The 72,089-nt window shown below is 37.0% G+C and overlaps 1 pseudogene; it reads left to right on the top strand.

Annotated features, from left to right (window-relative positions):
* The first annotated feature begins 45,452 nt into the window (after window positions 1-45,452).
* LOC132655332 (large ribosomal subunit protein eL8-like) lies at window positions 45,453-46,236 on the top strand (annotated as a pseudogene).
* The last annotated feature ends 25,853 nt before the right edge of the window (window positions 46,237-72,089 follow it).

Raw genomic sequence — 72,089 nt, 5'->3', positions numbered from 1 at the left:
GTGCCACGTGGGCAATGCAGATAGGTCCACATACATGGAAGCAAGCCAGATCTTTGGCCTTAGCCAAATGTGGAATTGTTCGTGACAGAGAGCACTCACCATCGGGAAGGTGGAAGGCGGAAACCAGCTCCATCTTTAAGGCGCAGCATTACGCAGCTCTCTACAGTTCCCCCTTTTTGTTTTAGATGCATCAGGCAAGAGTAGAGGTCTGATCTCTCATATTAGAAATAAATTGGGACTTTGTACCGATGTTCATTTAGGTGTCATCCACCCAAAGAGCATCAGACCCGACCAATACCTTTTTCTCAGAGGCGGGACCTGGGGCATCAACCCGCATGCAATCAGACATGCTCTTCTCTGGGTCGAAAGCTGCTGACCCTGAGTGCAGTGCTTAGCCTCGCATCCTGAGTGTAACATTTTAGCTTTTTATGGTAGCCAACCATGCTTGGGGAGACTGTCCTGCTTCAATGGCTGTAAAGGCCTGAATGGTCATGGCTGCATTACTCTGTTGTGAGACTCTAATCTTGCATATATACCACAGGCAAACCAAGGAGACCAACACCAGAAGGCCTGCTAACGCTCCCATGCCCACCCATTCCTTCAGATGATTCATGGCTGCAGCAATTCATGATGATAATCCTGTGGCTAGTCCTGCGTCCACTCTGGTAGAATTTACTGTGACAATGGCCACTCTCAGCTGCTCCATCATAGTATCGAATTCTCCAGTCCAATTACCTAAAATATAGCTCAACAATTGTTTAGACAGATTTGCAGCACAGGAAAAATTCTCATGTTATATGCTAGTGACTTAAAGTCCAGCATATTTTCATTGACAGCCAAGTTGAGCGATTTGCCATAGGGTATCAATTTGCTCCTGCACGAGGTCAATCCTCTGATTGAACACCATCAAGCTTCCTTTTACTTGAGCATTAATTCCTTTTTGTACAACTAAGGCATGAGCTACATTGGCTAAATGATTATTCAGGGTCTGAGCAGTCTGCCCAGTATGACTCATGGCTAATGCCACGGTGGTAGCTCCAACAGCTGCCAATGAGATGGCAGTAACAATGGTGGCTGTAGTTCCAAGATCCCTTTTCTGTCTGAAGAGAGTCATAGCGTGAGGGGCATCAACGGGCACAGGCACCCAGCCAGGCATGCGAGTAACCAGGACATACCTAAATTTACTAGCATTCCAGCATTGGGCAAAAAAGCAAGTATCATTACCACAATTACTTGGCTCTATTTGGCTAATAATGAATAAAAATGGGGGATATAAACAAACAGGTGTGGGCTTATAGGAAATATTATGAGAAGCCTTAACCCCCTCGTTGGAACATCCTGCATCAGTTCTAGAACTAGCAGTGGTCGTGTCCGATGTCTGAGTAGGTTCAGGAGACCATTGCCCCCAGGGGCAAGACGTGCTCCATGCCAATTGACTAACTCCATGGGAAAACAAATATTATACTTTAATAGGTTGATAGGATCTCTTCACCAAACTGATGTTGGGTGCACACTGGGAAACCTATGACAAGCTGAAGCTATGGAGAGTGTTTGTTTGTAAATGTCTTTGTAACTCACAGACGACTTTATATAAAACAGACAAGATAAAATGAATTGAAATTGAATTTTATTTCTCAGTGGATAATATTGCATTATAAAATAGCATTCTTATCTCATGTAGCTATTCATCCTACTAAATACATATTTATAAGAGAAGTAATTGATTAGATGTAGTCATTATGTCACATATATTCAGTAAGTAAGTTTATATTTGTTTTAAACTACTAATTAAAGTTATTAACATTGGTTAAGATGAACTATGATATCTTGCTATAATTCAAGAAATTTGTAGTCTTCTACAGCTACTGGACAATAGTGTCATGTCTGTTGTTATGATAAAACAATAACAGAAAAAAAAATTAGTGAAGGAAGTGGTCTATTTGATATATAATTACAGGTCATGGGCTATTTAGAGACAGATGTTAAAACTTTCAATTTCTATCTAAAAAGGCAAAGAGGATGGACATTAGAAGAAGGAGAAAAGAGGGAACAAGTTAAGAGCCTGACACAGAGGACCTCTGAAAGGCTCTGCCCTGTAGACTATCAATGCAGATGCTGAGATTAACGGGCAACCTTTGGGCAGAGTGCAGGGAATCTTATGAAAGAACTGGGAAACAGTAAGATCTGGAGAGGACAGGAACTGCACAAGATGAGCAACAGAACCAAAAAATCTGAGCACAGGGGTCTTTCTTGAGACTGATACTGCAACCAAGGACTATGCATGGAGATAACTTAAGATTCCTGCAAAGATGTAGCCCATGGCAGTTCAGTATCCAAGTGGGTTCTATTGTAATAGGAACAGGGACTGCCTCTGACATGAACTGATTGGCCTGCTCTTTAATTACCTCCCCCTGAGGGGGAAGCAGAAGAAGAAGGCATTGCAGCCATTCCTGATGAGACCTAATTGACTAGGATCAAAAGGAAGGAAAAGAAGACCTCCCCTATCAGTGGACTTGGAGAGGGGCAAGCATGCAGAGGATGGAGGAAGGGAGGGATTGGGATTGGAGGAGGGACTGAACCACAGGGGGATACAAAGTGAATAAAGTGTAATTAATAAAGAATTAAAAAATAAAAGACAGAAACTTGAAGACATTTCTCCCTGCTATTCCACATAGTATTAAAGAAATTACCTCCAGCCAAGAAACTCACTTTATGGCCAAAAAGTGTGACAGGAACCATGGAAGATGAGGTCTTGCCTGGCAGGCAGGTTCACGATAAAGCAGCTTTCTGTATAGTTCAGAATCACATGCCTAAAGAATGATGCCGCCTTTAGTGGGCTAGGCCCTCTGTACTTTCCTACAGAGATGTCCTTAGGCTATTCTGATCAAGGCAAATTCCTAACAGAGATGCTCTTCACAGACAATTCTATGTTCTCTCAAGTTGAGTGTTAAAGCGAAAAAGACAGTGTGGATATTAATAAGCTAAAAATAGGCACAAAAGAAAAAAAATAATGGAAATACAGGCCATGTACATTTTTTGTCTGGTTTTAGTCTGTGCAAAATTTTATTCTGATAAAGATCTTAAAATACAGCAACTAGAAAATGCTGAGGAATACTATTCTCTTCTGCACTCCGTAATCCTGGCACCTGGAAAGACTGTGTCTTCCTATGCACACTGGGCTACAGACTGAGACTCTTCTCAAAGAAGGAATGCCTGAAGTCAAGTTCAGAAAGTAGAGGGGGTTGTTAGCGTACTCATATAGGGTTCTTTGTTTTGTTTTGTTGTTTTGTTTTGTTATGTTTGTTGTTGTTGTTTTGGTAGAGCATGTGCAGAACATCTGCATAACCCTGAGATCCATCTACAGAATCCCAAATAATAAATAAATAAATAATGAAAAGATAAAAGAATAAAAGATAAAATCACAGAACAGAACAAAACAAAAACAGCAAGAAGTGAAATTTTAAAATGAATGAATTACAAGAAGATGAGCAAGATGAAGGAACTGTTGTGTTTGAATGCTAAGGAAGGCCTCAGGAAAAGTTTAGATTGTAAACAATAGGTCTTCATTTTAAAGAATAGCTAGCTAGAGGGAGGGAATCATGCCTGAAAAGGTTGCGAACTCACTTTCACTGAAAAGACCACTAAATTCCTGTTTCCTTGCCCTTTGGTGCTCATTTTTCTGCTCAGGTTGTATTTTAATAGTGTTAGTTTTTAGGAGTTTCACTGGTATAGAAAATAAAATTGGAAACTTTGTGATTAAAAATTGTTTCCTGAGCATGTTTTGTAACCTATACAAGAGACAAAAGAACTACATGGTATAGCATTTTTATCTTAGCAAACACTACAAAGTATGACAGATACACGAACAGTGAAAAAAGCCAAAATAATTTGGTTACTAAATTAAACATAAAAATTTTAATTTAGAGAAAAAATTATCTTTCTACAGAGATATTATACTCAGAAAAATGTGCTGATAATTTAAAACAGTACAATATGTATTAATATAAAATGAAATCATATAATTATGACTTCAGATGTAATTGCTAATTTATCAGTACTTTTAATTAAACAGTAATTCAATACTTAAGTACTTATAGAAAGATAAATTCTTTAATAAAATAATACTATATTCAATTTTAAGATAATTTCACCTAGTATTTCTGTTCCTTATACTTAATTTTTTATTTGTACTAGATTTATATTAGAATAAATTGTTCAAAATGTTAGATTTGGTAAAATTTATATCTTATGTTTTCAATAAGTAGATAAATACTAGAGTCCTTTCTTTAAAAATAATTTCCAAAATGATTAGTACAAAATAAGGAGAGATGGATCATTTTACATTTTAGGTCCGCAGATATGTCTGTTCTTGGAATGGTCTCTAAGGTTACCACATTCCTGGGAGACAATAGCCTCAGAGTGAATTCACAAACAGGATTGGCATAGACTAAAGGAGCTGTCATATTTCATATCACAAAATAAGAACTCAGTCTTGAAAATGTTTATCAAGTTGATTCATTCAGGGCCAGAAAATAGATCCAAGGGAAGTAATGGGTAAAATGTTGGGTTTTGAACAAAGGAAAAGAAGTTTTATTTGAGATTCTGTCTGTTACTTAAAAAAGTTTAAATTTTGTACACACACAAAGTCTGTGGACATGTATTTTAATTCCTCTGGGGTAGGCATAGGAGCAATTCTGCAAATAATAAGAGTTGCAAGTTTATGCTGTACTTCTTTCAGATACTAGTGTGAATCTGGGTCTTTTGGCAGAGAAAGGATTACTTTTTCATCTTTAGGAGAACATTACAGGCTAAGTTGTTGTAGCAACAACTTAAAATCGTGTCTTATTCTCCTCTTACATTCTTTTAAGGATGAGAAGGAAGAAGAGGAGGAGGAAAAGGAGAGAGAGGAAGAGGATTAGAAGGCCATTTATAATGGTAGAGAAAGAAAGAATGCTAATAGTTGTGTTCAAGTTCAGTTGATTCCATTATGTTAAATAAGTTTATATATCTTAGAATCTAACATTATACCTTAAAGACAATAACTGTTGCCACAATGGTTTCTGTCATTCTATTATGAGGGTATTAGGGATGGAACTTTTTTCACCACACTTGGCAGAAAATGGCTTTATTGATGAGCTATCCTTTTAACCTCCTGGAGGCATACTCATTGTTTTACTAAGGAGTCTTTAATATAGTTAGTATCTTGTTTTTCTTTCTTATTTTATCTGCCTACTTCTAGAGGTATGACAACATGTTTCCTTAATAGATCTACAGAAAAAGTTTTGTTACCTAAATAAACATAGCAATACAATGACCACTAAGGAAATTATGCTATACTCCTATCAGTGTCTTGCTCATCCATCATCAGATGCTTCCACTGCAGTAGAGGAGAATAAATAAAAAGATCTATGACTGGATGATGAAAGAGAGTGAGGAACCCTGAAACACTCAGTTCTAAATGGAATGTCTCCATCAAATTTCTCCCCTTGTTGTTCAGGTAACTCTGCTGAAGAAGAGGTACAAGGTTCAAAGACTGAGTGAGGTGGAAAAAAACAAGGAAACAGGGCCTCTAAGCACAGCAGGACTAGTATAGAGACTATGGCAGCTTATTCAGGAACTGTACAGGTCTAAGCCAGATGTGGGTCCCAGCACTGAGAAGGGAATCAAACAAAAGCCCACATTTTCGTTCACAAACTATCAATACTTAATAACAACTGAAAGAAAATTTGTTTTCTCTATGGGACTCTCAGTACCGAAACGACACTTTAAGGGCAGGCCCCATTCCCTGAAGGAGGTGCCCAACTCAAAACAAATTAAATGGTGTGCTTGGAGGGTTTTTGTTTTTGTTTTTCTGTTTTGTTTTGTTTTCCTTCTAATGCATTGTCTGGGTACTTTTACCTTAGAGTTTTTTTGCTTATATTTTATGGTTTTTGATTTGGGGTCTTTATTAGATTTTGTGTGTGTGTGCATGTGGATATGTCTCTGCATTTATATGTGTTTCTTGTTCTTTGGATTTTTTATTCTTCAGTTTGTTTTGTCCCATTATGATTTTTTTAAGTCTTTATTCATTTACTTATTCTTAAAAGATGCCTGCCTATTTCAGATGAGAGAGAGGAAAAAAGGTGTGAATTTGGGTGGATTTGAAGGTAGGGATGATCTAGAAAGAGTCAGGGAAGGAAAAAACTTGATTCTATTGTATTATATAAAAAATCTATTTTCAATAAAAAATAAAAATTAATAAAAATAAAAGATCTTTTTAAAAGTTTTGTTATTTGAATAAGGTCACCTTTTGAAGTAAGTAACATACTCAATGCCTTCATTTATTCATCTGTAAAAATTTACTCTATAGTTTTCATAAACAGGCTATTAATAACCTTTACATTCTACATTATTACAAGAAATAGTGATTGTGGTTTGGCTGCTTTGATAAAGTCTGTTTTATTTTGCTAAGCCAATGATTAAAGGCATTATAGTTCAGGATGCATGAGACAAGCTCGCTAGTCTAATACTCTGGAGGCAGAGGCAGGAAAATTTTCACAAACTTGAAGCCAATCTGGTCAACATAATTAGTTTTAGGACAATCAAACCTACCTAGTACGGGACCTTTCTCATAAAACAAATGACATTTTAATTCTCTGTTAGTGGAAAATATCTTTTCCCAGTTGGCTTTTGGGGTATGGGATCCCACTGCATTGGTGCAGTTTATTTACTAATAGTATGTTACATGGTAAATCACAGTAAGAAACAGAAAACTCACTATTGAAGCTGACGAGATGGAAAGCTTGTGTTCCATATACATTTCATACATTGAATTCCTCACACATTTGAGATGGATTTTGTTAGTGACCATTCATGGGTAATTATTCATGGGGGTGGAGCCCTCACGAGGGCATAAGTACCCTTATTGGAAGAGATATAAGAGAAATGATCTCTTACCACAATGTGATTATTGAAGAGCAGATAGTCACAGTAAACCTACAAAGCATACTAACTGAAAATGCAGTCATGCAAATTCGAGTATTGGTTGTGTAGCCTCAGAACCTGTTAGAGATGTTGGTTAAAACATCCAGCCTATGGTATTTATTAAGAAGCAGGCTGGGTACATGGTTATTTTAAACAAGTAGTCCTTATTCTTTTATATTTATGTTGTACTTATATCTTAAAGTGTCCTTAAAGACATTTACTCACATTGGAAATCTATGAATGTAGCATACAAAACTATCCTAAATATCCAGTAAAACACAAATTACTATGGAAAACAGTATTTGCTTTTCCATAGTGTCCTCTAGTGCACCTATATTAACAGATCTTTGTTAAATATGAATGAACAAGAAGATCTATAACCAAAGTGAGAAAGGAGTAAACATGCAGGTGATATGCACCAATTCTTTACTGAAAATGGTTAGAACCTTAGATGATTGAGGATATTCATTTCTAAACTCTGAAGGTGGTTTGCACAATTAAAATTGTAAGTGAACTCCACAAAAGGAGCAATAGAGTCAACTAACCTAGGCCCAGTTGGGCTTACAAAGACGGAATCACCAACCAAAGAGCACTGTCTGCACCTAGGCCCCCAAACACATATGTAACCTATGGGCAGCTTAGTCTTCATATGAGTTTCCTAGTAAGTGGAACAGGAACTATCTGCCATGGACTTTGCTGCCTGCTTTTGAATCACTTTCCCTAGCCAGATTGCCTGGCCTGTCCTCCGTGGAAGAGGATGCATTCATTCATGATGCAATTTGATGTGCTGGAGTGGACTGATAAAAAGGGGGTTAAGGGGGAGAGGGAAAGAGGGTGAGAGATAGACTCAGGAGGAGAGGAGGGTGAGGGCTGCATTTGGATTGTAAAGTGAATAAATAAGTAAGTAAATTATAAAAAGAAGTCAAAAATATTACTGAAAAATGGTCTTAATTACTTCCAGTTTGTTGAAGATAACTGTGACATGCCCGGTACACCTGGAACCTGATGATGAAAATGCCTGGAACAAGAAATTCCCTAGGATATTCTCTCCTCACATCATAGTTTTATGGAGATTTATAGCTTCAGTTATTCAGAGGAAAAGTAAGAAGTACACTCTCCTTATCCTAGCTAGTAGGTTTCAAGAACTCTAATCTTTATACCAATTAGCTGAGTGGAAACAGCTATAGCAAAGTCTGCACCAACAACTGGAAGCTAGAGATGATTCCACATTTTCAAGCTTATCGCCTAACATGGTTGGTTCCAAAACTCAGACCAGAATTAAAATTGGAACTGCAGCTGGGTGGTGTTGGCACACAGCTTTAAGCCCTAGACTTGGCAGGCAGGCAGATCTGTGTAAGTTTGAGGCCAGCCTGGTCTACAGAGTGAGGTCAAGGACAGCTAGACCTACACAGAGAAACCCTGTCTCAAAAACAAACAAACAAGCAAAAAAACCAAAAAATTCAGAACTGGCAAATCATGCTTGCTTGCTTCATTTCATTTCTTCTTTTTTTCTTTATTATTATTTATTAAAATTTACTCACTTTGTATGACAGCTGTAGCCCCCTCCATCATCTCCTCCTGAGACCACCCTACCCCCCTCTTTCCCTCCTATGTCCCTCCCCTAGTCTACTGATAAGTGAGGTCCTCCTCCTCTATTATTGGACCCTAGCCTATCAGGTCTCATCAGGACTATGATCTTTCTTCTCTGTGGCCTAGTAAGGCCACCTTGCCAGGCGGTGGTAGCCAGTTGTGGCACATTTACACAATGGAATACTACTCAGCCATTAAAAACAAGGAAATCATGAAATTTGCAGGCAAATGGATGGAAATGAATAAGATCATCCTGAGTGAGGTAACCCAGAAGCAGAAAGACACACATGGTATATACTCACTTATAAGCAGATGTTAGCCATATATTATAGGATAAACATATTAAAGTCTATAGTCCTAAAAACGTTAAACAACAAGGACGTCCCTAGGGAATAGGCTTAAGCCTAATTCGGAAGGGCAAATAAAAGATATCAGAAGTAGGAGAAGACAGGGAACAGGACAGAAGCCTATCACAGAGAGCCTCTGAAAGACTCTGCCCAAAATGGTATCCAAGTAGATGCTGAGACTCATAGCCAAACTATAGGCAGAGTGCAGGGAATCTTATGGAAGAAGGGGGAGATAGACAGACTTGGAGGGGACAGGAGCTCCACAAGGAGACCAACAGAGCCAAAACTCTGGGCTCAGGGAGTCTTTCACAGTCTGATGAGTCATCCAAGGACCATGCAAGGAAAGGATCTAGACCCCTTGTTCAGATGTAGCCCACAGGAAGCTTAGTCTCTAAGGGGGTTCCCTAGTAAGGGGAGCAGCACCATTCACTGGCATGAACTTGGTTGCCTGCTCTTTCTTTCATTTCTTTGCTTAGGCTTTTGAGCTCTACCAACTACACATGTTTAAAGCTTTACTTCATATATCAGAGCACAATTTAAGTGATATTTTCAGGTAAGTAGACTGCAATATTTTACCAGTGAGGAAACTATTTTTAAGCTACTCTAGCAATTTCTTTTTTTTTTTTTTCTTCAATGCAGTTTATTCAGGAACCTTGAACAATCATCTAACCCTGGGTAAAGCCAGCCCACTTTAAATAGCCTCTGGGTAGCCAACCTCAGCATGCCACGTGGGCAATGCAGATAGGTCCACATACATGGAAGCAAGCCATATCCTCAGCCTTAGCCAAATGTGGAGTTGTTTGTGACAGAGAGCACTCACCATCGGGAAGGTGGAAGGCGGAAACCAGCTCCATCTTTCAGGTGCGGCATTACGCAGCTCTCTACAGTAATTTCTTATTAAACAGTTAGACAAAAAGAAGCACATATAAAAATAGTTATTGGTTCTGGAGGCAATATCAACACTGAACAAACTACTACTAGGGAACACTTAATGAATTTAACATAGAAGCAATAATAGAACACATTACATAGTTTCAGGAATAAAAAAATCTGAGAAATTTAGGTATTTTTGGATGAGTACACCTTTGTTTATTAATTCAAGTGAAAAATTTTATAGGATGTTGAATCTGCATTCTAAAAATGTGGATGTAAAACCACTATGGATTAATTAAAAGATTGTAAACAACTTAATTCAATGTTAACTTATTAACACCTCATTTCCCATCTTTATCAGATTATAACTTATAATCTGATAAAGTATATATGAATGCTCATACATATATTTCATGAGGCTTTGAAATGCATACTGATAAATGATAAATGCAATTACCCTAATTACCAACCTTTATCAGACACAAATTGCCCTATCTCTCAAAATACCCCTATCACTTACACCTCAGGACCAGTCTGGTGAGACTGAACAAGCTGTGCAATCAAGAAGAGCAACTTTATTACTCACAAATAGGCAACAGCAATCAACAGAGGCATAAGATCCATGGGGAGCCCGCTCTGAACAGTGTAGGGAAGCTGCTCAGGGCAGATGGAGCCTCATCTGTGCACACCTCCACTTGACCCCGAGCTGAAAGCACTCTTTGGATTGGTGCATCAGGAATACTTGGATCATGGAGCCAAGGTTATAGCACGTCCTTTTATAGAAACAGGCATGCCAAACCACACTCCTTTTCTCAGGATATTGACTTCAGAGAGTATTTGTAGTTATCCTGAAAGTTACCAGTGTGTCTGTGTATGTGTGGTGGGAAATGGAATAGTGTATTGTCCAAGACTATCCAATGACCAGTTGTTTTGAAGATTTTCTATTTCATAAAGCTTATCCACTTCATACTCATATGGACCTCCCCAGACCTGGGTTCAGAGACATATCTCCTCACATTGATGGAACACTGCAACACTGACGTGATCTGAGTACGGCACTAAGGCACAAAACATTTTGTAGGTTCTAGGAACACCATTAACATACAGAGCAAGTCCAGGACTAGTCTGAATCCCAGTGACATAAGTGCTGTTCAGTTTCAAGGATCCATATACACTGTACAAGAAATCAAAGAAGGAGACTTCAAACAGCTCTACTGTTGTCTACCACTTCTAGGTGTCTTCTGGAATTTCTCCAGTACCAATTAATCCAGACACACTAGGATAGCTTGTACAGCCTACAAAGTAGAACAATAAAGAGCTAGAGCATTTGTGTTGTTTAGAATAATAGTTCCGGGATGGGGAAGATGGTGCTGCAGGTTAATGGCCTTCCATAAAAGGATGAGAATCTGAGTTCAGAGTCCCAGCACACATGAAAAGCTGAGTGTGTGGGGGGGGGTGTCCAGCTTGCTGTAACACTAACACTAAGGTCTAAGATAAGTGGATTCCTGGCAGTTTTCGACAAGTTTGTCTAAATAATAAATGAGCTCTGTGTTCAATAAAAGAGGCTGTCTCAAAAGGGAAGGCAGAGAGATACTGAAAAAGACACAGGATATCAATTTCTGTCTCCATGTGCAAATGTGTGTGCCCATGTGCTAATGCACACATGAACACACACACACCACACACACACACACACACACACACACACACACACAGAGCAATAATGTTCCCAAAGGATGTCTTCAGGCTTAGATTTTTCACCAAACCTGATTTATTTGGGGTTCTTAAGCATCTTTACCTCCCTTCCAATCCCCCACCTTAGGTAGGAGATGAGTAGAGAAAATGGCTGTAGACTTCTTTTATCTATTTGCTGCTGAGGAGGGTCGATGGGTCTCTATGGGATTACCAAACTTAGTCGTAGGATACCAGCAGTCCAATCCAAAGGCCAACACCAAGTAGCAACATGAAGTCAGCAAAGTTGGAAGTTCTCTGGAACACTTCTGTGAAGTCAAGTGTCAAAGCATGTAGATCAGGGCAGCCACGTCTATCCAAAGAGCGATGTCTCACTGTGTATAGGCCTCTATATATCTCCTCTCCTCAGGGTCCACTCACAGGTGTTCTTAGCTGGCCAAAGTCATGCTTTTGCAAAACATCAGGTGCCCTCTCACAAACCGACCTACAGCAAAACATCACATGCCCAGCTTGCAGCAAAACATCACATGATAAAACTGAGTCTTCAAGGAAACGTCCACTTCAGATGTCGGCTGAGTTGCCAGAACCAGTGAGAATACAAATATAATATCTTTTATGGTCTTATATGATGCTGTATCACTTCTTTTGCATAATTTTTGCTGTTTATGTAAAGTGTCAAAGAGCTTGTAAAAACACTTCTCCCACCTTGTTGTCTCTTACAAACTTTAAGATCTAGCTCAGTGGTTCAGTTCTTTTCCAGAGGTGAGATCCAAGGGCATCTTAAGCTATCCATCTTGCAGCCCTCCAGCAACTCGTGAGGGCCTACGAATTACATTTTCCCTCAATGAGATATAGCTCTCAGATGTGCAATGTGCTCTACCCTAGCCTTACTGTTCAGAGACATATTCGTGGCTGTGAAGCACTGATGTCCCTTTGCTCTAGCTTCATAGCTGACATGAGTTCAGCTTACAGCATGAAGCATTGTGTCTAAGCTGGCTAACCAAGTCTCCTCCCCATTTCCTTTCTATTCCTGGTAAACCGATTGCTAAATTGAGACAATAGCATTTTCCCAATCATTTTAGTCAGTTGTTAGTTCAAACAGAGCTCACATGGGAAACATGCCAAATCCCTTACAAATTCAAGCAATGGGCTCTGGTGATGATCACTGTACCTTAGGGACACTGGTGTAGTTTCTCACTGGGAGGATAAGAAGGTCCATATATTCTAGTCTGATAAGGCAGATCTACTTTGTCAAGGCTCCTTTAGTATGCATGGAGGCCAAAGAAGGTATTACGCTCCCAGGACTCTGCTAAAATTGGAGGAAGTGAATGGAGAGGTTAGTTGCCTGTGGAGAGAGGAGAAAGCCCTGAATTGCTGAAATTCAGAAAGAATTTTTACTTTCTTGTAGCTTGCTTCCCCCAGATAATTCTGCCTGAAGACTGCTCTCCTACAGAGACTGCATCTATTGAGTGTCAGCAAAACTGTCTCTTTGGTTCAGATGTGTACCACCTTCCTTTTCAGCTGTAGACAATAATCTTATCTCCGTATTAAGTTGTATGTTATAACCCTGATGTTTTGTTTTTGTTCTTCAACTGTGAACACCTGATCTTCCAGGGCACTGAAGACTGCCCATCAGAGAGTGCAAAGAACATTACCCTGGCCTTTCTTTTTCTGTATCTCCCTTTGTTTGTACTTTGCTCATTCTCTGCTTCCCAGTCAGGTCTGTCCCTGGAGCCCTGTCAAAAACTCAGCAATTACTCATTTCTAGACCCATTTATTGTCTCAGTTATTCCCTGCATTTGTGTAGGGATTAAACTAATTTGGCACAACACACTTGTGTGTCTGCCTTAGTCCTGGCATTAAGGCCTCGGAGGGGATTTGTATTCATTTTTGATTGAAATAAAAGTATTTTGCAGAGACTTATAATAAATCAAGGACCATACATGGAGAGGACCTAGATCCCCTGCTCAGATGTAGCCCATGGGAAGTTCAGTCTTCTTGGGGTTCCCTAGTAAGGGAAGCAGGGGAATCACTGGCATGAACTTGGTTGCCTGCTCTTTGATCACCTCCCCCTGGTGAGGAAGCCTTACTAGGTCACAGAGAAAGAGGTTCCAGACAGTCCTCATGAGCTCTGACAAGTTAGGGTCAGATAGTGGGCAAGGAGATTCTCACTTATCAGTGGACTAGGGGAGGGACATAATAGGGGGGAAAAAAGAAGGGTGGGTGGGAGGAGATGAGGTAGGGAGCTACAGGCAAGATACAAACTGAATAAATTTTAATTAATAATAATAATAATAATAATAATAATAATAATAATGAGAAGAAAAAAAAAACTATGTGTAGTTGAGTCCAGGAAGAAAGACAATATTCTATATTATCTTGATATGTGTTGTAGTGCTTACCAATGGACCAGATAAACCTTAGTGCCCTGGTATTCCTTGATCTTACTTCTTATCCATGTAAGATCCCATTAGATGGATGTATGAGGGATACTCTCCTTCCATATTAGAATCGGGTGATAATGTTTAGAATACCAGAGCATCCAAAAGTACACATTGGCACTAAGGCAGGTACACTACACTGAAAGACCTAACAAGCATGTTAACGAGCATTGAATACTTGATATTGTTGGTGGCTGTGAACATAGATTAGGATTTAATCACTAATCTCAACATATACCACCACTTTCCTTGTGTAATAGTGTAACATTCAGTATCTATACTATACTTTTCAGAATTTATGCTTGGATACTGAGACTTTCATTATGTCTGTTCTCAATTGTTTATGAGTTATCTGTTCGTCTAGTTCAATAACCATTGTTCTGTGGATGTCAATACATGAAAAGACCATCATATTCTCAGGATATATACTTATATTGTATTTTTAAAATTCATTTATTTTTTATTAATTAAGCTTATTCACTTTATATCTTAGCTGTAGCTGCCTCCCTCATCTCCTCCTTAGTCTCCTCCCATGCCCCTCCCCTAGTCCACTGATAGGGGTGTTCCTTCTTCCCTTCCATCTGACTCTAGCTTATCAGGTTTCATTAAGACTGGCTGTATTGTCTTCCTCTGTGGCTTGATAAGGATGCTCCCCCTCAGGGGGAGGTGATCAAAGAGCCAGCCACTGAGTTCATGTCAGAGACAGTCCCTGTTCCCATTGCTAGGAAACCCACTTGGAGACTGAACTTTCATGGGCTACCTCTGTGCAGGGGTTCTAGGTTATCTCCATGCATGATCCTTGGTTGTAGTATCAGTCTCAGAAAGACCCATGTGCCCATATTTTTTGGTTCTGTTGCTTCATATTGTATTTTAAACTATGACATATGTATCTCAAGGGAAGCCATTTTAATTCTGATCATTAGGCCGTCCTCCTGGTGAGTCAGCATGGTGAGAGAACATCCCAAGTAGGTGTGAACAGTAGTAAAGAAGCATTTTGACATCTTCCAAGTCCGCTTTCCAAGACTGGACTTTGGCCTGTTTTACAAGATAGATTTCCAGTACTGTTATTTCTGGCTGTTTGGCTGCTGCAACAGACCAGGTGCATGCTGAGTCAGCAGGTTGCCCTCATGCTATGTCCTCATGCAGGGTATTTTAGAGGTCTCCCTAATTACACAAATCACCACAGTTCAGGAGACACCTTAGGCCCCACAGTAGACAACCAATACAAACCTAATTCAGTGGTATTTTTGAAGGTTTTTGTGTCATTATGCATTTTGTAGTTGTTTTTAACTATCAGAATTTTTGCTTATATCGAATAGTTTCCAAATTGTTTTTGTGGAGTTTTGGTACATGTGAATGTGTGACTCTCTCTGTTTCCTCTGAGTTTTTTTGTTTGTTTGCTTGTTTATTCCTTTTTTCTGTTTTTTTTTTTTTCTTTTCTGCCCTGTTTGACTTTATTATTGTTATTATTGTTTTAATTATCTGTATTATAATGAGATAGAAACAAAGGGTATGGCTTTGGGAAGGTAGGTAAGTGAGGAGCATTTGGGAGGGGCTGGGAGAGTGGAAACCATACTCAGAATATTTTGTATGAAAAAATCTATATTTAATAAAAAAGTCTAGTCATTCAGTTGTCATTTTCTTGAATGATGTCATTTTGCTTATCACAGTTGTTCATAAGTCTGTGAATATGTAGTCTGACCATTAACTAATACCCTGTGTATCATTCCTTTATACACTTATCTTGCATCACGTATACTTTACCTCATGTAGGTTTACAATTTGAAAGAATGTTCTACATATGTAGATTTTTTTTTCTCAAAGACTCTAATCTGCATGCCTGTAAGTTAGAAACATCTGAAATTCTACTGAAGTAGCAGGTTTGCAAATCTAATGCAAACAGTGCCTATGCTGTGCTGTCCTGAAAGGCTTAGGGTGTATTTAGTGTCGATAACTTTAATGTTCTCTTGGATAAAATGGCCAGAGCACACAGGTGAGGTACATGGTGTCTTCTCTAGGTTTTTCTCTGATTTCTTCTTTGATACATTAATGTGTAATTTTTTCTGTGAATTTATCTTGATATGTATTCTTACTTTTAGATCACTGTAGTCAGAAAATACACCTTACATTTTATATTATTTAAATAGGCACACCATATGTGTGCTCATATACGCATGTCTTTGTGACCTAATAGCTATTTTATTTACCAGTCAAGCCAATTTTATTTATTTATTTTTATTTATTTATTAATATTTATTACAATTTATTTACTTTGTATCCCAACTGTAACCCCCTCCCTCATCTCCTCCTGGTCCCACCCTCCATTCCTCTTCTCCCCTATGTTGGTCCTCTAGTCCACTGATTGGGGAGGTCCTCCTCCTGTTTTCATGTAAGAATTTCTTTGTGACATAATATCTGTTCTTTAAAGTTCTATGAGAGTCTGAAAATACCATGTATTCTGCTGCCTTTGCACGGGATGTTGTCTGTGCTTCTATTTTATTTAGTGTGCTGTTCTTTTATTGCTTTCTTTTTTTTTTGCCTTATCTACTGCTGAAACAAAGATATATGGAATTTTCTATGTATTCTGTATTGTCATCTATTATTCATTTTAGTTCAATTAGTAAGTGTCTCACATGTGAAGGAGGTGTTTCAATGTCAATATATACATATACATATATGTTTATATATTGTAATTTTTGTGTTAGTTTAGATTAATTTTAAAGAACAAATACTGGGTTTCATCATAAATTTTTATACCTGTATGCATAATGTATTTTGCCCACGGTAACCTCTATTGTTCTCTCTTTTGATACATTAACCAGTTAATCATTATGAAATGAATGTATTTCTTTTACATGACTTTTAAAAATAAAACCTATTTTTTTTCTTTTAAAATATGCCACGTTTGTTCTTTCGTTTGTCACATGCATGACATTGTCCTCCAGCTCTTACTCTTCATATATAGGGTTTGTAAAGGTAAGTAGACCATAGCAGGAAACACACACTTAAAGTCTGTTTACTCATCATTGTATAACACCTTCAAAAATGTTGTCTTTTGATTAGAGAATTCTTTTCATCCATTTACATAAAAGTAATCACCTGCTGTTAGAAATCTAATTCTGTCATTTTGTTAACTGTTTCTGGGAGTTTGGGAGTTTGTGCAATATTTGTCATTCTTTTGTGATTTGATAAAGTTCTTTATGCTCTCATAGTCTTCCTTTTTATCTTTTGTGAATCTCTTTCAGTCTTTATTTTCTTTTCTGTAAAGGCATGATAGGCATTATATGAAATATCTTACTCTATTTGCAACTTTTCTTTTCTTACTGACAAAACACCTGACCAAAAGAAAATTAGGAAATACAAGGTTTATGAGTTCAATCTCAGAAGACACAGTCTGGTACTTGGCTCACAGTCAGGAGATGCAGTCAGCCATAGGTGGAAGGCACGTACCTGCTCACATCTTGGGAGATTATTAAATAGACACAGAGGAATGCTGGTGTTCTGCTGACGTCCTTTTTCCTTTATGTTATGTTTGCTATTCAGGCCCACAAAATAGTGTTCCTCATGTTCAGGGAAGACCTTATTCTCACAGTTTTTCCTTTCTGGAAATTTCCATCAAAATATTTCACTTTATATGCTAATGTTGTTCCATTTCTTACCTTAAAGTTTCAACAATAACACTCTATAAAATCAAAACAAAGTTTATTATATATTTCCCATATACAATGGACATATATACATAAATATCCCCATCCCCAAAGTAGGAATTGGATATAGCAAGCAAATATCAGGCCAAGACGATCCTGAAACCCATCAGTGTAAATATCAAATTCTATTGACCCTTCCCTGACACCTGGGGTTCTTGATGACATTATCCAGGTCCAAGGCCTGATGAGTGTGGTACAGATGGTCATTCTTTTACTCTGGAATTATTTGGTGTCTAAAACTTTCCCCAAATGAGCATCTTATGTTTTTGCTGCATACATGATTTTATGATTCCCATTGTTCTGAGTCTTCACATTCACAGCTCCATACAATGCCCTCCTAAGATCCCCTTTTATAGAAGCCTTGCTACATATTATCTATGCTCAGTTTATTTCTGGAACAACAGCTGATGTGTCTATGACTCCCTTATTCTCTTTGTTTCTCTTTCTCCTTCAGGGCCATTCTAGGTTTATGTTCTCTTCTTTGGAACTCTTTTTTTTTTGGCTCTTTAATAACTTTTTACATTGACTACATTTTATTCACTTTGTATCCCAGCTGTAGCCCCCTCCCTCATTCCCTCTCTACCCACCCTCTCTCCCTCATCTCCTCCCATACTCATCTCTAAGTTCCTTAGAACTCTTTTGAATCTTTAAAACTTTGATACTCTTGGGATCGTGCCCAGAAAGTACATTTTCTATTTTTCCAGTGAAGATGAAAGGTATCCTTTCAATGGTTTGAATCTCTGAATCAGTTAAGAGTTGCTTTCATAGAACTTGCCCTACTGGAAGCTTTTCACTTAATGAACTACAGTTTCCATATCTTTCTGCCACTTCTTATCTCAAATCTGAGTAGAATAAAGCAACAGTGACCATGTTCCAGTCTGGAATTTATGTTACCTACTCTATCAGAGAATGGCACAAATGTCCTCTCTTGAATTTCCTATTCGTTGAGGGCATGGCCAGTGGAGAGGCACATGACACTTAGGATGTCCATACAAGATTTATTTTTCAAGTATCATATGCTTTGTTTATTTAGATGAACATTACTTATAACACAATGTTATTATAAAAGTCAAACAGACATCTCACCAAGAAGGAAACAGCTACTTGGGCAGACAGAGGGCTAATATCCAGTATATATAAAGAACTAAAGAAGCTGAAAAGCAACAAACCAAGTAATCCAATTAAAAAATGGGGAACAGAGCTAAACAAAGAATTCTCTGTGGAGGAATATAGAATGGCAGAGAAACACTTAAAGAAATGCTCAACATCATTAGCCATTAGGGAAATGCAAATCAAAATGACCCTGAGATTTCACCTTACACCATCAGAATGGCTAAGATGAAAAACTCAAGTGACAACACATGCTGGAGAGGTTGTGGAGAAAGGGGAACCCTCCTCCACTGCTGGTGGGAATGTAAACTGGTACAACCACTTTGGAAGTCAATCTGGAGCTTTCTCAGACAATTAGGAATAGTGCTTCCTCAAGACCCAGCTATACCACTGCTAGGCATATACCCAAAATTTGCTCAAGTACACAATAAGGACATTTGCTCAACCATGTTTGTAGCAGCTTTATTTGTAATAGCCAGAACCTGGAAACAACCCAGATGTCCATCAATGGAGGAATGGGTACAGAAATTGTGCTATTTTTACACAATGGAATACTACTCAGCAATCAAAAAGGAGGAAATCATGAAATTTGCAGGCAAATGGTGGGATCTAGAAAAGATCATTCTGAGTGAGGTATCCCAGAAAGAGAAAGATACAGATGGTATATACTCACTTATATAGTCCTATAAGATATGATAAACATAATGAAATCTATAAACCAAAGAAGATAAACAAGAAAGAGGACCTGGGGTAAGATGATCAATCCTCATTTAGAAAGACAAATGGGATGTGCATTGAACGTATGACAGGAGTCTACCACAGAAAGCATCTGAAAGATTCTACCTAGCAGTGTTCCAAAGTAGATACTAAAACTCATAACCAAATCTTCGGCAGAGTGCAGGGAATCATATGAAAGAAGGGGAGTTTGATGTGGAAAGGATAGGAGCTCCACAAGGACCAAATATATCTGGGCACAGGGTCTTTTCTGAGATGGACACTCAACCAAAGACCATGAGAGGATAAAACCTAGAACCTCTGCTCGGATGTGACTCGTGATAGCTCAGTAATCAATTGGTTTCCCATAGTAAGGGGAACAAGGACTATTTCTAACAGGAACTCAATGACTGGCTCTTTGACCTCCCCACCTCCCAAGGGAGGAGCAGTACTGTTAGGCCACAGAGGAGGACTTTGCAGCCAGTCCTGAAAATACCTGACAAAACGGTCATATGAAAGGGGAGGAGGTCCTTCCCTATCAGTGGACTTGGAATGGGGCAGGGAGGAGATGAGGGAGGGAGGGTGAGATTGGGGAGGGAATGAGGGGTACAGCTGAGATACAGAATTAACAAAATGTAACTAATGAGAAGAATAAAATTTAAAAAAATTTTAAAAAAGATGTAAATTTTCTTTCTTTTCCTCTCTATATCCATTCTCTTTTCCTCCTTTTCTGTCTTCTTTTCTTTCTCAACCCAATTTAAATAAAGACAGCAAACACTAGTAACTTGCTCTCATCACTGAAAGCATTGATTATTAGTCCAACTACTGAATCTTGTCCTTCTAATTCAAATACTTTGTAGTACAAAGCAGAAATTTATAAATTAACTGCCAGACTAAAATTACCTTGACAATGTAAATAATTGAACTTGTTTTTGCTTTTAATAAATCCATAGTTACCAAGAAGACATAGAAATACTATTGAAAGATCTGAAGTTTTAAATTTAGTTCTTGTATATCCTCCTAATAGTTTGTTATATCTGTTAATACAAATTAATGGGAATCAGAAGTAAGGTAATGTGTGTTACTATATAATAACACAGTTAGTTTCAATGTTGTATTTGGTTTTTTTTCTTAAAATAATACATGTGTAATTAGTAACATAATAGATAGTAAACATAGCAAGGCAAATATTTGCATCATTCAATTTTCCATTTAACAGCATTGATTACAAGTATGATTAAAGCTTCATTTATTTTCTCAGTAGCTATTACTGAACGCTGGATTTAATACAAAAGAGTTGTAGGTGATAGATTGTGTTCTAGAAAGTGAAGGATTAGCGCAAAAAATATAAAATCCAAGTTCTGATGCCAAGGCTTGTTCATTTCAATTATTTTTTTCTATATGGTCTTCCAAATGCCAGTTTTCTTTACTTATTAGACTACCAAGGGTTCCAGTAATGAATTCACTAACTTACTTAAAGCTTAATCTTAACACTGCGTGTGACACTACATATATATTATTCTAGTTCTGAAAAGGCAAATGCAGTCAAATCATGATGACCATAAGGCCATAGTGCCCTAAATAAAAGATTCTAGACTACATAGATACAGATAATTAGGGCCTATATCTTAAGAGAAAAGAAACAAAATTAATTGAATTTCCTTGGTAGGCAGTGAGTCTCTCCATATACTTTCCTCAGAATGTACTATCATTGAACTTAAAAGCTGGCCAAGATATAATAAAGTATTTGGAGAACAGTAAATTGGAAATATAACCAAGGCAGGGTTTCTCCTCCCATTGTCTCTTTAATATAATTATTTTTCAAATGATACTAAATTTGAGAAAGCCATGAGATATAGTATGCTTTCTCTTTAAGCTTAAAGTATTTAGTTTTCTATAGTAATGTGTGACCACAACACTGCAACTGTTTTGTTTATAGAAACTGTGTTGTCAAGGAGTGATAGTCTCTTCTAAATTTTACATATTTGATTAATTTATTATCATATAATCATTCCTTACCATATTTTATATCAGAGGAATATGAAAGTATAAGAATTATCAGTATTACATTCCATAAAATGTATGTTTAGCTATCTTTCAACCGTTACATTTATACTTAAATAAAGAAATTAGTAATAATTTATACCTTTTATAATTTTATTTACTTTTTCACTATAAAGAGTATTTTTATCAGATGTGTACAAACAATAAAAATAAGCCATCTGGGCTTGCTTTATTCTTTTTTTTTTTATTAAAGATGGATTTTTTTCCCCATGACATATCCTGATTACTGTTTCTATTTCCTCTTTCCTCTCAATTCCTCCATGCCTCCCCTTTCCATACTGAGAATCGCTTGTTAACACACTTTAGAATCCCATAAAAAACACTAAACGTGGCATAATACATATGCAAATGACATGGATGGTAAAAAGTAAAGTAGAGAATATATAGAAATAAAAATAAGATAAAATTAAAAGGGAAAAGGAACAGGAAAACCATAGCATTGTGAGTCAAGGAACCTCCAAAGACGCTGCTAACACCTTTGCTGTTGGCCAGCTACCTCTGGGCATGCAGTTTACTCTAAAGAATAGTTTGTTTCTACAGTGAGACTCGCTTGGAAAAAACAGAATTTTTTTTTTTTTTTGCACGTGATTATCAACTGGAAATTGCTGCTGTGGCAGGAATGGGAACAGGGGTACACTTGTACTTTCAGCTCTTCGGCCTCATCTGGTGCAGACCTGGGCAAGCTCTGTGCATTCATACATATGTTGCCCTGAGTTTCTTGGTATCTCCATCCCCTCTGGTTCATAGACTATGCAGGGTTCCCTGAGAACTACTAGGAGGGATATGATAGAACCTTGCTATTTATGGGTGAGTGTTCCAAACCCTCTCACTCTGCATATTGTCTGGCTGTGGGTCTCTGTATTTGTTCCTTTTTAACTACAGGAGGTTATTGTCCACCCAGTGTCTAATATAAGTTACATCATGTGGAGTGGACCATAGTTAATATTAGGTTGTGTTCAATGAGTTATGTAGGTGTCTTCAGCAATGGTATGAGGAGCACAAACTATAGTGTCCTCTCCCCACTACCCTCCCCCCAAAAAAAAACTTGGTTACTTGGGGATTTCCATGGGATCCCTTTGGCCAACAACTCAAATAGATGGAACTCAATCCCAGTTTATGTAGGCTTTATTTGAGGACAAGAGATGACCTGTCTCCCTGTTATTTGGCAATTTTGTTTTGATTGCTTTCATATATGGGTGTGTTTTAGGAAGCTTCTACTGTTTTAGATTTTTATTCTACTCCTTAAAATTCCCCTTAATTTTCGCTCTCTTCCTGTATTCCTTCCATCTTTTCTCTTTTCTGATACTCCCCACTAGATCCTCATGTTCTAGTCCCCAACATATATCTGTAATTTATTCTATTTCCTTGTTATAGGGTGATTTATTTGCCTGATCCTCCCATTCCCTCACTATACACCTAATCTCTGTGCTTCTAGAGATTGAAGCTTGGTTATCATTGGTTTAACAGCTAATATATGCATACAAGTGAGTACATACCACATTTGTCTTTCTAGATGTGGTTTCCTCACTAAAGATGATTATTTCTAGTTCCAACCTTTTGCCTTTGGATTTCAAATTTTTATTATTAATAATAAAATAAATAATCCCTTGTGTAAATGCACCACATTTTCTTTTGTCCATTCATGTTTTGAGGAATATCTAGATTGTTTCTAATTTCTGGCTATTCCAAACAGGAAAAACTAGAGATGACTCAGAGATTAAAAGCACTGGCTGCTCTTCCAAAGGTTTTGAGTTTGGTTCCTAACATCCATACGGCTACTCACAAGTCTTTATAAAAGTAGTCTCGCTGTTTCTGATGACCTATTTGTTGTGCAGACATGACTTGCCTTTAATAGTTTTAAAAAATACTTTGTTGAACTTGTTCAAAATGTTCTACATCTTGTAGGCAGCATCTAAAACCAATGTGGCCCGTTTGGCTTAGAACAAATCTTGAGGCCATGGTTTGAAAGCTCACAGCACATCGCTTGAATGAGAAGGTTTTGGCTTGACCGCAGTGTCATTGTCTCTTTCTTTGTTAGTTAAGACTAAATTTGTTAGTCAGTGTATTTACTGGAAACGTACAAAGACTTCAGTTAACTCAGACAGCAATTACCCATCCCTACACCACCTATGAAATCAAATGATTTCTTCTGGGTGCATGTGGATTTGTTTTTCTCATTAATTTTTCTATGAAACATGGACTACTCATATAGTTGAATTTCTATGAGACCACATTTTATATGAGCCCAACAGGCAGTTCAGATCAAGCTGGCTTATATCAAAGCATAGCTTACTTTTCTAACCATACCCTTTTTGGTGAGATATTACATATTGTAAGATTTGTGTTCATAGTTATTCAAATATTGAATTTTATACTTAGCAATAACTTTTCTATGATTTTAGTCATTTCTAGAGACAACAAAGATATCCTTGCAATTAAAAATGACATATACTAACAATATATATGGGTAACAACTCAAATCTATTTGGGGTTTAGAGGTTTTCAGCAGGGGATGGGGCAAGTTTTACAGCCCTTGCATATTGGACTACTCTTTCAATCTAGCCTTTTTTCTTCATCTTAGTTTTGTATGTATTTATTAATCATTTTTATGTGTACTTGCACTTGCTTTAGCCATGGACATGCGTGTGGAAGTCCAAGGACAACTTCCAACATTTGCCATATAGTTTCTGGGAAATAAACTCAGATCACCCGCCTTGGGGGGAAGCATCTTTACCTGTGGGGGCACCTTAGTGATTCTACTGTTTGTATTTATGATATCTTCTTGTCTTCACCTGCTGGCTTTTCTCAATCACATCCTTTTAGGAGCCTTGATCCTCATAATCCACACAAATTTGTTATCAATTAGGTCAAAATTGAGTCTCTGAACAGCAGTGTTTTCTTTAAATTATCTCATTGGTTTAAGGTGAAAGCAGGAACCCAGGGTCCTATGACTGGCAGTGAGATACCAGAGACACTTAGAGGTTTTTCAAATAGTATCTGCCCTCAACTTTGACTGAGGTATCGGTGTCTGAGGAACTGTGCTTTGTCAGAATATGTCAGTGAGAAGATGATAAAATGAGCAACTGGGTTACGGAATATGTCAATTTTCTACTTTACACCTGAATTATTGCGTTACCTTAACCTGTGTTCATTTCACTGAAAGTGAATTGATTTGTTCTTTTAATTTAAATCTTCAGTCTTCACTGCTTTCCTTATGAACTCAATCATACAGTGTGTTTGTCCCTTATCCTTAAGTATTCACTCACCTCTCCAGAAACTCCTTTAGTCAGCCAGTGATTATGTGTGCTTTTCTGTCCTAATATTTTCCTAAATTAGTGGTGTAATACATTTTTCTGTGGCAACAAATATTGATTGAATAATCATGATAATAACAGTTACCAACTTGAAAATCATTTATAGAAAAAACCTCACTTGGGATGAAAGTATGATAATAATATTCATTATAAACCAAATTTCTCAAGCAACTGTGATAAGATACACTTTGCTCTGAACATTTGCAGCATTTGTTAAATTCTTGTAAAATCACTCAGAAATGAGGGTGATTTCCAGACACCAATGCATATTGCTAGGTGTGGTAGCAATATTCACTTCTAGAAATTTAAGATAACAGTGAGTCTCAAAAAAAAATCAATAAATAACCATTTTTTAAAAGTGAAGATGTTTTAAAACTGGGAAGATGTTTGCGGGTGTACCTAAAGTCTGAGTCCTGAAGCATTTATCTTTCACTGAAGATAAACAACCCAGAAAGTCATCTAACTTACTATAAACAGAGGACCTAAATCTTTAAAGTTGCCACAAAAACTCTGTGCTAGGATAAAGCATCTTAAATGCTTTAAGGTATTTATGAATTATTTTTACCCACCTTTCTCTTATAGAGAATTAATAAAAGTATCCCAAATGTTGATATATATGAGCATCAGAGTGCTGTATGTCTCCTCATGTCAGGAGATGTCTCCTCCACTTCTCTACCCTCATTCAGAGTCAGTGACTCCTAGAGCTCATCTGTGATCCGTGGAAATTTGCCACCCTATGACAAACTAAAGGAAATGCACCACCCTCAGCTCTGCTGGCAGTGTGCATCTGTAACTGTCTCTGGCCTTTTCCTGACCTAGATTGTGACAGTCATTCATCAAGTAGTGAGAGAGACCTGTTTTGGATTCACTGCTGTAAGTGGCAGAGAACACACCAGCCGCGGGCCGTCATTGCAGTCACACTTTCTGAACCGAGGCCATTAGGTTAGTCACTGCTTTATCACGCTCTGTTGTTATTTTTTTGGTATACCCATCAGCCTGTCAGACCTTGTTTGCCTGCTTCTGACAATCACTGAACTACAGCCAGAAGAAAAGGGGTTTTATCATTTAAAAACTAACATAAACCAAACCAGCCAAACAAACAAACAGATAAAAAAAGATGAAAACAAACCCTAACGGGCTCTTTTTTTTGATGTGTTATCTACCTGCCACACAGCAATTGGCTCCTATCAATGCCACTGTTCTTTGGTTGAGGCAAGCAGTTTCTGTGGCACCACAACTCACAGAGGTTTCCAGGTGCAGTATACTTTTCTGAAATGTATTGATACAGTCTGGCAGCAAATGCAAAGCTAAGCTTAGCTTGCATGACCCTTAGAACAAGCCTGTATTGCAAAGAGCCAGCAAATTTCAAGCCAAGATTTGGCTTCAAGACCTACTGACACTTGTCAGATGCAAAATTTCTGTCCAGCTCATCTTTGCTGGGACAGAGTAAACACTGCCAAATAAAAGGGCCTGTCACTTGGCTGTTCGGCACCTGTATCTAACTCTTCCATTTATTTATGACTTTATGATTCTGGTTCCGTTCACTGTTTACTTGCTCAGTATTTTGTACTAAAGGGAATCAAAGACTATTTTACCTTTAAAACATAAAGTGACCTGACATAATTTATAGCAAAAAAAAAAAAAAAGCCTGTAAGAAATGTAGGTTTGACTACAACAAGAACTTAAATTAACATATTTCCAAAAGCTTAAAGGAAAGATTAAACAATCAGATTTTATTTTTAACACATTTATTCCACATTCCAGATTTATGCACTAAAAGGCGTTTCACAATTTTTATATGTTTTGACTATTTTTTGATCCAGCTTATCTGAAGAGGGACATTGAGCATAATAACTTCAACAATGTTCTAATTGTTCTGTTTCATTTTTTTCTTCATTTCATGACTGTGTGTGCGTGGTGTGCATTTATGTATGCCTGGGTGGGGATGCATGTGTGGGTACTATTGAACAAACTGCATGTATGTTGGCGTTTGTGTTTGGAGGCTCAAGATTGATACTGGGAATCTTCTTGATCTTTTGTCTTATTTTCTGAGGCAGGGATACTCAATTAAAGCCATAGTTCCTAGACACTGACTTTGCTCAAAGGATCCCTGTTTATGTGTTCCAGGTCTGCAATTACTGGTGGGCTGCCATGTCATCTAGCATTCATTAGGTTCTGGGGATCTGAACTGTAGACCTTTTGTTTGCATAGCTTTAACCACTGAGTGATGTTTTATACCTTCCATCTGTTTTCATTCATTATTTATCTATTTTTTAAAAAATATTTATTTTTTTATAAATTATAGTTTATTCACTTTGTATCCTTTCTGTAGCCACCTCCCTCATCCCCTCCCTCTTTCATATCCTCCTATGCCTCTCCCCAAGTCCACTGATAGGGGAGGTCCTCCTCCCCTTCCTTCTGACCCTAGTCTATCATGTCTCATGAGGACTCATGCATCAGGTCTCATGAATAGTCTTCCTCTGTGGCCAGACATGGCTGCTCCCCCTACAGGGGGAGATGACCAAAGACCCAGCCACTGAGTTCATGTCAGAGACAGCCTCTGCTCCCCTTACTACAGTACCCACTTGGACACTGAGCTGCCATGGGCTACATCTGTGCAGGGATTCTAGATTATTTCCATGCATAGTCTTGAATTGGAGTATCAGTCTCAGAAAAGACCCCTGTGTCCAGATATTTTGGATTGCTTATTCTCATTGTGGAGCACCTGTCCTGTCCTGGTCTTACTATCTCCCTTTTCTTTCCTAAGATTCCCTGCACTCTGCCCAAAGTTTGGCTGAGTCTCAGCATCTGCTTTGATACCTTGCTCAGTAGATTCTTTCAATGGCCCTCTGTGCTAGGCTTCTGTCCTATTGCCTGTTTTCTCCCTCTTTCAATGTCTATCTCATTTGCCTTTCTGATTGAGGATTGATCATCTTACCCACTGTCCTCCTTCTTGCTTGGCTTCTTTACAGATTTTAGTAGTTTATCCTGTAATGAATTAGACTGCCATCTATAAAGCACTTTCCTGAACACATATGTGGTCATGTGTGTGATAGGAGTTCCTCCTCCAGGTTTTACACGAACAGTGAAGAAATGGGTAGTATCTCTTCAAAGAATTTATAGAAAATTCTATTTTATTTGTGTCTTTGTAAGTGTGTGTGTGTGTGTGTGTGTGTGTGTGTGTACATGTATATGAAAGTCACAAGCCAACCTTAGGTGATAATATTCAGGCACCATCATGTTTTATGAAACAAACTCTCCCATTGGTCCGAAGCTCAATTTGTAGACTAGGCTAGCTGGTAGGTAGTTCCAGGGTTTTGTCTGCTTGTTTGTGTATCTCTAGTACTGCAGTTATAAGTACTACTACTATGAGGGTATGTTTAGGTGAGTTTGGGACACTGAATTCAAATATACATGCTTGTCTGGTAAACATTTCACAGAATGAACTGTTTTCCCAACCTAAAATGTTTATTTTAAAAACTCAGAACTCAAAACTAAAAAAGGATGAACGGACAAAAAAAATGAATGAGGGCAAGATTTTTAAATTTTGGTTTACATTAAAAACAACCCAAAGAGGCATACAAATTGTATGGTAATGAGTGATGACTCATTTTAATCTATGCTTGCTTCAGAGTATCTGTATGATTTCACACATGCATATGGTTGTGCATGCAAGTGTTTGTGCACCTGTTGTTTATAGCTTAAAGATTCCAGCCAGTACCATCTTCTTCTTACCATTTTGGAACAGAGATGCACTGAACATTATTTCTTTGCTTGGCAATGATCGGAGCCCCTAAGTTTCCTTTCTCGTTCTGTTACTTAACAATTATATGACTTTGACCATTTATCACATTTTTTATACATCTTATCATTGTATCATCCTTCCATATGCCTCTTTTACTGTTTAAAGGAAAAGACAAAGTCCCTGGTAGCATGTAATTTCACAATGTCAAGTGTGCTTACAGTTCCTTACTTAGTTAAACTGTTGTGAAATACATTCCTGTCTTCCATCATAGCTGGAAACATCATCTGTCTACAAACGTCCTGTTTACCATATTTTCTCTCTTACCCTTAAATATTTTTTCTGCCTTGTGTCTGTTTCTGGAGGAAGTGCCATCTATATCCGGTTTCCCTGCATGTCAAGGAGCTTAGTTTATCTTGATCCTAGAATTTGTTTCATTTCAAAATACAATATCGTAGTAAGAGCTTTCATGTCTAACAATGTAGAAGTTTGAATGTCATTACTTCTTTAGCAGCTTTTGAAACCAAGCAAAATGATTTTGAAGTTGTTCAAAAGCTCTCCAATAATAATAATAATAATAATAATAATAATAATAATTACCCTGTCTTCTCCTGTTTCTAATGTCTGTCCTATTTGTCCTTCTGAATTAGAATTAAATATCTTCCCTAGAGTGCTCCTTGTTGTATAGCTTCTTTAGGACTGTATATTTTAATATATTTATTCTATATTATATGGCTAATATCCACTTCTGAGTATATACCATGTGTATATTTCTGCTTCTGGGTTAACTCACCTCAGGATGATATTTTCTAGTTCCATCCATTTGCCTGCAAATTTCATGATTTTCTTGTTTTAAATTGCTGAGTAGTATTTGACTGTAAATATACCACAATTTCTGTATCTAGTCATCAGCTGAGGAACATCAAGGTTGTTTCCTGATTCTGGCTAGGAGCCTGCCTTAGAGGGCCTCTAAAAAACTCTACCCAGCAGAGTATCTAATCAGATGCTTAGACTCATAGCCAAACTTCGGGTGGAGTGCAAGGAATCTTATGGAAGAAGGAGACAATAGAAAGAATTGGAGGGGACAGGAACTCCACAAGGAGAACAACGCAGCAAAAAAAAAAAAATCTGGGCCAAGGGGGTTGCTGCAGAGACTGATGAATCAATCAGGACCATGCATGGAGAGACCTAGATCCCCTGCTGAGATGTACCCATGGATAATTCAGTCTCCATAGGGGTTCCCTAGTAATGGGAACAGGGACAGTCTCTGGCATGAACTCCTTGGCCTACTCTTTGATTTCCTCCCCACTGGTGAGGTGGTCTTAGTAGGTCACGGACAAAGACAATCCAGATGGTCTTAAGGAGACTGAAAGGCTAGGGTCCGATAGTAGGGGAGGAGTACCTCCCCTATTAGTGGACTACAGGAGGAACTTAGGGAGAAAAAAGGAAGGGAGAGTGGGACCAGGAGGAGAAAAGGAAAGACTACTGTATTCTTGTAGTCTTATCATCTGTAGGAAGTTATCTACAAGGGATGTATACTTTATATATGGAAGTCAGGCATTTATAAGTGGAGGAAATCCTGCCAAAATTTGTTCTCCTCTACCACTGACCCATTATTGTTTTAGCCAGGTTGTAGACTTCTTTCCAGAGAGAGGAGGTTCATAGAAAAGTCTCCCCTCTCTCCTAGACAAAGAATCCTTGAAACCTTTAGACTATCTTGTTGTCCACATAGAGCAAGCACTGACTGGTGTCATTCTTCATTAACAGGAAAAGGTTTGGGTTCTTAAGGTGAGAGTCAGACATCAGGAAAAATGGGCAGGTAAATCTTTCTTATGAAACATAGTCTCTTATCCTGTGCATCAAGAAACCAGGTCTTGTGACTCTGTAAAAGCTATTTGAAATAGCTAATCCTTAGTATAAAGAGGAAAGAAGACTTAGTAAGTGTAAGTCTTAAATTTGTAAGATGAAGAAGATCCAGTAACTACGTCTTCTGGTTCATGGTCCTATAATGAGGTTAAACTCAGTGGAAGCTCAGACATATATACATAGAATCAGTGGTAACACCTACCACTGAGCCATTATTATCTCTGAAAATTGTATATCTGTTTGCCAGAGAGAAGGATTTCATAGACGTGTATTTCCTTTTCTTTTAGCCTGAGAATCCCAGAAATCTTCAAATTTCTTGAGATCCATTTTTTTTATATTCAATACCTTCACTTACATTATAAACCATTCCTTTAAAATACCTTCATTTCTGGCAGGCAGAATAATGAATTATCAAAGTCTCCAGATCAAATCTTCCCCTCTCTGATCTTAGAGAAGTTGATCCAGAGGTAAAATGCCTCCAGAAACCATCTGAGAAGAGGTCCTTCCAGAAAAGCATTAGGATGCTGATACAGAGCTTTTGTGAATTGCTGAAGCTGTCTGCATACGTGGTTCTCCTTTCTTCCCTCATTGTTTACTTTCCCACTTGACCCCCTTTTCCTGAAACTTCATTTTCAAATGGCATGCTTACATATAGACTTTTCTCCAGGAGTTGTCATTTCATTTTGAGAAACAGAAGACGACTGGCATTACTTCTATTGTAAATTTCACTCCAATTATTGTGTGTCTCCCAGACTATTTTTTTCAAAAATTTGCTTTCCCACATTTCCCACATTAATTTTTTGAATGATGATCTTTGATACAGCGATTATTTTCATTATTTTTCTTTTCATGGTGAAATATCAATCATAAATTCATGTAATTATATGAAAGTATTTCAATTAAATAAACTTACTAAAATTTTGTTCTTTCTTTATGTATACAGAGTACATTTTTCTTATGTATAATATATTTAAATATTTTATTTGTTTGAGAATTTCATACTTGAGTACCATATTTACATCATTTCTAGCTTCCTTTCTTCCTTCCAACTCTCTCCTGTTTCCTCCTATTCTCTCTCAGATTTATGAATTCTTTCAAAATCATCATTGTTATATAAACAGGCATACATTTAGGTATGTATACTCTTGTAAGTCCATGTAATGTTTTTTTTTTGTATGTATATGTGGTTAAGTTTGACCACTTGAGATTGGACAATCTCTCAAGGGTCTCATTCCTGAAAAAAAAATATTGATTCTTCCTTTCTCAGATATCAATGATCTCTGAAGCTCTTCATCTCAAGGTGAAACGTTGTGAAATTGTCCTCATTCACTTTGGCATATTTACTATTTTTATTTTTCAGATCGTTTTTTAGGCAACCATAGTTTTGAGGTTTCATGAGTGCAGGTATCCTGTCTTGTCTAGAAGACATTATCCAAAAGCAGGTGTCCTGCCCTCTATCTTTTATAGTCTTTCTTCCTTCTTTTCCACAAAACTTTCTAAGATTTATATATAGCAGTTCCATTGTAGATGTATTAGTTGGGCTTTGAAACTCTGAATTTTGACTAGCTGTAGATCTCTTTGATAGTCTGTTACTTTAGAAAAATAAGCTTGCTTAATGATGAGTGAGAGTTACACTGATATGTGGGTATAAGGATAAGCATTTAGAATGCCATTAAAATTATATTGGTTTAGGAAAGTGACAGAAGTGGATTCTACTCTGGATCCATTATCTATTCATTTCAGAGTGATTGTCTAGTGTTAGAGTATCTGACATGAATTCCCTCCTACTGAGGAAACATTTGATCCAATCAAATAGTAATTTTTTTCCAAATTCCTTTTTTTTATTTTAATTTTTCTTTTTAGTTACATTTTGTTAACTCTGTGTCCTGGCTGTATCCCGCTCCCTCATTCCCTCCCCAACCCCATACTCCCTCTCTGGTCTCCTCCCTGTCCCTTTCCTAGTCCACTGATAGGGGAGGACCTCCTCCCCTTTCATTTGAGCCTGTTTTATCAGGTATCTTCAGGGCTGGCTGCAAAGTCCTACTCTGTGGCCTAACAGGACTGCTCCTCCCCTGGGGGGGGGTGTGGGGAGGTCAAAGAGCCTGCCCTTGAGATCCTGTTAGAAATAGTCCTTGTTCCCCTTACTTTGGAAAACTACTTGGTTACTGAGCTACCACGGGCCACATCCGAGCAGAAGTTCTAGGTTATATCAATAGAATGGTCCTTGATTGAGCATCAGTCTCAGAAAAGACCCTGTGCCTGGATATATTTGGTCCTTGTAGAGCTCCTATCCTTTCCATATCATACTAACTCCCCTTCTTTCATATGATTCCCTGCACTCTGCTAAGGGTTTCGTTATGAGTCTTAGTGTCTGCTTTGAAACACTGCTAGGTAGAGTCTTTCAGATGCCTTTTGCAGTAGACTCCTGTCATACGTTCAATGCACATCCCATTTGTCTTTCTAAATGAGGATTGATCATCTTCGCTGGTGTCCACTTTCTTGATTATCTTCTTTAGGTGTGTAGATTTCATTATGTTTATCATATCTTGTAGGTCTATATAAGCAAGTATATACCAAGTTTGTCTTTCTCCTTCTGGGATATTTCACTCAGAATGATCTTTTCTAGAAAAGATCAAATAGTAATTTGTTACTGCCCTCACCGCATCCTCAAAAAAAAAAAAATACAATGTTGGTATGTTATGCCAATCAAGCCATTGCTGTGATTCATATTCTTTCAGCGGGGTAGGACTGATCGTTCCTATCTCTTGTGCAGAATCTTCTGATAGAATTAGAGACAGTACTTTGGGAAGAGGCTGCCAGGTCAATTGAAGCTCCATGCTTCCAAGATTTGTATTTAAATATGTGGCATCTTGGGCAATGGGATATTAGCTTCTTGTTTTAGGAGAGAAATAAGGGCAATGTCAATAGCTCATTTGGTTTGAGGGTCTCTGCAAGTTGTTTTCTATTAGGATATCCAGTTGATATCAGGACTTCCCTTAGGAAAAATAAGATACCCGAACTCCTGAGGAATCCACTTTGTAGCCAGAATCAAACATCTGAGGGGGACCCATGGGAAATTCCCTGAGAATCCCAAGTCCAAAATCATCCTCACCAATATGAGAAGGGATCCTGCAGGAATATCCAGCTTTTTACCCAGGGCTTTGCCCTCACCCAGTAGGCAACAGGATTTAACAGCCAATGTCAGAGACATCCAGGTGGATAAAGGTCAGGGTAAAAACACAATGAACAAACACCAGGAAAATACAGCATCCTCAAAACCCAGTTATCCCAAGGCAAGGAGCCCTGGATATCCTAACACATCTGAAACACAAGAAAATCAATGCTTATGAAGATAATAATGAGGAAATCAATGCTTATGAAGATGATAATGAGGAAAAAAATAAAATCTGTAAAGAAATACAGGAAGATAAAGTCAAATACATTGAGGCCTTTAGAGAGAAAATAATTAAATCACTGAAAGAAATATTAGAAAGTTCAAACAAATAGGTGAAAGAATTGAACAAATTATTGAATAGAAGGCAGTAAAATACAAACAAACAGGTGAAGGGAATAAAGATGTTTCAAGAACTGAAGATGAAAATGCAAACATTAAAGAAAGCACAAACTGAAGAAATCCTAGAGGGTGAGAACGTAGGGAAAAAACAGGAACTACAGAGATAAGCATCACCAACAGAATAAAGGAGATGGAAATGCTCTTTCAATGTCTGTGGAAGGAATTGTAGTATTTAACAGAGGGCTCAGTTTGTGACTTGTTTACTTGCATTGGCGTTTTCAGAGTTCAGCAGAGTACTCAGAAAAAGTAGTTACTGGGTAAATATTTGTTGCCTAGCTTTTACTGTAAGGGAAAATTTGTATCATTCCATATTATTTGTTCCTAGAGAAACAGCAGTGTTCGTGATAGAATAATTCTTTATGGATTGGTGCTGTTGGGGAGATGGAAATTCTGAGAAATTCTGTATCAGTGGAGGGACTGCACAAAGGCACTTAATTTGAATGATGTATATCCGTAGAAAAGAAGGGTAAATACATTCCTAAACTTAAAAAACAGGTTCTTAGAAATCTATCTGAGGACAATGGAGATGTAGCATGCATTGTTTTCACATCAGGGAAAACCGGTGTTGAGGACTTTTTTCTGTTAAAAATTTGAAGAGAAAATTATAGTGTATCTTTTCTGTGAATTTTCTTTGTTACTTAAGATTTTTCAATGAGGATTTCACTGAGAAATTATAAAATTACTGAGGTGAGTAGCACAAAATGGCCACTTATACTGAGGATTAAAGCACAATTATAATGTTGTAACACAGAATATGCCTACTGCATTAAGATTGTTCTCTTATGCATTCAGAGGTTTAGAAACTATGTGCATCACTCTCCTTACTGGCACAAAAGTCTACTACTGTAAGATACGGTAGTAGATACAGGAGTCTGGAAGAGAAAATTCATTAAACTGACCATCGATGGCAAGTTCTTTTACAAACTGACATTGAATGCTATAAAGTAGAAGAATTATCTTCATCTGTGCAGAAAAAGTGTCCTTACGTATTACCTTTGTTTTTTGAATAATATTGTAATTTTTGCAGGAAGGAAAATGTCCTAAAGAAAAAACTGTGTTCTTAACTTTTGCTATCTGATTCTTGCCATACTAGGCCTGTATACCCAAATTAGAATTTCCCCAGGAGTTTCACATAGAGAAAAGGAAAAAGACTGGGATCCTGGTACCAACCGTTGGGCTGCTTATATCCACTGTTGATGTCACAAGAGTCTGACTTGTCAAACCATCCTCAGGCCAGAAACATGACTATGATAGGTGGGACCCCACTTTGACCACAATGTTTGATTTTGTTTCAGGGAAACAAAGATGGACTTGTGGAAGCCACGGTCCTCTTTGTTTCTGTTTTCAACGTGATCTCATTAAACATACCGTTTTTCTACTTTTCACTACTATTTTCTCTGTTTAACTGGACCATTAAAGGTAGGTGGTCTAGTGTAGCTTATCATAGCTTCAATACCCTGGCTCAGACCTAATGAATTTAATAACCATATTTCAATTAAACAGCAAGAGAATACACTGCCACAATTTGTCCTGCATACTTCCTTCAGATGATATAAATCCTTCAATATGAATTACTGGGAGGATTTAAAAGTGCCTAAGCTAGAAGCAGGAGTTTGTTCCTTTGTTTCTTTAGTCCTAGCTGTTCACAAGGCTAAGTTAGGAGGGAAGTCTGAGGCTAGAGTTCATGGTCACCACAGGCAACAAAGGAAAACAAAACAGAACAAAAGTTTTTTTTAGGTTTCCTCAGAAATAAGTGTCAGGACTAAGATGCACCAAGTGACCAATTACTGAAATCATTACACATAAACTTGGAAACAATTTTAACCATGTTCTTTGAGGTAAAAGTAAAAGCTCTTAAAATGATGGAAAGATACATTTCAGCAGAGAAATAGAAAACTGCGTAAAAAAAAGAGCTAAATGGAAGCTTTATAGCTTGAAAATACAATATCTGAGGTAAAATTTACAGTGAATGTGCTAACAGTAAAGAAAACAGCCAGTGAACTTCATGAAATATCTATAGAGAAAAAAAAATTCTTCAGAAAAAAGAAAGGAAATGAGAGAACTGAGCCTTAGTTTCCTGTAGATAATAGGCAAACATTGTTTTGTCATTAGATTTGCAGAAGCATAGATAGACTAATAAGTAAATATGGTTTATAAAGAAAAAGGTAAGGTCAAATAACCATTTCCAGACATTATGCAGATACTGTGAATAAAAGAGAAACTAATCTTACAAGAGTGAAGGAATCAACACACTCATTAGAATAACTGTTCCGAACACTGAAGATTTTCATGAAAAAAAAAAAAAAGGTAAACTCTTGGTGGAATAACATATTTAATACTACCAAAGAAAAACAATGTTTATCTAAAAAGTTTTGTATATGTAAAGGACGCTCGTGTGAGATGTATATGAATTCAGAATTTTAATTTATAATTACACACAAACAGGAATTATATAAAATTACTTTATTATGGTTCAATGGTATGCTAAAACAACTGTAAAATTTTCAAGAAGGAAATACAAAAGGGCAAAAGATAATTATAGCATGAAAAATTTAAAACTGTGATAACTAACTTTAATGAGACTAATAATTTTAGTATGTGAATATTTCAAATATCCTGTAATTTGTCACTTCAATGTGCACAAACACACAAACACAAAGAGAAGGGGGCACACACACAAAATAAAAACAAATCTTTTAGAAATAAAATACATATTTTGAAAAGTGACAGACTGGAAATATACAGAAATATATAGACAGCAATAGCTTTGCATATGCAAAACCTTTGATCCCTGGAATAAAATCAATTGAACAAAGACTGGAACATCAAAAGAAATGAATGTTAGCACAAAGGGCAGTGCTAATGATAAGGGTAATGTGATGGTTTGAATAGGTTTGGTCCTCCATAGATTCATGTGCTTCAATGCTTTGCCAGCAGGGAATGGCCATATTGGAGGTGTGGCCTTGTTGGAGGAAGTATGTCACTGTGTGGGTGGGCTTTGAGATCTCCTTTGCTTAAACTCCACCCAGTGTGGAATTCCACTCTCCTCCTGGCTGCCTACAGAAGACAATCTCCTCACAGCTTCCTTGGGATTAAGATGTAGAACTCTTAGCTCCCTCTCTAGCACCATGTTTGCCTCTGTGATGCCATGCTTTCTGCCATAAAGACAAAGGACTAAACTTCTGAGCTTGTAAGGCAGCCCCAATTAAAAGTTTGCCTTTATAAGGGTTGCCATGGTCATGGTGTCTCTTTACAGCAATAAAACCCTAAGACAGGGAGTCCCTGTGTTGTGATAAGAAGGCCTGCACTCTGATTTGGAATTGCTCTGATAAATATGCATTAGTCTAAAACAGAACTGCAAACTGAATGAAACAAAACTAATTATTTTTACATAATCACACAGGAATTATTTTACATAATCATACAGGAAGATATTACACTTCTATGACCATATTGAAACACTTAGAGAAAAGTCACACAGATATAAAATTTTCAAACATTGTGAATGAAATTTGTAAAATTGACATAAATATGCTAGCTCATATCACTCTGAGCAGTTTGTTACAATTAATGGAGACAAATTTTGTGTCATAAAGTGAACTTTAATTAGTATAATAGAATTCAAATCAGGAACATGTTTTTGGTTAAATAAAAATTGAAAATTATTAGAACTTAGAAATTCAATATCAATTATCAAATATTTAGAAATCAAGTCACATACTTCTAAATAGTTTACAGATAAAATACTTTTCAAGAAAATGCAGAAATATAAAGTGTGCATTGTATCAAAATATATGGCAAGTGGCTAAAAAACCCTTATATCTGTTTTGGTTCAGAAAAAGAAAATAAATGTCTCAAGTCAACGACATATTTTTTTTTATTTTAAAAATATCTATTCATTCAAAAGTGAGGCCTTTCAAAAAACTAATAAAGTTGAAAACTAGCCAAATAGATAATAAAAAATGACAGAAATGACAAAAAACTCATCAGGAATGACTTTAGAGTTATTGCCGAGTAAGCCTGAGAACAGGAGATTGTATCACAACCTGAAAGTAAGTGTTGCAAAGGCGTGCTCCACCTTGTAACTCCAGCCTCAGAGGGTAGAAAAGAAGTTTCTTAGATCCTGAGTCTAGATTGTTACTTCAGGAGACAAGCCACGTCTGAGAATGACTGAGAGACCCTGCTTCATTGAATAAGGTGAACACCAACATGGAGCCTATGCAGGCATTCCTATACAAGTGTTTATGGCTATTAGCAAATGATGTCAAGAGAAATGAAGAAAATGCAGTTTTTCAGTAATTAATGCTGGAAAAATGATATTACACAGAAAATGGAAACTGAAACTTTATCACACATGCATATTGCAAAACCATGATGGGAGAATGGATTTCATTGTGATGCATATGTGTAAGCCATGGTTTTGCCTACAAATCAAACTCAAGATAAACAGAAGTATCAGCTTTAGAAAGGAAGGTTTTCCTCTGTAGAATCCAGCCTCCCCAGTTATCATAGTTTGCATTCTATTGTTGTGCTAATGACCAAAAGAGAAAGCAATGTGAAGAGCAAATGGCTTATTTGGCCTACATGTCCTAATCACAGAACATCACTGAGGGAAGCAAAGGCACAAACTACAGCAGAGGAGAAACCAGAAGCCAGGAAGTTGGTTTGCTGGTTTCTCCTCATGGCCTTTTTTTTTTTTTTTTTTTTTTATTTTATTTTTTTTTATCAGTTACATTTTATTAACTCTGTATCCCAGCCGTGTCCCGATCCCTCATTCCCTCCCAGTCCCTCCCTCCCTCCCTCCCTCATCTCCACCGTGCCCCTTTCCAAGTCCACTGATGGGGGGGACCTCCTCCCCATTCATCTGATCCTGTTTTATCAGGTATCTTCAGGACTGGCTGCAAAGCCCTCCTCTGTGGCCTAACAGGACTGCTCCTCCCTTCGGGGGTGGGGAGACCAAAGAGCCAGTCATCGAGTTCCTGTTAGAAATAGTCCCTGTTCCCCTCACTTTGGGAAACCAATTGATTACTGAGCTACCACAGGCTACATCTGAGTGGAGGTTCTAGGTTATATCCATACATGGTCCTTGGTTGAATGTCAGTCTCAGAAAAGACCCTGTGCCCAGATATATTTGGTCCTTGTGGAGCTCCTATCCTTTCCCCATCAGACTAACTCCCCTTCTTTCTTATGATTCCCTGTACTCTGCCAAAGGTTTGGTCATGAGTCTTTGCTTTGAAAACACTGCTAGTTAGAGTCTTTCAGATGCGCTCAGTAGACTCCTGTCATACGTTCAATGCACATCCCATCTGTCTTTCTAAACGAGGATTGATCATCTTACCCCATGTCCGCTCTCTTGATTATCTTTTTTAGGTGTATAGATTTCATTATGTTTATCATATCTTATAGGTCTATATAAGTGAGTATATCCCATGTTTGTCTTTCTCCTTCTGGGATATTTCACTCAGAATGATCTTTTCTAGATCCCACCATTTGCCTGCAAATTTCATGATTTCCTCCTTTTTGATTGCTGAGTAGTATTCCATTGTATAAAAATACCACAATTTCTGTACCCATTCCACCGTTGATGGACATCTGGGTTGTTTCCAGGTTCTGGCTATTACAAATAGAGCTGCTATAAACATGGTTGAGCAAGTGTCCTTTTTGTGTACTTGAACAAACTTTGGGTATATACCTAGCAGTGGTATAGCTGGGTCTGGAGGAAGCACTATTCCTATTTGTCTTAGAAAGCGCCAGATAGCTTTCCAGAGTGGTTGTACCAGTTTACATTCCCACCAGCAGTGGAGCAGGGTTCCCCTTTCTCCACAACCTCTCCAGCATGTGTTATCGCTTGAGTTTTTCATCTTGGCCATTCTGATGGGTGTAAGGTGATATCTCAGGGTCGTTTTGATTTGCATTTCCCTGATGGCTAATGAGGATGAGCATTTCTTTAAGTGTTTTTCTGCCATTCGATATTCCTCTGTCGAGAATTCTCTGTTTAGCTCTGTTCCCCATTTTTTAATTGGATTACTTGGATTGCTGCTTTTCAGCTTCTTTAGTTCTTTGTATATACTGGATATTAGTCCTCTGTCAGATAAAGGGTTAGTGAAGATTCTTTCCCAATCTGTAGGCAGTCGTTTTGTTTTGATGACGGTATCCTTTGCTTTACAGAAACTTTTCAGTTTCATGAGGTCCCATTTATTGATTGTCGCTCTTAGAGCCTGTGCTGTTGGTGTTCTGTTCAGGAAGTTGTCTCCTATGCCAATGAGTTCTAGGCTGTTCCCCACTTTTTTTTCCAATTGATTTAGGGTATCTGGTTTTATGTTGAGGTCCTTGATCCACTTTGACTTTAGTTTTGTGCAGGGTGATAAATATGGATCTATTTTCATTTTTCTGCATGTAGACATCCAGTTGGTCCAGCACCATTTGTTGAAGATGCTGTCTTTTTTCCATTGAATGGAATTGGCTTCTTTGTCGAATATCGAGTATTCATAGGTGTGTGGATTTATTTCTGGGTCTTCTATGCGGTTCCATTGATCCTCCTTTCTGTTTCTATGCCAGTACCATGCAGTTTTTATTACTGTTGCCCTGTAGTACAGCTTGAGATCAGGAATGGAGATACCTCCAGACCTTCAAAGAAGTGCTAACTCCAATTCTCCTCAAGCTATTCCACAAAATAGAAACAGAAGGAACACTACCAAACTCATTCTATGAAGCCACAGTCACCTTAATACCTAAACCACACAAAGACCCAACAAAAAAAGAGAACTTTAGGCCTATCTCTCTTATGAACATTGACGCAAAAATACTCAATAAAATACTTGCAAACCGAATCCAAGAACACATCAAAGATATCATCCACCATGACCAAGTAGGCTTCATCCCAGGCATGCAAGGGTGGTTCAACATACGGAAATCCATCAATGTAATCCACTACACAAACAAACTGAAGGAGAAAAACCACATGATCATCTCCTTAGACGCCGAAAAAGCATCCATTCATGTTTAAAGTCTTGGAGAGATCAGGGATACAAGGCACATACCTAAACATAGTAAAGGCAATATATAGCAAGCCTATAGCTAACATCAAACTCAATGGAGAGAAACTTAAATCAATCCCACTGAAATCAGGGACAAGACAAGGCTGTCCATTGTCCCCATATCTCTTCAACATAGTACTTGAAGTCCTAGCCAGAGCAATAAGACAACTAAAGGAGATCAAGGGGATACAAATCGGAAAGGAAGAGGTCAAAGTGTCACTATTTGCAGATGATATGATAGTATACATGAGCGAAAATTCCACCAGAGAACTCCTTCAGCTGATAAACACCTTCAGCAAAGTGGCAGGATACAAAATCAACTCAAAAAAATCAGAAGCCCTCCTATATACCAAAGACAAAAAGGCTGAGAAAGAAATTAGGGAAACAACACCCTTCACAATAGCCACTAATAACATAAAGTACCTTGGTGTGACCCTAACCAAGCAAGTTAAAGACCTGTTTGAGAAAAACTTCAAGTCTCTGAAGAAAGAAATCGAAGAAGATATCAGAAGATGGAAAGATCTCCCGTGCTCATGGATTGGTAGGATTAACATTGTGAAAATGGCCATACTGCCAAAAGCAATCTACAGATTCAATGCAATTCCCATCAAAATACCAACTCAATTCTTTACAGACCTTGAAAAAAAGATTCTCAGCTTCATATGGAGAAACAAAAAACCCAGAATCTCCAAAACGATCCTGTACAACAACAGATCCTCATGGCCTTTTTAACCTGCTTCCTGCCACGCAGGACTTTCTGCCCAGGACTGACTAAATCCTCAGTGAACTGGGCACTCTCACATCAACAATCAATCAAGACAACGCCACACAGACTTGCCTACAGGCAATCATATGGAGGCAATTTCTCACCTGAGGGCTCCTCTTTCTAGGTGACTTTAGCTTGTGTTATTACGCTGACAAAACCAGTAATCAGCACAGCATCCAAGGTACTTGCCTGGGATCACAATTTCAGCCATGAATTTTCTGCTGTCAGATGGGCCTTAGGCCCAATTAAATAACTTTTGGTTATTCCCAAGATAAGTGTGGTTTTATTATACTACTATGGATATCTTGCCAGTTCAGTAACTGCTATGGTTCACAGGCTTTATAATACTAAAGATTGCTTTTCCCCCTCGGCTGATAGAATGAGAGCCAGTCCTCAGAAAGGAGTTTACTGATCAATTTCAGCTCCATTCCTCCATAAACTGTGTCTGAACTATGTTCTCCTGTTGGCAATAACGTCATATATTCAAATTCTAGGAGGCAACTAAGAACAACATCAATAATCTACAAGATTTATTGAGTCTTGAGCACTCTTCACAGCATGACTACCGGAACAAGAGCAGCTGAAAGACAACACCATTGACATGACAATGGATGCATGTGGTTTGGTGGCAGAAAGGTCTTTATACATGGCAGATCTGCTGTTTGAACAAGTCATTTATCCCGTCATGTCTCTTTTCCATAATCCTAGAACAGAAATAGTGGCATCTGATCTAGAATAATTTTGGTATTTATCCAAGATAATTGTTATTCACTCAGAAAAAGCCTTGCTGTATAATGAAAATTATATATATGAATATATAAATATATATGTCTGCATATATATATATGTTTTGAAATTGAAGAAGACTGAAATACTGTCATTATTAGAAGATTCTGCTTAATATTTACCAATTTGACATATTGGAGAACAAATGGGGATTTGGTTGGGGTACAAAATAAGCACACTGAGAAGAATTGTGATTTCTCAAAACCCTTATGAATAATTCCCTAACCAAAAATTGTCAGCCATGACTACATTTGTACTCCTAGTACTCAGAAGGGTGAAGAAGATGACTTGTAATTTTAAGGATATATTAATCTATACAGTGTGTTCATAGCCGGCTTAGGCTACAGTATTAGAGCCTGTTTAAAAAAAAATGACAATAAATGTATTTAGTGGTGTAATGTGGGAGACATGGCCAAATGGGTCTCTGACTGTCAAGCCATCCTGAGTCACGTAGTGAGTTCCATGCCAACCTGGGCTACATTGTGGGGCCTTGTCAAAATGTCATCATCCTTGACAACAGCAAGACAAACAAATCAATAGAGGAGTGAAGAAGGAGTTTATTCGAAATTATGAGAACATTTTTAATTAATTAATTTATTCACTTTTCATCCTAATATTAGCCCCATCCTTCCTCTCCTCCTGGTACCACCCTAACTCCTTCTTCCCCGTATATCTCCTCCCCTCCAAGAAAGGGGATTCAGCACACCAAATTATATCAGGCCTGGCAAGGCAGTACCTCCAGGGAGAAGTGATAGAAAAGCAGGCAAAAAAGTGTACATGTCATAGGCAGGCCCTGTTCTTACTAGGGAACCCACATGAAGATTAAGCTACCCACCAAGTACATTTATGTAGAGGCTTTAGGTTCAGTTCATGGATTGTCTTTGTTTGGTGCTTCAGAGTCCAGGTTAGTTGACTTTGTTGGTCTTCTTGTAGAATTCCTGTCCCCTCCAGGATTTTCTATCCTCTCCCAGCTCTTCCACAAGGCTCCCTGTGCTCTGCCCAATGTTTGGCTGTAAATCTCAACATCTGTTTACATCCTTTGATGGGTCTCCACCAAAAGGACAGCTCTCTCAGAGGACAGTTATACTAGATTCCCTTCTGCAAGCATATCAGAATGTCAATAATAAAAAATGTCAGGGGCTTTCTCTCTCTCTTGGTATGGATCCCATGTCGGGCCAGGCATTGGTTAAATATTCCCCCAATCTCTGATCTATGTTTATCCCTGCACATCTTGTAGAAAGGATAAATTTTTGGGTGGAAGATTTTGTGGGTAAGTTGGAGTTCTCCTCTCTCCACTGGGAGTTCTGTCTGGTTAGAGAGTGGCCTCTTCAGTCTCCGTGACCCCCACAACTAGGGGGTCTCAGCTAGAGTCATCCTATAACTTCACAGGAGACTACCTTGTAGTAGGTCTCCTGCTTGTCTCAGAGTTGCCCCCCCCCCCATGGTATCTCTTCTCTCTGCAAGCCCTCTATCCTCCTGACCCTGCTCTGCCCCATGTTTGATTCCCTACTCTCATTTCCACAGCACTCCCTGTCATACCCTGTTCCCTCTCCTCAACCACTTACTCTGTCTATGCGATTTCACCTCTGAGTGAGATTCAAATATCATCCCTGCCCTCCTTGTTCCTTAACTTGTTTGGGTCTGTGAATTGTACTACATTTATCATGTATTATATGACTATTATCCATGTATAAGTGAGTACATGCCATCTATGTATTTCTGGCTATGGGTTACCTCACTCTGGATTTGTCCTGCAAATTTCATGATTTTTTTGTTTGTTTTTAATAGATGAGTAGTATTCTGCTGTATAAAAGGACCACACTTTCTTCAGCTGAGGAACATAGAGATTGTTTCTAGTTTCTAGCTATTTTGAATAGAGCTGCTATGAGCATAGTTGAGCAAATGTCCCTGTATGATAGATCAACTTTTGGTTATATGCCTAGGAGTGGTATAACTGGGTCTATGCCATTATAGAGTTATTCCCCGAGAAAGCACCAGATTGATTTCTAAAGTGGTTGTACAAATTTTCACTCCTAACAACAATGGAAGAGTGTCCCCCTTTCTATATATCCTCTCCAGCATGTGCTGCCAGTTGAGTTTTTATCTTAGCCATTCTGACAGGTGTAAAATGGAATGTAAGAGCCATTTTGATTTGTATTTCTCTGATAGCTAATGATGTTGAGCATTTCTTAAAGTGTTTTTCAGCCCTGACTTCAAGCTCTACTACAGAGCAATGGTATAAAAAAAGAAAAGAAAAAAAAAGAAAAGAAAAAGAAAAGAAAAGAAAAAAAAAACACAACAGACTGGTTGATCAATGGAATCAAATGGAAGACCCAGAAATAAACACACACACCTCTACGGACAGTTGATTTTTGACAAAGAATCCAAAACCATACAATGGTTAAAAGAAATCATCTTTAATAAGTGTTGTTGGTTTAACTGGATATCTACATGTAAGAAATGAAAATAGATCCATATTTATCATGCTGCACAAAATTCAAATCCAAGTGGCTCAAAGACCTCAACATAAAACCAGAAACACTAAATCTATTAGAAGACAAAATGAGAATTAGCTTTGAACTCATTGGCAAAGGAGACAACATCTCGAACAGAACAGGAACAGCTCAGGCTCTAAGATCAACAATTAATAAGTGGTACATCAAGAAACTGAAAAGCTTTTGTAAGTAAGCCAAAGGAAACTGCCAACAGAGCAAAACAGCATCCAACAGACAGGGAAATGTTCTTCACCAACCCTACATCTGACAAAGAGCTCATACCAAAACAAATAACTCAAGACATTAAACACCTACAAATCAAATAATCTACTTGAAAATGGGGTAGAAGCTCTCTCGTATACCCCAGCAAGATGCCCAAAGGAAAGAAGCCCAAGAGAAAGAAGGTAGCTCTGGACCCCACCTTCTTAAAGAAACGGGTTGCCAAAATGGTAGTCAATCCTTTGTCTGAGAAAAGGCCCGTGAACTTCAGCATTGGGCTGGATAAAAGCTCTCACAGGCTTCGTCAAATGGCCCCACTACATCAGGATGCAGTGGCAAAGGGCCATCCTCAATAAGCAGGTCAAATTCCCTCCCGCCATTAACCAGTTCACCCAGGCCCTGGACTGGCAAACTGCCACCCAGCTGTTTCAGCTTGCCCACAAGGCCAGTGACAAAGCAGGAGAAGAAGCAGAGGCTACTGGCCCGTGCTGAGAAGAAAGCTGCTGGGAAAGGAGACGTCCCAACTAAGAGACCACCGTCCTTTAAGCACGGGTCAATACAGCCACCACCTCGGTGGAGAACAACAACGCTCAGTTGGTAGTGATTGCCCATGACTTATACCCCACTGAGGTGATGGTTTTCCTGCCTGCCCTGTGTGAAAAGATGGGGGTCCCCTACTGCATCATCAAGAGAAAGGCCAGTCTTGGGGTGGCTGCTGCACAGGAAGACCTGCACCACTGTTACCTTCACACAGGTTAACTCAGAAGACAAGGGTGCTCTGGCTAAGCTGGTGGAAGCTGCTAGGACCAACTACAACGATAGATACAATGAGATCCGCTGCCACTGGGAGGGAACTTCCTGGGTCCTAAATCTGTGGCTCGCAACGCTAAGTTGGAAAAGGCGAAGGCTACAGAACTTGCCACTCAACTGGTTTAAATGTGCAATGATAAGTTTTTGCTACATAAATATAATTACATTTTTTAAAGGGCAGAGAACTAAACAGAGATTTCTCAACAGAGGAATTTTGAATGGCCAAGATAAATTTTCTGATTATACTTGCATATTATGTCTTATAATTTTCATTGTTTATTTTATTAGTATATAGTTAAAACATTCACTACAAGTCAGAAGTCACACAGTTACAGGGACTATATATTATTGTATTACCTCCTAAATATCTGAATCAGTTAATTCATGCTGTCATTTTCCAAACTGACAACTTAATTTCACATCAAAATACCTTGTTATATTAATCTTATTTTATTTTCTAATAAAAGAGAACATACACTGTATAATTTGTGATTATGTCTTTTTATTCTGATGAGTAGGCATAGAATGTAACTGTTGCTGTCCAGCTATATTTACAGTGAAATATGGTGCACATATACCATAGAATACTGTTCAGTTGTTGATCATTTTGTTTGGCTTCTAGTTATTATTGTTTGTAAAATGATTAATAGTGAAATTGCAGATTATGGGGAAGCAAATGAATGAGAATGCCATTGTCAGAGTCAGTGGGATAGTAGTTTTAGCTTTGAGGGGATAAAATTCTTCCGTTATTTACTGTTTATTCACCTCCACTCCATAGTGTGAATCACTGTGAAAACAGGGTTTATGTGTTTTTGCCTCTCGGTTGTTTTCTTTATTCGTGCTCTATCAGTTTGCTCCTCCATCTGAAACCATCCTTGCTTTCAATAGGTGGAAACTGCAACATCTGGCAGTACAGGATCACATGAAATCTTTTTTTGTAAGAACTAGGACGACAGCAAGGCATGTGTTTCTACACCCTGCGTCATAGCTAAACATAACAATTATATACGGGACACTTCAAGAGGCTATAAGCAAATTGCATGGCAACACATTAATACGCATAAATAATATGTTGTTCATCTCTAAAATTGAGAAAAATTGTTGATATTGGTTGTGAGATTAAAAAAGAAGTTGTAACTTCATTGTCTCCAAAGAAACATGTGATACAAAATATAATGAAACACAAACACACATCAAAAAATAATTGTGTGTGTGTGTGCGTGTGTGTGTAAGAAAGAGAGAGAGAAAGAGAGGCAGAGAGAGACTGCAGGTTTGTTTTTGTGTGTGAGTGTAGTTCTGTACGTTGTAAAGCATTTGCATGGATGTCAGAGGACAACATTCATACAGGCATTTGCTTTACAACTTGGTTGGAGCACACCTGTTTTCACATGAGCACAGCAAGCACAATAGTCTCAGAGTATTCTGAACTTCTCTCTTCTCCATCTCCCATGTGTTGCGAAGAGCACTTTAGTTGTAGACATAACGGTGCAGCTGCATGTGGCTTCTGTGTGAATCATGGAGATTCAGACTTAGGCATTTCTCAGTGGGCTCTCCCCAGGCCCAACAGAGATGTTTGGTGTTGTCCATCCATGTGCCTACACATAGTTCCTGGAACAGTGCTCAACTGATCAGCTAGATCTTAAGCGACCAAAACATTTATGGTATGCAAATCTAATATTCATATTTAGCAAATATGTAATATTGTTTCAGAAATTATTTTCTTTTATATGATAAATACTATCATATGCATTGAGCATATGAAGGTTACAAAGTCAGTTGAAGCCTCTGGCATCCTTCTAGGTCAACCTAGAAGTGAATTTGTTACCGTAATGTGAACGTGTACATATTCTTTTAATCCTTACTTGGATATCATACACACATATATACAACTGAGACCTTCCTTGAAATATTTGCCATTGAACATACTTTCTCAACACCAAAGAATATCTTAGTAAATAAATAAAAAAAAGGCTTCCCTGGGTACAAATTAGTGGTATTATAGCAAAAATGCAAAGAGCTTCCTAATTAATGTTCAGTTTCTGTTTTGTTTATTTTTGTTTCTTTTTATTTTCAAGCAAATAGGAAAACAGAAAGGTAGGACACACAAATAGAGGGATGTTAAGACATAGTTATAAGGAGATAGGAATCAAATAAAAAATAGAGAGGTGCTTTTATAATTACCTCTATATGCAAGATAATGGTGCTAGGCCTGTGAAGAATGTGATGTGATTACTCCATGGTATATATTCAGTTCTGAGAATTTGAAGCTAGGTACTCCAGGTTATTTAGAATATTTTGATTTTATCTTTCTGGGTTTAGGTTACCTTACATAATATGATCTTTTTAGGTCCATTCATTTACCTGTGATTTCCATGATTTTATTTTTCTCTACTGCTGAATGGTATTCCATCTTGTATATGTACCATATATTTATTATCTGTTCATATATCATGACAGACTTTTAAGTTGTTTATGTTTCTTAGCTATTGTGAACTGATCAGTGACAAACATGATTGGAAAAAAATAAAAAATAAAAAAATATTTTTTTATTTTTCTATATTAATTGAGTAGTATAAACAGTACCTTGTGTACATGCCATGTTCTAGTATAGGTATGGATCATATAAAAGTCGTTTGTTCATTAATTAATTCATTCATTTATGATTCTCCATGCATACTAATTAATTTTTAATGTGGCTGCAAAAATTCACTTTCTTAAAAACAGTGGATGAAGGTTCCTTTTTCTGCACAACCTAGCCACTACTTGTTACTGTTTGTTTTGTTAATCTTAGCCACTTTGACCAAGGTGAGATGAAATCCCAAAGCTCTTTTAAATTGCACTACTTTAATTACTAAAGATGATGAACAACTTTTGAGATATTTATTAGCTTTTTAAAAATTTCTTCTATTCAGAAATTTCTATTTAGATATCTAGGCATTTTTTTACCTTAAGATTATGATAATAACAATATTTTCACTTCTGTTTTTCAATTCAAATTGTTCCATGTATACTTCATAACATTTCTTCAATTCATGTCCTATTTTTTACTACTTTTGTTGCATATATATATGTATATACATATATTTCTAAATATAACCCAGTCAGTCCATATATTGCTAACTGTATCCAAATTTTAAGGGTGACTGTTTGGCACTGTACAGCAAATTGATGTGGTTTTCAATATAGAAGGCCACGTCTCCCAAATCCAACCTTCTTTAGTGGCCTATACTTATTTGTGTATTGCTGAGTCTGCATGGGCTTATCTCCATCATGTTAGCATGTTCATTGGGATCATCCTTGTTCAGTTTACTTTGGGCAGTCATGTTGCTGAAGTTCTATGAGTGTAGCATCTGATATTATGAGGAGAAAACAATGTTTCTGGCCTGCCTTCTACAATGTTACCTGAGCCTTAGATGTGCAAGTGTTTTCTAAATGTTTCACTTGGAACATACCCTATTTTTTGATCAGGTCCCTTGCTTCCTTGAGTGATTTTTGAGGTGTATCTTTTTTGTATATATGTATTTTTATTTTCTGCACATTAATCCCTTGTCATATGTATAGCTGGCAAAAGTTCTTTTCCATTTTGAGGCCTTTTTTTTTTTCTTCACTAAAGTGATTGTTTTCTTAGCAGTACAGAAGATTTCAAGTTTTATGAGGTCCTCATTGTTGATTGTTGGCCAATGGAAAACTGTTCAGGAAATCCTCTCCTTTCTCAAAGAATACTCCCTATGTTTTTTTTCTAGAAGTTTGGAGTAGGATACAGGTGAGATGAAGTGGGAAATGGAATAACTAGAAGGTGCTCCAGCATGGGGGGAGGTAAGAAAATAAACATAGAAACGAAGTAGGGACAAACAATATTGTTTACGTTGAACAAGAACAATATTATTGTATATTTACCTCAAATTAAACATAATACATAGAATACATAGACATACATGTGTATACATATCCATTATCTATCTATTTCTCTATCATTTCTCTATCTTTCATCTGTATGTATGCATGTCTATATCTATCTGTAGAGGAATTTTAATTCAGCAACATGGGTTTCTCTGGCAAGAGGTCACGTTCAAAGACCTAGGTCTGTGTGATCCAGATGGTATGTACACTCACCCTTTGTATGCACCTTTAATATGTAGAATACATAGCCTTAATCCCTCTGGCTGGAATACACTTTAATCTCTCTAGCTAGAATTTAGCATATACTTTCAATCTCAGGCAATAATGTCTAGATGAAGGGCAGTCAAGGTGACACATCATAGAAAGATTTGACAGAGTAAGTCAGAGATAGGATATGCCCAACTCTCAGGAGGACAGAAAAGAGAATCTACATAAGAGCAACAGAGAAAGAAAGCAAGGGTTAGTGGAGACAGTACAGTAGAGTTTGCAAGTACAGCAGAGTTCAGTGCAATTCAGTTGAGTAAAGTAGAGTTTGTGCAGTTCAGTTCATGATGTTCAGAGACAGTTTTCCAAGCACAGTAATTCAGTGAGAAATCAAGAGAAGCAAGTTTGAATCAGTCAGCTTGGAGAGGAGTTTTGAGCCAGAACAGCAGAGTTGAACCAGCCATCCGTAGTTTAGAAAGAATTAGGAAGGGTCAGCAGAAAGTCTCAGAGGCTGAAAACATTCTAGGCTTAGGTTAGCAGATGGAGGCTGGAAGCTGAAGGGCTAAGGATTAGATTGTATGGAGATGAGAAGCTTCCAGGCCTAGGCCTAGATAATGTTAGAAACACACATGCTCAGCATAAGCCATACATTCAAAAATGTTGGGTCTGACTTTCATCTTATTCTCTCATCTGATGAAACAAAAACAACATTTACAACCATCTATCTCTACCTCTAACCCTAACTTTATCTCATGTATATCATCTATGAAAGTCAATTCATCTGTTTGTGCTAACAATGCTCCCTGTAAGAACCACAGGCTAACAAAACGCCAAGCACCAGGCATGAGGCTGAAGTGTCGGTCAGGATTCCTCCCTCTATGTAGATTATAAAATAGCCCTTGGTTGCCTCTTGGGAATTGTGTTGTCATCCTCTGTTGCTGAAAACAACACAGAGTTAGGATACTAGGCTCAGATGACTGGAACTGAAGCTGACTTGAAAGCCTCTTTCCTGTTATCTAGTTACTATGTTTCCAGAAAATATTATACCATATGTAACAAATACAAACAACAAAAAAGAGACAATAAACTTAAGAATGAAGGGCATGATAAGGGTCAAGGGAGGAAAGCTTGAAGGAGGTGGAAGAGGAAAGCCAGAGGGAGAAGTGATACAATTCTATTTCAATTTTCAAAAAGTGATGGTTCCCTGCACTCTGCCCAAAGGTTGGCCATAAATCTCATCATCTGATTTGAAACGCTGCAGTGTAGAGCCTTTTAGAGGCCCTCTGTGGCAGGCTCCTTTCCTGTTCCTTATTTTCTCCTTCTTCTAATGTCCATCCTCTTTGCCTTTCTGAATGGGGATTGAGCATTTTAGCCAGAGTCGTCCTTTTTGATTAGTTTCTTTAAGTGTACTTGAGTTCAAGGCTCTTTCCCACTTTTTCTTCTAACAGGTTTAGTGTGTCTGGTTTCATATTGAAGTCTTTGATCCACTTGGAGTTTAGTTTTGTTCAGGGTGATAAGTATGGATCTATGTGCATTTTTCTATATGTAGACATCCAGTTAGACCAGCACCATTTGTTGAAGATGTTATCTTTTTTCCATTGTATGGATTTGGCTTCATATGAAAGAAGTGGAAAATAGTAAGATCTGGAGAGGACAGGAGCTCCACAAGGAGAGCAACAGAACCAAAAAATCTGGGCACAGGGGTCTTTTCTGAGACTGATACTCCAACCAAGGACCATGCATGGAGATAACCTAGAACTTTTGCTTAGATGTAGCTAGCCCATGGCAGTTCAATGTCCAGGTGGGTTCCATAGTAATGGGAACAGGGACTGTCTCCGACATGAATTGATTGGCCTGCTCTTTGATCACCGCCCTCTGAGGGGGAGAGCCTTACCAGGCCACAGAGGAAGACAATGCAGCCAGTCTTGATGAGACCTGATAGACTGTGATCAAAAGGAAGGAGAAAATCTCCTTTATCAAAAGACTTGGGGAGGGGCATGCATGGAGAAGGGGGAGGGTGGATGGGATTGGGAGGGGAGGCTGGAGGGAGCTATAGGGGGAATACAAAGTGAATAAAGTATAATTAATTAAAAAAGTGATGGGGTGTTAAGTCCTGTCTTAAGGAAATAGAGAAGTTTTTCTAAATAAGCCTTACAGGAAGCTGAACACGTTGATAAGTATTACTCTTTTACCTGAACATGCTTGCATATTATTTTTTGCCACTCATGGGAATATGTGACATCCAAGTGGTGAGGAAATGGGTGCTTTTTATCTTGTGAAAAAGTCTTAGGAATTTCCTCTGTACTTGCTGAAAGTGCTTCTTTTCTTGCAAAAAATATGTTCCTTTTCCTTGATAATTTTGTTTAGCATGCATCAATTCTAACCCTGTCAGCACTTTGGAAGTAGTGTCTCTTCATGTTTCTCAAACACTAGGTGATGTTCTTCAAACATTCGCAGATTGTACAGTAACAGAACATGTAAGGGTTAATTTACATGTCAGTTTGCCAAGCTTAAGGTATAATCACATAGACAGTACATGGTTGTTTGCATGTATTTCTCTGCAGAATATTTTTCTGTAAGAGAAAGGCATTGAGTAGATAGAGATCTGCCATCAGAAATGTGAGGAAGACCAAATCTAAAACACAGAGGGCCAGAGCAGAACAATGGCAGAGAAAGCTCGAATTTTCTTTCCTTGTTTAGGCAAGGACATTTTGTTTTGTTTAGTTTAGTTTAGGTTCTTTCTTTCTTTCTTTCTTTCTTTCTTTCTTTCTTTCTTTCTTTCTTTCTTTCTTTCTTTTGTTTTTTGCATATGGAAGGTGGCAGACCTGGTTCTCAGTCCCTAGATTTGGACAGGATCTATATTTTCTCCTTCCCTAACTTTCTGGTTTTTTTACACAAAGCAGATTATGAAACATCACAGCCTCCACAGTCATATAAGGCATCCATTAACATCTATCATATCTATCTATCTATCTATCTATCTATCTATCTATCTATCATTTGTCTGTCTATCTACAGTCATCATTATCTATCATCTATCATGTACCTATAAATTTTCCATCATAAATCAATTTACAGTCTATATATCATCTATCTTCTATCTACAACCTGCCTATCTATATATCTACCTACCTATTTATACACATTTATCTAGCTGTTTAGCTATCTCTCTATTCTATTAGTCGATGTCTTTAGGACATTGACTAATACAGTGTGCAGTCTAGAAATTCAGCTTGAAGTATAAAAATATAAATTCAGCTTGCGAGTATATGCGGAGGTATATGTGAGATAGTAGCTAACTGTTGATGTTAAATGTCCATTATATGCAACATTTACGAAGACTGTTATAATAAGTATAATTCAGTTATGGAACTAGTTTATGCTTTACTTGATTTTTAATGATCATTTTTTAGAACATGTCCTTATTATTCATTATGTATGTGTTATTGTTTTGACATAAGTTGAAAAGATAACATTTGTTTACCTTTATTTTGGCAGACTTCTTAAAATCAGATAACCATTTAAAGAACCCCTTGGTTGCATTAGTAAAATAAACAATTTGGAGCAGTCATTGCTGAATTTGAATCTTGTTTTTAACAGTTGCTTCCTTTGAAGAATTAGGTAAATTACTATACTTTTCTGAACAAAAGCTCACTCTTAAATGAGAGTAATACTTATCAATGTTCAGAAATATTTAAAACTTTAAATATTGTGGGAAATATAACAATCCATTCTTCCAATCTCTTTTTTCATTTAACAGTCTGACATTATATTCTCAGTTCTATTTGAATGACTGACCAAGTATACTCATATTTTTTTTTGTACCCAGTTCCAGATTTGTTAAGAATTCTTTCTGTGTACCTGGAGCCATGAGTAGGTTAGAGAGGGTAGCCTTTGGAATTTCATAAAGCCATTTGCCCCGTATTTTTATCTTTGGTCACATCTTGAATGGAGAATATGCTCCTAAACTTGTGTGGATGTTTTCTCTAAAACAAAGGCTTACAAAACAAACAAGATAGAAGAGGAGGAGATCCTCTCCTATCAGTGGACTAGGAAAAAGGCATAGGGGAAGAAGAGGGAGGTTAGGTGCAACTGGGAGAAGATGAGGGAGGGGGCTGCAGTGGGGATACAAGTCAATAAATTATAATAAGTGAATGAATCAATCAATCAATCAATAAATGAATGAATAAATCAAATTTTAAAAATCTTTTCTTCTTACTTGCTTCCCGGTCTCTTTAAAAAAGTAAGTGCTTGTTATGAGTCTGTGGACTTCTACCAGGTAAGCACTAAGGATACATGTGCATGTTATAGGAAATTGCACTTAAAATACAAGGTAAATCAAAAAAATACCACTTGGTTCTACTTTCCATTGTTAGATAATTAATTCCCTAAAGACTAGAATATAAAATTTATATGAAATATTATTAGAGAAATTTTGAAATTAATGAAGTAAAAATTCTTCATAGTGATATGAAATTATATTTGTAACGTATTCATTGGAAATGGCAATAAAACAGAAGTTCTGAGTTGAATTTTAAAAGAAAACTATATCATATGCTATTAAATATTATTGGATTTCTGAAAATGCTTTATGAAGTGTTTGCTTTAAATCCCTGGGAGCAGACCATTTCTAAACACTTTGTTTAGAACTGCCATAACCCCAAGGGAGAGTTTAGACATGGAAACATAATATGAAATTCATTATATTATATTAAAAATTTGGCTTGAAAATGCACATTTCAAAGTTAATTTATTATTGAGAGCCCAGTCTTTATGAGCTTCAGGGTAAGGAAACAAAAATAATGCTAAAGACAATTGGTTACAATAACTAGGTAACTATAGTCTCTCAAAAGAATGGAGCTAACAAAGACATATTGAAGTCATTTTAAACATACAAACGGTAGCTTATTTTTGAATATTTTCACTTATAGGAATTAAAAAACAGTAACGTTTAAATATAACTCTTTATACTCAGTGAATACACCAGTTATACAAGTGAAAATTGAACACCTAATGATCTGGCACACTTGTTCACTGTGGAATGTCTGGTGCACACTAATTCCATACCATTACCTTAGACATTCCTGATGTGGTACCAATCAAAATCTACTACTTGGGTTGTTTTTACATATATGAAACATTTTATTATCCAAAGTCACTATGTTGTATTATATATGTTTTCAGTCTATTATCTGTTATACAGTTATATTCCTTTACACACATACTCAAAATATATGTTCACAAAAGATGAGTTCCTGTAAAAATAAAAATGTTCTGAGAATTTTTTTCTAGCTCAGCAAAATGAACATGGCCCAATTTTCAAACCCCTGGTTTTGATATATTCTAACTGTACATGAAGGTAGTCTAAAAGTGCATGCACGGGTCTCTTTTCTTAAACTGTTTTGACATTTTCTATAAACTACAATTATTTCAGTGAGAGTGCTTATTTTTTAAAGTTTATATAAAATTTAAATGATATTTTGATAGAGGAGAGTGCTGAAAATGGAGTTATACTATTGTTGTGAATGCCAATATTAATAAATGTGAGCTAAACATGGATGGATTGCTGGCTGTGATAGCACACATCTGTATTTCCAGCACTCTGGAGGCTTAGGTAAGACAAGTGAATGGAAGGCTACACTGAACTAAATAGTCAATTCCAGGTCAGCCTGAGATATAGATAAACATTATTTTAAAAACCTAAATAAAACAAAAATTGAAAGTAAATAAAAATAAGTAAGTAAAATGTGCAAATAACTAGTCATGGTGGTACACATATGTGATTCCATTATCATTTTCTGTTTCCGCTATAAATTTGAGAAAGCCCAATAATTACCAACAATGGGATTGCCTAAACCTGACTGAAACAAGGAAAAGGTCAAGTGGCCCTGAAACACCCATACGAGTAACATTATTACCTGTCTAAAATCTATATAGATAAACTTGAAAAGTGTTATTTCAGTGTGCTCTGATACTAAAATATGTTATTATTACTTTGCAAGATAATAGTGGAATATTGCTTACAGTGGTCTAACAAACCATAAAAATTATCCAGTCATAAATATGCTGTATTCTAGTCTCCAAGCATTGGGTGCCATCGAGAAACTATGAGATCATGAAGGTGACACCTCATCTACAGGTTAGTAGGATAACAAATGGGCTCTTATTATTATGACGTGGGCAGCTAGGTCTTGTCTCTGAAAAGTAAAATTTGTTCCTCTGATAGTTCGTCTATTGCCTTCTTTGTTGCTAGTTTAAATATGTCCCCACACACTTGATGCTTTTGTTTTTCCCTAACATAAACAATGACATCATGATATTTTGGACTAGATGGTCTGAAGTTGTGACTTAAACGAAATCTTTCCAGATTTTATAGTGTTTCTCTCAAAGATTTTGTTATAGTAAAGTAAATGTACAATAAATATCTTTTGCCAAAATGCTAGAAATGCATTTTAAAACCATATCAAACAATTAAATAAGGTTGCAAAGATTCAGGTAGGATTTACATAAAAATATAGAAAAGAATTCTATTTTCATATGCTTTAACTTGATATATAGTGCTGTCTTTACACAAAGATAAAATGCACACTGTAACCTTGTGATATTTTCAAGACCTCTCTTTGAGATTAGCTTATTTTCACTGTGTGTTGGAAAAATTGCTTGTTCCTGTGAGGGAAGAATGAACACCTGAAGTAGATGAGGCCATTATACATCTTCCAAAATTACTATCCGTTATTTTTTTCTCCTGAAGATGCATCATAAAGAGAACTTTGAACACTAAATTTCTGTTTTCTCATAATTATATCACTGAACATCTTTGGTAAAAGTGGGAAATTAAACTTATAAAGTTAGTTGTCACCCTCTGCAATTTCTGTCAGGTTTTGTTGTGTGGACTTTCCACTTTGCTTTTAGAAAGGAATTCAGTCCTCCACGGGGGACATTTGGGCAAGTTTGGAAACTTATGTAGACATTAATATAGAAGAAAAGTTGGAAAGAACAGCAATTGAACTGCTGAGATAATTCCTGTCAGCTGCACTGCTCAGAACTGGTCTCGGTCCATCTGATGCCGTCTAGCCCTGTGATCTCCCTCTGAAGACACTCTTCTGCATATTATCTCTGATCCAGTTATATGCCTGAATGATTTTGGATGAAGATGGAACATTTTCCCACTCTTCAGAACTTCGCTACATACTTGCTTCTCAAATATGGACTTCTTTGTTTCCTTTTAGTTATGAGCTAGCCATAGATTACAGTTTGCAGCTTACAGCTAGCAGAGTAAATTGTTTATATTGCTGAAACAAAACCTGCAGTGTTGACACATCGTAACCCAGTACTGACCTGGTTGATTTTCTGTTTTGTTTTGTTTCTAGGCTAAAAAAAAATGGTAATATGTTATCTTTGAAATACCCCTTGCTAACTTAATCTGCCACAATATAATGCTAGAAATGTTATCTTAAACAACTGAAATTTGTCATTTTCCAATTCTAGGGAAAGAAAGGTGGAGATTAGGGTGTCAGTATGAGGGGACCTCTCTTTTTAATATTCAAGGAACTATTCCTTTTATCTTTTCATAGACCTTCAGTCCCTTCAAAAGTTGTCTACTGCCATCGCTCTACCTTATACAATTACTATTTGAAATGTAAACCAACAAGCAACATTGTGGCTTCACATACAATATAATCTCCTGTATTAAATTGCAGTTTCTTTTTATTTATTTATTTTTCATTCACTTTAAATCCTGGTTGTAGCCCAATCCTACCTCTCCTTCCAGTCCCACCCTTCCTCCATTCCCCCTCCTCCCTGCTATCTCTCCTATTTCTCAGAAAAGTAGATTTCCCCTCCCCTCCCTGTTCACCCCAGCCTATCAAGTCACATCAGGGCTTCCCTTAGAGTCCTTGAGAGGTAGGACAAGGCAGGCAGGAGCCATTTTTCGGTGATGGGCCCTTGAAGGTTAGGTCTGGTTAGATGTTCATTACTGCTATGACCTTTCCTTCCTAACTCACCACCGTGGCTAGGAATTTCAGCACCTGTTCCTATTACCATGTACTAGGCCTCTTGTTTATCACATTCTTTCCACTACAGTGGTCATAAGACAACCAAAACTGCTAATGAAAATAACTGTTTTGATCACTAACTGTGTTAGTAGTCAGACAACTAACACAATTGTACAGAAAGCTTGACTTCCACAATATAAATTTGGAGGGGTATAATCATATTAGTTTTATCTATAAAACCATGATCTATCAAGAAGAAAGCCATTTTCAGGAACCCAGAAGGACAACACTAATAAGGAGCACAAGACACAAATGGCTCTGTTATATTTTTATCTAAACTAAATTGTGTGAGGTGGCAAAATATTTAGTTTGTGCAAGAATGATTGGTAATTGTAGCACTTTATTTTTCTGGCTAAAATTGAAATAGATTGATGTTATAAGCCTACTCACATCTATTTAGAAAGACAAGAGATGATTTTTCTTTTTAACCATAGAGCACCATCAAGGAATTGAGATCCTGGATAATAGTTTATTCTTCAAGAACACAATGTTCTATTTCTTCTTAACCTTTTCTGTAAAATATGCAAGGGTTTACTTTTTTAAGTTAAACTGTGGAAATATAAACATTTCTGAAATTGTTTAATCACAAATCCAGTATTGTTATTGCTTTGAAAAATATTTCTTAGGCAATAATTATGCAACTAAAATTTTCTGTTAATATTCAAAAACAGAGTAGGTTTTGTTTCATATTCACCAATGTTTCCTATTACAGAAGCATTAAAAATTTCTCTTTGTTCTGAGAATTTTTTGCAAATTTTATTAATAAGATACAAAAATGTAAAATTTACTTTAATGCTAATATTTTCCTATGTTCTTATGCTACTTGGACAGTTTTGTCATGTTTTTATGTCTCTCTCAAACTGTAAGACAAAAACTGACCTAAAGACAATGTTTGTGTATTTCTATGATCTTATTTACTTCACACAGCATCAGGCAATACATACTCAGGAGTCAAAATAGTCTTTAGTTAATATTGTACTTCACCATGAATATGGGGGCTAGAGAAACAAGTTTTGTAACTGGACATTTGAATGTAAAATGATAACAGATGCTCTAATATTTATTATATAGAATGTGTACCCATAAATGGTAGGTCCATTTAATGAATGAATAATTAGTTAGGTATCTCTGTGTTAAACTTTTAGTACTCATATATTTTTAGTGTTGACACTGTATGGTATTCCTTTTATGGAATTCCTTTACGGCATTCCTTTTGCTGTTAGAAATGATGGAATATTCAGAAATTTACATCAACAATCTAAAAGCATTATTAGGTAGCATATTTAAATTCTTAATTATATGCATCTTCTCATGAAAGACAAGAGAAATGAAAAGGGATATTGATGTTAAGATCTACCTCACTGTGGCCTTAAACACCCCACAAAATCTTTGTTTGTACTTTGTCATTCAGGCTAATTCATGGTCATCCTGAATGACCACTACAAGTATTTAAACCACACACTTAACATTTAGTCTTCAGCCTTTATAATGAAACATCATGAAGCCAGAAAACACATATTAGCCTGCCATCACTTATGTGGGGAAAACTGTGGGCAAACATTGTTGGCTGAGGTTCCAAGTCACTAGCATGCTTTCTTTCTTTCGCTTAGAAATGCCAGTGATGTGACAAAATTACATACTTATCATTAAGTCTGGTCACAAACCTCTTAAGCCTGACACTATGGCCTTGACGTAGGCCATAGGTTTCCCTTTAAGATGAAGTTTAATTCCTCATCTGTCAGTTATTCCTGTTTTGCATCTCAAGCACAGAACTTTACTATTAATGTGTTTCAGAGAGGTCTACAAGGATGACCCATGAAGCATGTTGAACTTGAATTTATCACAGTGGACGTAGGATGCACAGAAATGGCAATTAATTGGACATGGGTGGAACAGGATGAAGGATTCTCTGTCTGTGAACAACTCAGAAATGTTATATACAGCCTTAAATATCTACTTATGACCTTTTGAGTATGTGAATTAAATAATATACCCAAAGATGTTTCTTCATACTGATTTTGATTCTCTATATATTTCAATAAAAACTATTAATAAATGAAACTAGTCACTAATGCTATGAATAAAATCATTTTTATATTACCATTTGTACAATAATTGCAAAGAAGCATGTGTGTATATGAATCATTCTAATGAAGACAAAACTGTATTTGCACATTAAGATGTTTGCGTAATTATATAGGCTAAATTATCTTCCTGTTGTCTTTGATATTGATTTTCATATCCTCAATATGAGTATATATATATATAGTGTAAAATATTATTATTTTACACTTCTATAGCAATAAATGCCTTTCTATCAGTCTATCTCTGTCACATACACACACACTCAAATATACCCTTGATAAAAGATATCAGATTTTGAGAAATGTAATTAAAATGCAATTCATATTTCTAAACATTTTTTTCTTGAAGTGATTATGGTATTTTATGTCTTTTAGAATAACTTTGTCAAATTTAGACTTTTAGTTTTTCAGTATGGTTGGTATTTAGTAAAAACTCAGTGGAAATGATGCATTTCCTTTCCTTTTTAAATTAAGAATTAACATTTTAAAATTGTGTTTATTGTGATTTTAACTGAAATCTTTCATATGAGCTAGTACAGTGAAGATGAAGTACAACTCCAAAGCTGCCAGATTAACTGACAATTTCACATCTGTGAAAATTTTATCAAATTACTTCTGATATATAGGCATGAAAGAAGACAAGATGAAGCTGACTGAAAAAAAATAATCATCTTTAGAACAAATTTCACATATGACACAGATGTTTAAATTACCAGATAATTTTAAATTCTATTAATTTTAAGGTATTAATGAAGAATGAAGCAATATAGAAATGGTTATATAGTTAACACTATATAACCATTAACAATATAGTTAACAATATAGTTAACACTATAAGAGATACTAAAACACAAAGATAATCAAAAGGAAACATTAGATAAAAAGTATAATGGAAATCAATAATATATTGGGAGAATTATTAATAGCCTATACAAGACATTCATAAAACTTAAGAAGTTTGAAAATATACTCCAAAAACAAGGAAATAATGAAATTTGCCAGGAAATGGATGGAACTAAAAAAGATCATCCAAAGTTAGGTAATCCAGAAACAGAAAGGGACATATGCTGTATTCTCACTGGTAAGTGGTTATTACTCACATAATATAGGATAAATATACTAAAATCTATAGCCCTAAAGAAGGTAAACAACAAGGATGACACATGGGAAGAGGCTGAAACCTCACTCAGAAGGGCACATATGATTGACATCAGAAGTAGGAGAAGACAGGGATTACAACAGGAGTCTTCTGCAGGGGTCCTCTGAAAGACTCTATCCATTAGGATATCAAAGCATATGCTGAGTCTCATAGCCAACTTTGGGCAGAGTACAAGGAATCTTAAGAAAGAAGGGGGAGGTAAAAAGATCTGGAGGGGACAGGAACTCCACAAGGAGAACAACAGAACCCAAAAATCTGGACCTAGAGGGGCATGCAGAGAGTGATTGGTACTCCAACCAAGAACCACAAGGACTTAGATCTCCTGCTGAAATGAAGCCCATAGGCTGCTCAGTTTCCAAATAGGTTCCTTAGTAAGGGGAACAGGGAATGTCTGGCATGAACTCAGTGGCCAGCTCTTTGATCACATCTCCCTGAGGGATGCATCTTTGCCAGGCCACAGAGGAAGATGATGAAGCCAGTCCTGATGATACCTAATATGCTAGGGTCAGATAGAAAGGGATAGATGTTCAGAACTGTGATGTTTTCCTGGTGGATTTTTCCTTTGATGAGAATGAAATACCCCTCCTCATCTTTTTTGATTAATTGTGGTTGAAAGTCCATTTTATTAGATATTTGGATAGTTACCCCAGCTTTTTTTCCTGGGTCCATTTGCTTGAAAAACATTTTTCCAGCCCTTTACTCTGAGGTAGTGTTTATGTTTGTTGCAGAGATGTGTTTCTTGGATGCAGCAGAATAGTGGATCCTGTTTCTGCAACCATTCTGTTAGACTGAGTCTTTTTACTGGAGCGTTGAGTGCATTGATACTGAATATTAGTTCCTTTTATTGTGGAGTTGGTGGTGTTACTATGATTCATTGCTTGTTTTCTTTTAATTTTTGTTGAGAAATTATCTATACCCTGTTTTCTTGGGTGTAGTTCTTTTCATTGGAGGGACATGTGGGTTGTTTCCAGGGTCTGGCAATTATGAATAAAGCTCCTATGAACATGGTTGTGCAAATGTCCTAGTTGTGTACTTGAGCATATTTACCAAAATTAAATCGAGATCTGGTAGAAAAATTGAATAGTCCTATAACCCCGAAGGAAATAGAAGCATTCATCAAAAGTCTCCCTTCCTGTTTTCTCCTTCTTACAATGTCTGTCCCACTGGTCTTTCTGAGTGAGGATGGATCATCTTACCCAGGGTCCTCCTTCTAGCTCACCTTCTTTAGGAGTACTGATTTTAGTATGTTTATCCTATAATATATGTCTAGTATCCCCTAATAAATGAGTACATACCATGTGTGTCTTTCTGTTTATGGGATACCTCACTCAGGATGATCTTTTCTAGTTCCCACCATTTGCCTTCACATTTCATCACTTCTTTGTTTATTACTTTGTTTATTACTTCTTTGTTAATTACTTAGTATTTTTCTATTGTGTAAATGTAGCACAATTTCTGTATCCATTGTTCCATTGAGGGACATCTGGGTTGTTTCCAGGTTCTGGCTATTACAAATAGAGCTGCTTTGAACATGGTTAAATAAATGTCCTTGTTGTGTGCATGGAAATAAGACACGAACCTACCACAGAGGGCCTCTGAAAGACTCTACCCAGAATCATATAAAAGTAGATAATGAGACTCATAAACTTTGGGCAGAGTACACAGAATCTTATGAAAGAAGGGAGAGATAGATAGACCTGGAGGGAACAGGAGCTCCACAAGGAGAGCAACAGAACCAAAAATCTGGGCACAGTGGTCTTTTCTGAGACTGATACTCCAACCAAGTGCCATGCATGGATATAACCTAGAACCACTGCACAGATGTAGCCCATGGCAGCTCAGTGTCCAACAGGGACTGTCTCTGACATGAACTCAGTGGCTGACTTTTTGATCACCTCCTCCTGAGGGGGAGCAGCCTTACCAGGCCACAGTGGAAGGCAATGCAGCCAATCCTGATGAGACCTGAAAGGCTAGAGTCAGACAGTAGGGGACAAGGCCCTCCCTTATCAGTGGACTTGGAGAGGGGCATGAGAGCAGAAGAGGGAATGGTTGGGAGGGGACTACAGCTGGGATAGAAAACGAATAAACTGTAATTAATATAAAAAATTAAAATTAAAATAAAAACAAAGTTAAACACTGAAGAAATATGTAGTCTTTCAGGGGTCCTCTGTGTTATGGTCCTGTCCTGTTACTTGTTTTCTCCTACTTCAATGTCCATCCCATTTGTCTTTCTAAGTGAGGATTGATCATCCTACCCCAGGTCTTCTTTCTTGTTTATCTTCTTCAGGTGTACAGATTTTAGTATGTTTATCCTATCTTATAGGTCTAGTATCCACTTATAAGTGAGTATATACCATGTGTATCTTTCTGCTTCTGGGATACCTCACTCAAGATGATCTTTTATAGATCCCACCATTGGCTTTCAAATTTCATGATTTCCTTGTTTTCAATTGCTGAGTAGTATTCCATTGTGTAAAAGTACCACAATTTCTGTTGGTTGGCTCTTTGACCTCCCCCCACACACACCCACTGAGGGAGGAGCAGCATTGTTTGGCCACAGAGGAGGACATTGCAGCCAGTCCTGAAGAGATCTGAGTTTCTGAGTTTTTTTTTCAGTAGTAGGAATTGTATGAGTCCAAATGCATGCTATGTAAGAACTCTACTGCTGAGCTATCTCCTCATATCCTAAAACAGTCCCTATCTATTACATAGCAAATTAGTTTTTCTTATTTTCAGCATGTTAGAATGCAAGTTATACACCATGAACATTCTTATTTTTTATTTTTGACATTTTGTTCTGTGTTATATCTTCAAAATATCTTCTATTTGTTACACATAGCAAATTTATTCATTCTACTTTTGGTATAGGGTTCCACTGATGAACATAATATAATTTCTGTAATCATTTGGCTGCATTTCCTATTTATACTCTCACTAACTTGAAACTAATAGGAATTGTGAGTTCAGAAACATTTCTATAGATATTAACAAGTGTACATATGTTCATTGAGTTGTTCCATATACAAAGAGACATCATGGGCAGTTTATAAGCAAAAATGTAGACTTACTTGCAGTTCTTCTGAGTAAAAACTATTGCCCATGCTTTATTTTATATAGCTACATCGCTTAGTATTGTTGGATTTTAGTTACTGGATTTTAGTATTGTTAGGTGCTATTATTTATTAATGGGGTTAGGGTACTTTTTGGATACTCTTTTCTTTTGTGAAGAGCCTATACAGTGATATTTTCAGAGATTTTACTCTTGTAATTAAATTTATGTTAACAACTTTTGAAAAATGTTAAAATGTATATATAAACTGAATTTTGACATTTATTGGAACTTATAATTAAGGTTAGCATAAAGGTTACCATAACTATACTCTCAAACATACCAAATTGGTCAACATATCACAAAGAGAGATGTTAAAATTCTTTTTGCTAGATATTTAAGATGTGTAGTTCATGATTTCTCTCTGTGGTAATCTTATTTTTAAGAGAAAACCAATAAATCTCGTTCTTATGCAATTTCAATATAATGTTCATTTTCACTTTTTCCTCTCTCTCACTCACCTGTTGCCCAGCTTATGGCAACAACCATGCACCCAATTTTTACGTTTTTAATTTCTTAGATTCTTTTAATGAGGCTCATGTGTAGTTTCTTTTTCGTGTTACTGACTTCCTTTAATTTATACCACAAACTTTGTTCCAATGAAGTTGTCTCTAATTGTAGGATTCCATCACTTTTGTGACTAAACAGTATTTGGTTGTGCCAATGTGCCACAGTTTTTTCATTCACAGTTGATCAGTTCTTATCTTGTCTCCATTTCTAAATTATTGAGAATAGTGCAATGGTGATAGGAGTGACTTCTTAAAACTGAATCATTTCTTTTGACATATGTGCATATGATCCTGCCTCATAGGATAATTCAACTTTCATTGTTTAATCATAACCTGTATTGTGCTTTTAATAATAGCTGTAGTAATTTACATACTAACCAAATTACTCAAAAATACCATTTTTACATCTTTTCCAACCTTTGATACCTTTATTATATTTGATAACAGACATTATAGTAAGCAGAATGATAAATCTGATTTTATTTTTAATTAGAATTTCTTTACACCGGTCAGAATGGCTGAGATAAAAAACTCAAGTGACAATACATGATGGAGAGGATGTGGAGAAAGGGGAACCCTCCTCCATTGTTCCTGGGAATGTAAACTTGTACAGGCATTTTGGAAATCAATCTGGCACTTTCTCAGACAACTAGGAATTGCACTTCCTTGAGATCCAGCTATACCACTTCTAGGCATACATCCAAAATATGCTCAAGTACACAAGAAGGACATTTGCTCAGCCATGTTCCTAACAGCTTTGTTTGTAATAGCCAGAATGGGAAAAAAAACCCAGATGTCCTTCAAAGAAGGAATGGATACAGAAATTGTGCTGCATTTACACACTGGAATACTACTTAGCAATTAAAAACAAGGAAATCATGAAATTTTCAGGCAAATGGTGAGATCTAGAAAAGATCATCCTGAGTGAGGTATCCCAGAAACAGAAAGATACACACAGTACATACTCACTTATAAGTGGATACTAGACATATAATATAGAATAAGCCTACAAAAATCTGTACACCTAAAGAAGGTGAGCTAGAAGGAGGATCCTGGGTAAGATGATCAATCCTCACTGAGAAAGGCAAATGGGACAGACATTGAAAGAAGGAGAAATTAGGAAAAAGGACAGGAGCCTACCACAGAGGTCCTCTGAAAGACTCTACTTAGCATTGTATCAAAGCAGATGTTGAGACTCATAAACAAGCTTTGGGCAGAGTGCAGGGAATCTTATGAAAGAAGGAGGAGATAGTAAGACCTGGAGAGGACAGGAGCTCCACAAGGAGAGCAAGAGAACCAAAATATCTGGGCCCAGTTGTCTTTTCTGCGACTGACACTCCAACCAAGGACCATTCATGAATATAACCTAGAACCCCTGCTCAGATGTAGCCCATAGCAGCTCAGTCTCCAAGTGGGTATCCTTGTAAGGGGAACAGGAACCGTCTCTGACATGAACTCAGTAGCTAGCTCTTTGACTGCCTGTCACATTTGGGGAAGCAGCCTTGTCAGGCCACAGCAGAGGACAATGCAGTCAGTTCTGATGAGACTGGAAAAGCTAGGGTCAGATGGAAGGGGAGTAGGACCTCCCCTATCAGTGGACTTGGAGAAGGGCATAGGAGGAGATGAGGGAGGGGAGGGGGGAGTAGACTACAGCTGGGATACAAAGTGAATAAATTGTAATTAATATAAAAATAAAAAATATTTAAAAAAACATAAATAAATAAATATTTTAAATTAACCTTGATGAAATAAATATGTCATAGAGGGACAGTAGTGGCAGGTTCTGTGATCATCTTCCCCTTGGGGGCAACCTTGCTAAGCCACAAAGGAAGATCATGCAGTCAATCCTGATAACCTAGGGTCAGAGGGAAGGGGGGGAGGACCTCCCCTATCAGTGAACTAGGGAAGGGGCATAGGCAGAGAAGAGGGAAGGAGGGTGGGAATGATAGGGGACATGAGAGGGGGTCACAGCTGAAATACAAAGTAAATATATTGTAATAAATAATAAATAAAATTTTAAAAAGAAAAAATAACAATTTCCTTGATGACCTGTGATGTTAAGCATTTCTCTCAAAACTATTTGAGCAGATTTTATGTCTTCTTTTGCTAAGTGTATATCTATATTTGTAACCCTTTTCAAGTTGTCTCCAATTCAGGACTAATTGAAAATCAAAATAAAAAAAAATAATATGACATTTAAGTAGAATCACAACTATGATGCAAAAACAGAATAAACACAAGTACCTAATTCAATTATCTTATTAATCAATGAAGGAGTCAGTAATACACCAAAGCTGATTAAAATAGTAATCAAATAAATTTATTTCATCACTTTATTCATGTAAGGAATATGTTAATAGAAACAGAACTCTTAAATATCTTATAAGCCTTAAAACTTAAATCTGGTCACTATTGTTTTTATCTTTCTATCTAATAGAAACATATAAACTAACTTTTAATTTCACAGATTCAGGGCTCAATGAAATAGTAAATAGCACCGTAAAATGCAGGTGCCTCCTTTTAGAACCTAGATTGTTAAATAACTCTTGAATTGGCCTGTTAAACATTGACATTGAAAGGACATTGTATTTCTCTGCCTTGTTTTAAACTAATAGATATTTATTTCAACAAAAGAAATGGTTATAAAAGTCACATGTAACAGGCCTAAAACAGGTCACTGAAACACAAAGAGCAATTGTTACTTTCACAGTCTACTGTCAGTATTTTGGGAGCACTTCATAGAGAGGTAGCTTGTTCTCAGACTTTTTATTTTTCAACTTGTTTAATTTCATTTTATGTACATTAATGTGAAGATCCCAGATCCCTTGGAATTGGGGTTACAGACAGTTATGAGCTGCCATGTGGGTGCTGGGAATTGAACCCAGGTCCTTTGGAAGAGCAGACAGTGTTCTTAATCACTGAGCCATCTCTCCAGCCCCTGTTCTCAGCCTTTTAATTTAAAAGTATAAACTAAATTCTAAGTAGAAAGAATTTTAAAATATAACAATACATTTGGCCCATTGAAATATATATTTGAGTTTTTCTATTTGTTTGTTGGAAGAATGACATAGAGAAATGTAGGCAGGTCTTTCTAGTTTACCAGTTGTACTCCAATATTGTGTCAATGGAAGACATTTTTGCCTATTGTAGTGAGTAAAGAATACCAAGAATAATCATATAATATTGTAAAATCGAACCTAGTTCGTGCATTATTTATAATTGTATATATTGAAGTTTTCGATTTTGTTTGAAATCAGTGGAATATTTCACAAGAGACTTTTATTTTGTATTTGAAATAAACACAATTTCTTTAAAGAAGAAAATATCCCAAGCAGGTTCAACATTGCTGTCTTTGTCTAACACATATTCTCTCATTCATACAGATGACATTTTAAACACCTGCTGTTTTTAAATGATGCTATTATCATTAACAGTTAAATCTGGGAATGGCATAGTTCTTATTGCCCTCTGTTGTCAAATAGTCCACCTGTTTTTAATTAGATAAGCCATCTATGGCTTCATATAGCATGCCATTTGGAATTATAAATGGCAGGTTCTATAGGAGTAGAGCTTTTACTTAACGGATTTTTCCCTAATAACTATTCCAAACTTTGAAATGTGATAAAAATTTCTACATCATCCTCAAACAAATTCAAGAGCAGCAATCTTATCCCTATACCTATTACGATGATCAGACACTGAAAGTCAAAACAGATTACCTGAGCTCCAGTTATAAGGATTTGTTTAGGCAAATGCTCCATGATTTGGGCCGTCAGTTCCTTTTTACTAATAAATCAAGTTACACTTTTCCTGTAGACCTACTTTGTACAAACTGCTATGGCTAAATGCTGTCACTGTATGCGATAGCACCATGGACCACAGTAGCATCTCCTTGGCTTTCTGATATGTTGAACAGATACAACTTTCTTGCATATGGCATGAAGAGAGTCTGCACTCTGTGGAAGACATATTTGGTTATCAGGAGAAAGAATGAAGTTAGCATTAGTGCATTGGTCAAAGTTTAAGCAGGATTTATCTAGCTTTTCGGCTTTACAATAATTCTAAGCCTGCTCTCTAACACATAAGTACAATGCAAATATGCTAACAAAAGACATAGTATTAAAAAAACTGATTTAATGGTTAGATGATCTAATCAAGGATTTGTACCTCTTTCCAAGTTGTATGTGAAAAATCTCATTTGGTTTCATTTTTTTTATTAGTGTCTCACCGGCAATATTCAGGAGATTATATATAATTTTAGCAGCCTTACCTATAAAGTAATTATAGTATTACTGTTCCATGTGAATTTTGAGATAAAAAATACAAACAAAATGAAAAAATATAGCCATTATTTAACTATGAAATTGAATGTTTAACAGTTGCCTTCAATAGTTTTAAGAGGTTTCTTTCTGGCCTGCATTCCTAATTTTGCTTATTAGTTTAATTTCATTTATCATTTTTAAATTATTATTATTTATTATAATTTATTCACTTTGTATCCTGGATGTAGTCTCTTCCCTTTTCTCCTCCAGGTCCCACTCTCCATCCCTCCTTCCCCCCTATGTCCCTCCCCTAGTTCACTGATAGGGAACTCCTCCTCCCTTACTATCTGACCCTAGCCTATCAGGTCTCATCAGGACTGTCTGGATCCTCTTTCTCTTTGGCCTACTTAGGCCACCTCACCAGGGAGAGGCGATCAAAGAGCTCATAATTTTATAGTACTTTGAAATGTGGTTTAATCAAAATTCTCTGGCATGTTTATTTTCATTTTTTAATTATTCATTTCTTTTATGTTTTGATATTTTTATTTAATTACACAATCCTTCCTTCTCTGTCCTCCACCCAAACTCTTCTGTAAACTTTATCTGAGTCTAGATGCGCTTTGCTTTTGTTTTCGCACAACATCATAAAGATAGCATCTGGGTAAAATAATGCTAGCTGGGAAGCGTCATCTGGCTAAAAGCAGAAGCATCTGGAGGGTTGGCACTGACTGGTCTATCCTTTCATTAGCAACACATGCCTTTTCTGTCTCATTGAACAGAGGGATGTCAAATGGTTTTGAATTCTCTGTGGTTCCCATAATCAGATCTGGTAGCAATATTTACTTGTGTAGGACAAACAAGGACCTTTGAAGGTCAGAGAACAATTTTTATCAGTTCTTTAACTCTCTTAGTCGTCTTTGTAAAAAATCATTCTATATGCTCTCAAGGACATGAGCTTAGTATTTGGTTTAAATACCCAGCCTGTGTTGTGAAGCTACAGACATTTCTAAAGCCACAGTCATCATTACTCTATCCACTTTAAAGAAAAATCAATGTTGAGAGAAGAGGTGACTCCACAGATTTGTGAGTAGATTTGAAAGTAATTTGGGATTTAGAAAAGATTAACGCAAAGATTTAAGTAGCTTTCATAGTGCTTTCCTTCACTGACTTAACATATGCCTGAGGCATGCAGGTAAGCATGCAAGCAGGAGCACAGTATCCTCTCACGCAGTGGTTAATTCATAAACTCATAGAGATTCACTTTGTGGCTGTTATAGTCTGGTACTATACCTGAATCTGAGAATTTGCTTGAGGTTGTTTTTCTCAAACAAGTCATTCACTTGCTTGGTTAGTGTCAGCCCAAGGTACTTTATGTTATTAGTGGCTATTGTGAAGGGTGTTGTTTCCCTAATTTCTTTCTCGGACCTTTTGTCTTTGATATACAGGATTTTTTTGAGTTGATTTTGTATCCTGCCACTTTGCTGAAGGTGTTTATCAGCTGAAGGAGTTCTCTGGTTGAATTTTTGGGGTCGCTCATATATACTATCATATCTGCGAATAGTGACACTTTGACCTCTTCCTTTCCGATTTGTAGATTTGTATCCCCTTGATCTCCTTTAGTTGTCTTATTGCTCTGGCTAGGACTTCAGGTACTATGTTGAAGAGGTATGGAGAGAGTGGGCAGCCTTGTCTTGTCCCTGATTTTGGTGGGATTGATTTAAGTTTCTCTCCATTGAGTTTGATGTTGGCTATAGGCTTGCTGTATATTGCGTTTACTATGTTTAGATATGTGCCTTGTATCCCTGATCTCTCTAAGACTTTAAACATGAATGGGTGTTGGAATTTGTCAAATGCTTTTTCAGCATCTAAGGAGGTGATCATGTGGTTTTTCTCCTTCAGTTTGTTTATGTGGTGGATGACATTGATGGATTTCCGTATGTTGAACCACCCTTGCATGCCTGGGATGAAGCCTACTTGGTCATGGTGCATGATATCTTTGATGTGTTCTTGGATTCAGTTTGCAAGTATTTTATTGAGTATTTTTGCATCAATGTTCATAAGAGAGATAGCTCTGAAGTTCTCTTTTATTGTTGGGTCTTTTTGTGGTTTAGGTATCAGGGTGACTGTCGCTTCATAGAATGAGTTTGGTAATGTGCCTTCTGTTTCTATTTTGTGGAATAGTTTGAGGAGAATTGTTGTTAGCACTTCTTTGAAGGTCTGGTAGAATTCTGCGCTGAAACCTTCTGGCACAGAGCTTTTTTTGGAGGGGAGACTGTGAATGACTGCTTCAATTTCCTTAGGGGATATAGGGCTATTCAGTCTTTCTACCTGATCTTGACTTAATGTTGGAAGATGGAATCTATCAAGAAAATTGTCCATTTCATTTAGATTTTCAAATTTTGTGGCATATAGGCTTTTGTAGTATGACCTAATGATTGTTTGAATTTCCTCAGTGTCTGTAGTTATGTCACCCTTTTCATCTCTGATTTTGTTGATTTGGATAGATTCTCTCTGCTTTTTAGTTAGTTTGGCTAAAGGTTTGTCTACTATCTTGTTGATTTTCTCAAAGAACCAGCTTTTTGTTTCATTGATTCTTTGAATAGTTTTATTTGTTTCTAATTGATTGATTTCAGCCCTGAGTTTGATTATTTCCAGCCATCTGCTCCTCTTGGGTGTATCTGCTTCTTCTTTTTTTTTT

This window comes from Meriones unguiculatus, chromosome 7 (genome assembly GCF_030254825.1).
Source record: "Meriones unguiculatus strain TT.TT164.6M chromosome 7, Bangor_MerUng_6.1, whole genome shotgun sequence".
NCBI lineage: Eukaryota > Metazoa > Chordata > Mammalia > Rodentia > Muridae > Meriones > Meriones unguiculatus.
This window is presented reverse-complemented; position numbering and strand designations above follow the sequence as displayed.